Below are 72,089 nucleotides of genomic sequence, written 5' to 3' on the forward strand. Positions count from 1 at the left end.
CCAAACCACTGGACGGATCGGTCTGAAATTTGGCATGCAGGTAGATGTTATAACGTAGGCATCCGCTAAGAAAGGTTTTTACGATACTCCACCCCTAAGGGGGGAAAACGGGATCCACGCGTACGAAGTCACGGGCGGCCGCTAGTGACACTATAAAAGTTTAAAACACTTTATTTTATTTTTAACTAATAGCGAAAAATAAACGAATACTTCATTTAGTAATAGACACGAATTCAGTTTAAATTGGGTATCTGATAGGTACCTTGGTTTTATATCGCAACTAAAATAGTACCTACGCAATTTTCAATTTGTACACCAATACTTAGCTATCAAAAACCGGCCGATATTTTTCGTTCGGAAAAATCACCGCGCTCCGTTTCACGCAATTTGATTACGTGCCGAATCCCGATACCTTCGGGCTGTTATATTTTATTAAATTCGCCGCATTACAGCTTGTTGCTTAATATTCGAGTGATAAGAATTCCCTTAATGGCGCCGATACGACTGACACGTTTCACGCGATGAAACGCCTCATTGTTGAAATATTTGGAAAATTTTATAGCTTTTTTGTTCATGAAATGAAATAATATGAAAGTTGTAAACAATTAAGTTAATCTGAATGTGGTAAATGACGAACTTAATATTTATTTATGCCAATAGTTATTATGTAAGTTTCAGGACAGGACAACGACTTCTATGTCTACCCAGATAGACAGTAGAACTCAAAAATTGTTACGGTCCGTCAAAATTTATCTACAGAGGAACAATATTTTCTTCAAAAACACAAGCTTTTCTTCCAAAATTTAAAAACGTCTTGAATTTGAAGTCAAACTGGAAAATGCAAAGAACATTTTAGCGTCCCATCTGCGTGAACGCTGGACTATTCCTTGGACTACGAGTATTTCGCGTTGTGACAAAATTTTCATTCTAAATACCTTGCCTGGTAAATACATAATTTAAAGAAGATTTTAAAACAGAAGGAATTTTAAAGGTTTGCGTGGTTGGCCTTTGCGTGGTAGGTAAAATAGCTTCAAGTAAAAACAAAATTGCAAGAAGATTGTGGCCAATTTTAAAATAACTGAAACATTATTTAAAATACACACAGGCTGATGTACACACGCCCACATTGTTAACTATCCATTTCCGTTTTTGCTCTCGCTCTAATCAAATGGCGATTCTTTGCGATAGAACGACATGACTTTCAATGGGCAGTTAACACTGTTGGCGATAGTACTGTATAAAACGTTAAAATTTAATGCCAATATATCATTGAGCAATCCAATTTTTATTTAACCACCGACCATCACCACGCATAACCTCATGGCATCACGGATGAAGCCGAAACATTTTCCTCAATCTCCTAGATGTTTCCTTCAGGAAGCGCACTTTTCATTCCCATATTCAAGCTCTGGTGAAAATTCTAAAAGATAACCTTCCCGGTTAACCGTTGGCAGCCGAAATAACCCGGGCACAAATAAACCGGGTACAAAACAACCCACAAATCATACAGCCGGAATTCCTAACTTACCGCTTCCTGGGAAGCTATCCTTATATCTCCCCGGGATATTCGGGATGCTGAAGGTTGATATTTATTTTAGACATTTGGATTTCTGTGGACTAAATTCTAGATCTTACGAGGATTTTTCTTTAAATTATTGTGAATATTATTATTACTGTGATTTTTAAATAATTGAGTTAGAAACTATTTGTTTTTGATACTGGACTATTGGGCTAGAAGACGTAGCGTGGGCAGGCCTCCTACTAGGTGGACCGACGATCTGGTAAAGGTCGCGGGATGAGTCTGGATGCGGGCAGCGCAGGACCGTTCATTGTGGAAAACCTTGGAGGAGGCTGTTGGCGCTTCTCGGGTCCTCGGGCTTCATCGACATCGATCGGCCATCATCGTCTCCGCGAGGCGCCGGCACACTCCGTACGTGCCCGACGCCCACTCAGCCTCACGACCGTCACCGGCGTCAGACGCGGCCCTCCCACGTAGGCGCGAACTAGCGATATATATTTTACAATATTATACCTATGAAATACAGTCCGCTTTTAATCTGGGGGCACGGCAGTGCCCCCACCAAGTCGAGCAAAAAAGCGGCACGGCCGTACCATCCTTTTCTCGAAGCAATTCAGGCCATTTTCGACCGCCTGTAACTTCGTTGTGGATAAAACTAGAAGGCTGAATTTTCATTAGCTATGCAGGCATTGTAAAGACACGGTATATTTAAAATTTCATTTAATTTGAACCAGTAGCTTAAGAATTATAACGGGTCAAAGTTACTTAATTTTGTCACTCACTGACTCACTGACTGACTCACCGATCATCAAAATTCTAAGCCACTTCTAGCAGACCTAGAAGCTTCAAATTTGGAATATAAGTAGTGTTTGGTGTATGAATCAAGGAAAAACTAAAATATTTGGGGGCACGGTAGTGCAACCGCCAAGTCGAGTGAATTTTTTCATTTTCGGTCCAGTTTTCTAGATACATAACTGCTGTCTACAAAATACAAAAATAAATGAGATTTGGGGGCACGGTAGTGCAACCGCCAAGTCGAGTAAAATTGTTCAATTTCGGTCCAGTTTTCTAGATACATAACTGCTGTCTACAAAATACAAAAAGAAATGAGATCCCATCAAAAACAATACTAAACGAACGAACGAACTAACTTAAAGTCAACTAAAGTAATTTGTTGTTTTTAAACTTTGATTGTCCCTAACATAATTATTTTTATTGACGGGATTGCTACCTACCATATACCAGGTACATGGTAGCAATCACGTCAATAATAATTATTCTGAAAGTGATATGGTTTTGTAGACGCGATCATAGAATGAAAAGGTGGTTTAACTTATTCAATTAAACCTCAACGAAATAAGAGGGGTGCAAGTCTCTATGGGTTGCGTCTTAAATCCCAAGCGGATGAACCGATTTTGATTTATGTAAGAAAAGGACCAAAGGTTTTGTCTGTTTGACCATTTTAGCTTGTTTTTCCCACAGCACCATTTTTAGCTTGTATTTGCTATAATTTTTGACATTTTTCAGCTATAATAATTTAATCTCACAAAAACGCTGTTGGTTTTCTTAAAAAATAAATTAGGAAAAAATATTCAGCCGTTGTAGTTTATTCGCATGTGATAACTGTCAAACAAAATACATGTTTTTACCCGACTACCCCAGAAGGAGGGTTATGTTTGTTTGATCCAATGATTTTCATATGTATAATTTTCAAAGAATAACAACTGCTTTTCCATTAACGTCTAGTCTACGTATTTAATACGTTTTTCCTTTAAAAGATCTTTGAAATCGTCAAGAGTATGAATCCCGCCAGTAAAGCGTTCCCATCTCGGCGTTTTGCCGCTTCCCATTGTGTCCGAGATTCGATTCCCGACCGAGGCGATATTGCGCTGTATGGCTTCCCGTCAGAGGTATTCGTGGTGCATTCTATTTTCTATTTGAGAGACAGTTTTTTTTTATTTGTGGTGTGATATACGTTTTTGGAAAAAGGAACTTATAAAATCGAGGTGTTAAATGCTATTTTAGACTCAAATAATACGTTTACAAACTATGTATCTTAAAAGTTACACTAAAATGCAGTTTGCCAAAAATTTACAGCTGTCTTAATGCAGCTGAGAGCCTTTTATTTGTTAGAAGTATAGTATGGCTTCCTGCTAAGTTGATTTTATACAGGGTATAAAGAAAAATAAATATTTAGTACCTACAGGTTTAGAGCATGCTTATGAGTTGTACACCGGCGGAATTTCACCCGAAAAATTCATGGTTTTCCCACATACCAACTTAAAAATTTTGTTTCAGACCCGTTTTATGAAACTCCAACTTGATAAACTCATCAAACTTAAGCGGGCTATAAAAAATATATTAAAAAAGTGAGTTGTACACTGAAAAAAATTTTGGTTACTGCTTACACAACAAAAGTGACCACCGAACACTTTGGTTATGAGGAACAAAATGTTGTGTAAATTAAACAAATAATTCTGTAGTTAGCTACACTTAGTTTGGTTATAGTTAGTTGGGTGGTCATTTTTGTTGTGTAAGCAGTAACCAAACATTTTTCTTAGTGTACTAAACTTCATTCTGTAACCTTTTTAGAACTCCATGTAACGTCTTAAACTACCCTCTTCACACTCCCCTTTGTGCAGTCGATTAAAGCGAGCGAACGCAGCTCACGTAGCAAAGCAGCGAATGCTCGCTCGGGGCAGTACCCACGTCAACCACTGACAGCCCCCACTGATATTTTACACACGTCTGTGAAATCATTGGGCTAAGTGTGAGTCTGACATGATGACTGGGGTCTAAGAGAGATCTTATAATAGTCCAACGTTTTTGAAACGTGAAGTGGCAAAAATCAAAAACTAACAACCCGGCATTGACAGTAGCGCCCTCCCGTAAATGTCACGTTTCGAAGGTTGTCCAATGTGGCAATAATCAGAACTGATAATCCAGCATAGATAGCAGCGCCCTCCTGTCAATGTCATAGCTGGGACAGTTCAATCACAATAATATGACATCTATACGCTTCTGACTGATCTAAAGATTCGGCTAAACCAACGCGTGCAGCTCGCGTCGGCGATGGCGATGGCGATCATTGCGCGTGACATCTACTTAGAATTGCACTCTTGTCTTGAATATCTCAGCAACAAGTGCCTGTTAAAAACTATCAGCAAAGGCAATTCCTTGTTTCGTTGCTGACATTTTTTATCTAGGAACAATCCCAAATCTACTATTGCTACTTCTTCTATGTAACTAGACTAGAATCTAAACCCTAACCAATCAGCGAAGGTTAAACTGGGCACAGAAGAAACTGAACAAATAAAATAATCAAGAGAATATACATAGAAGCACGGAGATTGAGGTTCTTCCCTCGTGTACATAACATGAAACAAAGTTGTAAATAAAACTTCGAAAATACAACATACAGTAAAGTTTGTATGTAGCGGTCAAAAACCACAGATTAGATTAACTCGAAACCCTCATTATCATTGTTACTTTACTACTTTGTCCATCGTAAAAAGTATCTACGGAACCCTAAAAATGCCCTTCAGCTAGGGTCTGACCCTGATGCGCTGATAAGGCCGCATGCATCACGTTTGTGCCCGAAGGACCGATGACGTCACGGGCATGCGATTGCGAACACCCTGTATAAGGTCAATATAAGGGTTAAATGGAATTACGTGAGCCAAATCACGAGATAATATTGATAGTGATGTTGGCTTATTTATTCCGATTACAAAAAGCATGAAATTGCACATTCATAGTAGAGAAAAAATATACATAAATTATTTGTGGCGCTCTCCTCTAAAACCTAACGGTGTTTCCTAGAAGATATTGTCCAGGAACAGATAAGCTGTTTAGCTATATTTTCCAAAGGTTAGGTTTTAAAGAGATATGTTTTCAAAGTTAGAATTGCGAAAAGTTAAGTTTTGAAAAACCTTGGAGAAGGCCTTTGTCCAGCAGTGGACGTCATTTGGCTGAAACGAACGAACGAAGTTTTGAAAGTTAGGTTTCTGGAGAGTTACATTTTCATAGGTTTTCGAAGAATGTTTTCGTTAAGTTTTTAAAAAGTGAAATTCCTATCACGAAATTGATTTATGGATGGCCCCATTTTTCTTTTATTAAAAATATCAAGAAGGTAACAGTTTTACATTTGTTTCACATTCACTCGTTTTGTGTAAACTCTCTATTTATTCACATCTATAGTTGCCATGGATACCCTGTACACACCCTCCTAAGTTGGGAATCTGCTATGGATTCCTGGCGCAACTTCACACCATTTCCCATCGAAAGTAATTTATAACCACCTCTTCAAAGCCATGGAATGCGCACCACGTCCCGGTAGGAGTAGTGGCGTAATACAAACTGAAGTAGTAAGTTCACTTCAAACAGGTAGAGTCAACTGTTTTACGGAAAATAACTTTATTTGAATTATTTTCAGTGTTTGCTAGGATTTTATATTATTGCTATGTATACTAATATAAATGTAAAATTAATATTATTGGTTTTTGACATTGATTTTTTATTCTTTAATTTTGTGTGGCCAATAAAGTACAAAATACAAATTTCTTTTTTATTTTGCAAGTAAGCTTTCAAAAAGCTCTTTTAAGCGTCCTAGTATTACTTTAACCCTACCACTGCGTCGGGACAATAAATGGGTCAGTGATGTGTATCTGTAGATTGGCTCTCTGGCTCTGTACCTATACAACATAGGCTGTCTATGTCTGATTTTAATACCTATCTATGAAAACAAACAAACAACCCTGTGAACGTGTATCTCTATGAAGTAAATTCAATGATAAAAATCTATATCTATATTATAAAAGAAAGTCGTGTTAGTTACTCCACTTATAACTCAAGAACGGCTGAACCGATTTAGCTGAAAATTGTCAGAGAGGTAGTTTAGAGCCAGGAGAAGGACATAGGATACTTTTTATCCCGTTATTTATTGCCATTAAGGCGGAACAAAGTTCGCCGGGTCAGCTAGTACTTTATAAAAACAGATTGGCAGTGTCAGGCATGATGCGAGAAAAACTGATTTCCGTAACAATTTATCTTTAAGATGAAACTGAAAGTAGACTATATCATGCGGAGTGTCGCAAACCCACTGAACTTAATTTCACTGTGGTATTGGTTATCCGGGTTTAGACGGGTGAACCGGATCACGAGTCGCCATTAGATCATCATCAGCGGTATCATGGCATGTCGATTTGGCCGAGGAAATTGCCAAAAATTCGATCTTCAGTGTATAGTTAGATAACAACATCATCACATAAAATAAATGTTCTTAACATTTTCCTATTCAAATTAATTACAAATTTTCATGACGCGCACACAGGTTGACTAGAAAATTCCACAATCATGTCTTCAAGTTATAATATTGGTGAAACTTTTGTTCAATTTATGTATGAAAATTAACACACATTCAACTCTGTATTCTCATAATAAGGCTTGATAGATAATATCAATTAATATTTAATTATGTTACTCGGCATACAGCTTTAATTTTGCGAAAAAAGTAAATTGAAATGCAAATTAAAAAAAAAATATAATGGCATTAAATATTCCTTTTAAATTGTGTCATTAGTCTTTTCAAACAGATCCGAAACGTGCAACTGAATTAGGTGAGTGCCGAATATCGGCGTAACGGCCGTAAAAGGTGCTCACGCATTTTCTGGATGGCCTATTAAAATCTGTTTCGCCAAATCCAAAGAGAACACCGAAATTTATCTCCTCACTTCAGCGGGTTGATCCGAAATTATCGTCGTTAGGACTACGCGCTTTCTACATGAACGAGCCTCAACTGCTATTTTAGATTTATAAGCACCAACTTGTTTTTTGCACCCAAAAACCAACTCCTTACAAACTCGCCCGCCCTATCTCTTAGACCCAAAGTCGCATTTGGAAGGTTAACTCCTCGACGCAACTGTAAGACTATCATTGTCTCTTTTCCCCTTAAAGGTAAGGACTTCCCGAATACTTTTTCGTCGCATTCAGATTTTCCTCAACCTGTCACTGTTATGCATATTACAACGTCGTAAATATTGTACATGTGTGGAAATAAATTGTGCAGAGATTTCGCGTGTGGTAGATTATGTTTGGTGTGATGAAGTTTATTTGTGAGCGTATGTTTGCGGAGGGTTCCGTCGGTTTTGGCAAACACGGATGCTTTGGGATATTTTAACTGGGACGCAACAGATTTTGTGAGGGAGGTAATCTGAGATCGTCAGCAATCATTGACGTGGACCTGTGTCAAGTCAGGCTTCATCTTTTATCATAATAGGCTATTGTGACGTACGTACAAGGTGCTACTTTAACCACCGTACGTATGGATAAAGTACCATCTGAAGTATGAATATAATCAACTAAGTCTCAAGCACTGACTCTCTGTTTGTTACATTTACTCACTACCCCATATTTGACGGACAACCTCAAAAAGATAACTGGCATTATCAAGCTATAAATTTTTGGCACTCTTTGAAGAGTTTTCAATCCAGCAATGAACTGCAGCAGACTGATGATGATATCTAAATTATCTTGGCTGTACTTATACGTCACTCCGCTAGCATAGATATTCGTAAGAACAACTCAAGCAGTCTTCAGTAACTTAAAAAAACAGACCATCACCACTTCGAAACTTTCAAGCTTTACGACTATAGACAAAAAGCTTTTGTCTTCCAAGTCATTATTATATTCAATAGGAAATGTTAGACAAGCATCCTGAACTTGAACTTTTAAGCTCAACAGAAAGTTAGACCGCTCAGAAGTTCCATGCTCCTTATTTTTCTTTTCAGATGCACTTTCTGTCTGCCGAATGAAATCTGCCAAGACAAACAACCCTTGAGCCACAGCCCGGCGAGAACGAACAGGCATTTATTTACTTAAGAAAATAAAGCACAAAGTGAGTTCTTTCGCCACTAGCAAATGACAGTTAACTTACTCTACAGTGGCGCCAATTGGTAAGCGCTGAAGCGCTATGAGGATTATCGCATTTGCACTCACCAGAATGACGTCACTATACTAGTATAGTTAATTAACATGACCACGTTACGTGACGTGAGGGTCTCGTTAATCGCCAGTAGTGCCAACTGTTAGGCAAGAAAACAGCTAGCTGGCGCTAGTTATTTGCAAGTTTGCAACAGAGAAGATACAGCGAAACGCTTTGTGAGGGAAATTAAAATGTCAACGGAGTGATGAAAAGACTCGCTAACATAAACAACAGCATATCCATTCACGTAGCTGAATAAAGGCTGATGACCCTCGTAGAAACAGTGAAGAACAAAACAAAGAAGAAAAAAAGAAAAAATTTCAATAAAAAATTGAATATAGAAAAAAATATACACCTAGGTATTTAGGAAGGTGGAGAAGGAGATTTATCCAGCAAAATGTAAAGAAGTTTTACATAAAAAGGGCTGTTCTTATCCAGCTTTCCCGGAATTGTCGTCACAAAACAAGGGATGTTTGAGGGACCGACTAGCCCGGGGCGCCGTCCCGAGTTCGACTCCCGGCAGGAATTAATTAAAGTTTCGTTATTATACTTTATTGTTTTAACGTTGTTCCCTAATTAGTGTGTTTATACAAGGAAATTTGAATTTTCGCGGGCAGTCTGTTTTGCTACCCGTTGTGGCCAGGGTAAGACACCCTTTTCGTGATCTTTTTAGGAACTGGAAAAACAACGATTTATTGTTTTTATCTTGATAGATAAACCGTTCCTTAATTACATTTTCCTTGAATTTTGTAATTAAAGTGTCGTTTGTAAAAGCAGATACTGTTTTTCGATGCATATTATTCAATACAGGGAAACGATGTCTTCTAACATGATAAAATGTATATCATCATAAAAATGTTTCATGCTTGCTGAAACACCTGCTTGTTGACTAGCTGATATGAGAAGAGAATGCCTTCAAACAACGGTAAAATTTCTTGATGCAATAGATTACTACTTAATAAATATTTTGATGCCCGTTTTCATAGGGGTCACTTAAAAATTAGGGATTGATGGTAAAAACGGGCATAAGGCTCATAACACCATAGTTTGTGACCTGAAGTTGTCATAATATAATATGACTAAATCATAAGACTGCAAACAAAACTTTAATACTTTACTACCACTGATTAAACCATCCCCCAAACCTTGACACCTCACTCCTCACATATAAATAAAACCAAAATAAATGCACCTCGAATTTATATGTATGAGGAGTACATCCCAAATTAGATGGCAGGTGGCTTCACAGTTGTCGGAATCGAACCCGCGCCCTGGGGAGGCCTTTGAATAACGAAGGGCAAAAGGGCCGCCTTTGGAGAGATGTCCTATTATTTGCACTACGAGGTTGTATGGGATTCTTAAGGATTAGCGAGTGGAAGTGGAATTGATTTGGCTGAAGATGGGCATGTTTCTGATAGACTTCTTGCTTTGAATGGGGGGATGAAAGAGTTTTATGGAAAATTTGGCGCTTACCAATTCAGTAGATAAGTAAGGTTACACTGCTTAAATATTGAAATAACTATTTAAACAACCAATAAAATTTTACGCAAGTTTTCTTTGGCTGACAAAGGTGACTGAGTTTCTGATGTCACTTCTTCTCAGCACCAGCCTACATGTTGTCCCGAAGTGGTGGTAGGGCAAGCTATATTTGGGACGTATAGTGCGTCAAAGGGCCTATGTACTGAATAAACTATGTATTTGATATTAATTTTAATTATGGTGTAGTAAAATTGAGTGTTTAAAAGGCTCCAAAACGACTGGACCGATTTGACAAATTCATTCCCCATTAGGATCCTAGGAATCCCTAATGAACATTAACTATAGAATATATTAAAAAAGGGATTTTTATTCGCCGTACGAAGTTCATCGGGTCAGCTAGTATAATATTATTAGATACACAAGTTAAAACTGTTTTCAAAACCGTATGTTAAAGTTCCTCGTACGACAAAAATGAGATGTAACGAAATAACTTTGCAGAAACCTTTTAGGCCTCAAATTATTTATACTCGTAGCCTTTATCTTAGAGGCTTCTAGGAAACTCCTGGATGTCTCTTGTGAATGACACGTGCCTTCTTTGAAACCCTTTTTAATATCTACCCTTTGCCGTCTGTGCCACTTTGGGAAAGATATATCAGGGGCAAATTCGCTACCTAAAGCTAGCTTTAGTCTATAGATTTCACATCGCACAATAATTTCATTTAAATTGATTAGTTAGATAGCCTAAAAAGAACTTTCGACATTCATTTCTGATCGTTATAATAATGTTTCAGTATCTCACATAAGTGATTTGTATTTAAATTCTTATGAGAAATAAAGACTCTTTAAACCTTATTTGAGAATAGTCCACAGTACCTACTGTTTTGTTTCAGCCGAAAGAGTCCACAGCTGGACTAAGGCCTCCCCCAAAGATTTCCACAAAGACAGACAAAGACCGGTCCTGCGCCGTGTAGCTACTGTAGGGTAGTACTATTCAGTACTACCAAATTGCTGATTTGAGGGTCGATAGTTCGAATCCTGTTGCCGCTGGACTATAAGTAGTGGTGACACAAGCAACTCCTAACATAAAAGCATAAAATAGTACATATTTAGCCCACAGATAATAATTAACTTAGCTAGTTTAGTTACCGGGACTACGGGACGGATCTATAAAAGAATTTTTCTTACATTCATACTGTCTAAGTTACTAAAAAATATTTTTCAACAACCATATTGAGAACCTTCTTCCTCTTGCTGAAGTCGGTTAAAAATATCCATAACTCAAAAGAGTCCCGAATCTTTAATCCATTTTCTTTCACTAACTCCGCCGTAACGAATGGCGGGCTTAATGTTCTTGTTGCGAACAAATTGTTTAGCAACCGGCCCGACCTGGCAGGGGTCCAGCGGGACAACCGCGATGCCCTGGGAGCTGGAATATACAGGTTGGGAAACAAAAACAGTGATTATAGTTTTGTAATTGAAAATCTCCTTATCAATAGGGATGTTTCCTGGCTAAAAAAGTTTGAATTAATCCGTCGCGACGGTTAACTTATCAAAAAATACTCGACACGTATTTTTCACTTTTCAAAGGTCAAAAGAAGAGGCCCGTGACGTCAAAGCATGCTTAAAAGTGGAGCACTTTGTGACGTCACGCGGAACTTCAACTTCGTAATTACTTATTTGTTTGACAAATAAAAATACAAGTGTCCAATATTTGTCAATGAGACCGAAGACAAGTCATTACCACCCCAAGAATCATACCAGCTTGGTCCAAAACCTAATAACATTTGCGTACTCTATGATCAATCATCGGCAAGTTGCTTAACCTTACTATTTTTCAATCTGCCAACTAAAGTGCTCTTCCCAGTGAACTTTTTAACGAACTGCTTTATAAAATAAGTCTCATAATAGTGTTCTGGGTTCCCTCTCAAGTTATTTCAAAGGGTGCCATGTTGTGCCAGCATTTATGTCGTTACGCCGTCAATCCAAACATTGTTAAGTATAGCACTTAGAGGCTGTGGCCTAGACTTGAGCTTAGGGCGGATTACGAAAAATAACGATTTTGAGAATATTATGACGTGCTGTGTTTCCCCTGCTAGAGATAGGTATCTCCCATTTCTCTCAAACATTCCCAGTCCAAGGCCAACGTTTGCTTTTTACAAGCGTTTAACTTGCAATGCAGTACTTATAAATAAGTAGGTACTTACGAGGAGTATGTTTAGGTCAAATCTTGCAACCTAAATTAAATCCACTTCCTGACAACCTACTAAGCTGAATTTTGCATACACTGTTGTCCTGATGACAACAATACAATTATGTCAAATGATAGAGCCGAAAAGTCACCATAGGAACTCGATAACAAAACGGTAAAACTAGTCATAAGTTAGACTCAACATTAATCAAATATGTAATACAATGCAATAGGTTTTTAGGCTGGAAGACGTAGCGTTAAGCAGCCTTCCTACTAGGTGGACCGACGATCAGTTAAAGTTCGCGGGAAGAGCCTGGATGCGGACAGCGCAGGACCGTGCATTGTGTAAAACCTTGGGGGAGGCCTGTGTCCAGCAGTGGACGTTATTTGGATGAAACGAACGAATGTTTTTAGTTCATTGTAATAAAAATAATTTTCCGCTCTCGGCTTATCCCTCGCTCCCCCCCTTCCTTGAGGACTCACTTAAGTTTGTTCGGTTCTAGTCTCAACTCGCTGCTTTTGATATGGGATGTTTGTAATATGCTGATTTACTACTTACTTGGAGCTAAATTAAAACCACTCTGCTAGAATTTCGCTAATTTACTAGCGGAGTAAGCAGGTGAGGGTTTTTATTTTGAGTTAGAAGTAGTCTTAATTGGTTAACTTCTTATAAAGTGTTGTAAAAATTAACTAGGTCATTTAATTTAAAGGAACATAAAAAGTTAAAGTTACTTACTCCCGATTCGACCAAACTTTTATCTGAGAATAAATCCTGGTATAACTGGCACATTGACAGTTTCACTATGGGAAATATGTCAAAACTGACGATTTATTCTGGGTATAATATTTACTCTTGTTTGGTCGAATTCATATGTTATTTAATAAATACTAGATAATATTGTGTTAACCCCCCATCAAAGAGATAAAAGTAGAGATAGGTACTACATGGATACTGAATTGATTAGTTTAGGATATTAGTTAGTATAGCTTAAATACTCCCAAATATAATTTACAATAAGAAAAAACCAGTAATACACGACTTTTAATCCGACAAGCTAACTCACATCCATGTCAACTTACGATTATGTAACCCCAGGCCAACATGGCGCCGCGAACGTTAATTAAAAATATTCGCGCAAACCTTTTACCGAAAGATACGGGAAGTGGCCATATCTCCAGCTCACAAGGGCGGGGGCGCCCGGGCGTGCAGTCGCATAAATGGCATTGTAATAGAACCATCCTGTATCGTAGATAGGGGTGTGCATACTTTTATTAGTAGAAGCACTTGTTACGATGTGAAAACAAATACGAAGTTGTAGTGTAACCTCATATTCTATGATCTGAGGGTGTAACAGTGTTACCCGCGACTTCGTCCGCGTCAAATTATTTTTGACGAAAGAAAATAAAAAAATCTAGATAGTTAGGTCTCTCATTAATTTCCTGATTTACTTAGATAGGTATTCTTTATTGCACAACACATAAACAACATGGAGTACTAAAAACAAAACTCAATTTTCGCTTCTCCGTAGTCCAGTAAAAATAAATAAGTAGTAAGTGAAAAAATAGGGCTGTAAGCCAGAGAATATAAAGTCAATTTTACTCACTATTACCTTCTTAACAATGAAAACAATTAGGTTGTCAAAAATTAATTGTGATTAAGCCTATCAAACAAAGATTAATAAAGTCTGACACCAGGATAATAGCTTCAGTTTTCACAACCCGTGTAGGTTTTTTCATAGAAAAACGTTATTTTATTAGGGTTCCGTACCTCAAAAGGAAAAAACGGAACCCTTATAGTATCACTTTGTTGTCCGTCCGTCCGTCTGTCAAGACCCTTTTTCTCAGGAACGCGTGGAGGTATGAAGCTGAAATTTATATCAATTACTCAGGTCTACTGTCCCTTGAAGCTGTGAAAAAATCAAACTTCTAAGCCAACGCAATCAAAAGATACAGCCGTTTATGCCGCAAATTTTCGACACTTGCAAGGGAATCAAAACCTACAGGGTGCTTCCCGTGAACTCAGAATATGAAATTTGGTACGAAGCAANCGCCATGCCAACATGGCGCCGCTAACGTTAATTAAAAATATTCGCACAAACCTTTTACCGAAAGATACGGGAAGTGGCCATATCTCCAGCTCACAAGGGCGGGGGCGTGCAGTCGCATAAATGGCATTGTAATAGAACCACCCTGTATCGTGGATAGGGGTGTGCATACTTTTATTAGTAGAAGCACTTGTTGCGATGTGAAAACAAATATGAAGTTACTCGCGACTTTGTCCGCGTTGAATTATATTTTGACGAAAAAAATTAAATAAATGTTAGGTAGTTTGGTCTCTCATTAATTTCCTGATTTACCTACTTAGATAGGTATTCTTTATACTACTACTAAAAACAAAACTCAATTTTCGCTTCTCCGTAGTCCGGTAAAAATAAATAGTAAGTGAAATAAGTAAAATTTTATAAAAAAAAAACCGACTCCAAAAAACCTACAATAAAACGTAGAAAAATAATTACTAATTACCTACTTATTTATTAGGACGAATTATTAATATTTATGTAGGTATACCATGATTGATACTTNTACCTTCGCGAAGTAAAACTTCTGTACGTAGTACTTATTATTATTCTGTGCTATTACCTTCTTTACAATGAAACTAATTAAGGTTGACAAAAATTAATTGTGATTTAGCCTATCAAACAAAGATTAATAAAGTCTGACACCAGGATAATGGCTTCAGCTTTCACAACCCGTGTGGGATTTTGCATAGAAAAACGTCATTTTATTTTATAAAAACTCTCTCTTCAAACATGTTCCGAATGTTTTCGACGCGTATCACCATCGTAGAGCATGTCAACCTAAACACAAGTTAACGACCCCCTGAAACTAAGGGCGGGCATTAGCCGTTTATCTGAGGCAGTAAACCCAGTAATAAAGCAAAAAATTCGCTACTACCCGCGCAAACAGTTGTTCTAGTTGAAAGAAATAGTCGTAAACGTTAACAAGTCAAGTGGGGGTGCGAGCCACTAGAGCGAGCGGTTCGGTGAATAGTTCAAGTAATTCGAAGTCAAAGTAAAAAGGATTTTGTAGTAAAAGTCAAGAATTTATTCATTTCTTTTGTAAAAGATACCTATTTCAAACGAAAGTTAAAGAAATGTAGAGACCTTTAGTCACCAAAATAAAGATTAAAAGGGTGTGTGATTGGGGATGATAGTTTATGTAAGGAACTTAACATGCTTCGAAAAATCATTTTTTATGCTATTTAGTACCATATTTTCTGTCACAAACCGAAATCTAGTGATCATAAAGATATTTTAGTCTATTCATTCATGGTCTATTATTATCATAGGTGTCATACTTACTTACTTATTTTTACTTTATAGTACTCAAGTAAACTTTTTCTCGCCGAAAGTACATAAGTTTAAAGTGAGCATTAGTATAAATTGTAGTTCGATGTTCTCGTAAATATCATTTGTTCAATATACCTAGTTATTTCAATATCATAATCGCTACCGCTCCCCCAAACACCCTCCCTTCGCAATCAGTGACAGTCACTTATTGAATTTTGTTGTGCTCGCAAAAGTTGCAATAATTCCTTAGGTCGCTGGAAACTTTATCAATTTCCCGAAAACGCCCGATCGCGATTGAGCATTCGGAGTTGGAATCTCCGATAACGTCTTGAAGCTGTTAACTCGATAACAAAGGTTATTGTTACAGGTGAACTTCGTAAATGCCCGTTCAAAAATAAATATTTCGCTCCTCGTTTTTGACTGTGTTGTTGGACATTATTTTGGTAAGGGCGCTGAGTTGAAAAGAAGGAATAATTGAAATTGTTATAAGTTTCTTACTCCCAAGCCCTAAATGTATCGTGGGTCGAATCAAGGTGTAGACATCTAACAAAATGGCGATATTGAGAAAAAAGTGCAAAAGATTGTAACTGAATTGTTTTCCCGGAAGCCAGTTTGTACAGTTAAATAGGGCCCGAAATACGTTTTTCCATACTTCAAATTTTCTTTAAATAATCGCTCCTGTATTTATAAAAATTAGTTAAGTCTTTTCGGAATTCGACCCGCCACGGTATGTAATGCGAGCGGCGCAGCACCGGTCTTTGTGGAAATCCTTGGGGGAGGCCTTTGTCCAGCAGTGGACGTCTTTCGGCTGAAACGAACGATGTAATACTGTGTCACATACACATCTGAAAGTACTTTACTATAACTAGATGCTTTAAACGTTTAGTGACTCAATAAGTACCTATTTAACTTCTTATACACACTATTTATTCACCCCTTGGACATATGAACTCGCGCCTAGTATTGCGAATATTGCACTATATTAGGCAATTAAACCACCAATACGAGTCGGTCATTGTTATCTATACCTTGATTTTTTAGAATCCAGCAGAGATGTAAACAAACACTTTCATACACAATTACACCATAATCACGTACGTGTTCATAATATCATACACATTATTTAACAAGCCCATGAAACCAACTTTATTTTCACGTTTATACAAGTTTGAAATCAATCTTTGAAACAAATTATTTTAGCAAAATAAGTGGACGATGAANGACCTGTATCTCTTTTTCAAAATATAATTAATAAATAAGTGCAATTAGAACTGAATAATTTCTGAACTGCCAAAGTTGACATTTTCTTGATGAAAAATGATGATTTTTATGTTTTGGTTAATTTATAAAAACTGAGAAGAACTTCTCGTTTCTTTGTCTGATTATTTCATTAACTAATACATAACAATAAATATAGAAAATAAAGAAACATGTTTTTATAAAGAGATGTCTTCTTTTTTTACTCCATAAAATGGCTTACGCATGTAATCCACGCGACCATTTACGTAATATTTTAGAGCGCGACCACCGTAGGGTTAATATACCTACCTAGTTATTTCAATATCATAATCGCTACCGCTCCCCCAAACACCCTCCCTTCGCAATCAGTGACAGTCACTTATTGAATTTTGTTGTGCTCGCAAAAGTTGCAATAATTCCTTAGGTCGGTGGAAACTTTATCAATTTCCCGAAAACGCCCGATCGCGATTGAGCATTCGGAGTTGGAATCTCCGATAACGTCTTGAAGCTGTTAACTCGATAACAAAGGTTATTGTTACAGGTGAACTTCGTAAATGCCCGTTCAAAAATAAATATTTCGCTCCTCGTTTTTGATTGTGTTGTTGGACATTATTTTGGTAAGGGCGCTGAGTTGAAAAGAAGGTATAATTGAAATTGTTATAAGTTTCTTACTCCCAAGCCCTAAATGTATCGTGGGTCGAATCAAGGCGTAGACATCTAACAAAATGGCGATATTGAGTGTGCATTTTATAACCTCACAAAAGATTGCAACCGAATTATTTTCCCGGAAGCCAGTATTTACAGTTAAATAGGGCCCGAAATGCGTTTTTCCATACTTCAAATTTTCTTTAAATAATCGCTCCTCTATTTATAAAAATTTCTTAAGTCTTTTCGGAATTCGACCCACATGTAATGCGAGCGGCGCAGGACCGGTCTTTGTGGAAATCCTTGGGGGAGGCCTTTGTCCAGCAGTGGACGTCTTTCGGCTGAAACGAACGATGTAATACTGTGTCACATACACATCTGAAAGTACTTTACTATAACTAAAGCCTGTTCTATTATTATTATTATATTCTATTCTCATAAATAAAATACCGGATACTTACTTTCACAAAGCTATTACAGCTATTTCACATAGCATACAGTTCATCACTTAGTACAAAAGCGCGCGGAGCAAATTACTTTATCAAATAGAACACATAAATTGTTAAAAAGCGTAATTACGTAATTTAAAAAGAAATATTACAAAATCAGATGTAAGCACTTTATTTAAAAAGTAATATTTAATCATTTTTACAATTCAGAATTATTACGAAGTTTAAAAAATGAGAGTTCTGGTTTTGAAGATGCCGAGTTCAAGCAGCCATATACTACGCAATACACTCGTGGCATGTTTTTTAAAAAAACAGCGGACAGTGCATGCAATAAAATTATTATTAAAAACACAACGCGCGCGACACCCGCGACGGATGGACTGCGAGGTTCGCTTAGAGCTCGTGTAAAGCGTGCGTCTGTGTGCGTGAGTCTGATTTCGAGCGTTTGTATGAAGCTTCCGTACTGTTTGATTTATCTACTGTGCTTTAAACGTTTAGTGACTCAATAAGTATTTAACTCCTTATACACTATTTATTCACCCCCTGGAACATGTGAACTCGCGCCTAGTATTACGAATACTTTGCAGTATATTAGGCAATTAAACCACCAATACAAGTCGGTCATTGTTATCTACAGACAGCTAGATAACTAGACGAGATTCAAGTTCTCTTATGATAACAGGAATACTTAGTGATAAGTCTGATGCAATACTTATTGCATATTTATGATCGAATCGAAATAGCGCTATCAGGTTCCTACAGTGTTGTTTAGCACTATCTGATAGGACTGTCTCAGCCGTCATTTCATCTTTTTAAATATTTTAGCCATTATTGTGCAATCAAAGCATAGGTAATATTAACCTGTAAAGTCTACTTTTGTGATGATAACTCTCCTTTTACTTTTCTTTTTCTAAATACAACGGTTTTGTTTATTCTCTCAAAACTTGCGTTTCTACTCGAATCGAAAAACGAAACGAAAACTATTTTCGCACAACTTCAATATTTTTAACTAACATGACCAATATAAATACAAGAAAAAAAACACTATACATTGATTGTCATCCTGATTTCGACCTCAAAACTAAGTGACAGAAAGACATCATAAAACCACAGATAATATAATACTAGTATAGGGATTCTTTAATTACCATAGTACCCCAAAAAGGCACGCAAAGAAAGCGAGATCTCGTGGGCAAAAAAATATTCAGACCTACTGATCGAAGTCACCATCTTTAATGACTCTTACTTGCTAAATAACTTAGAAAATCATACAGTGTATTATGTTGTCTATTAAAAAAATGCGTATATGCCCCATCACCGTAACTTCGATCAATCAGCCGTGCGCCAAACGGCCAACCGGCCGTATGCTCGCCGTGCCGCGCCGCAGCGGGCGCCTGGAAATAAACAGGCTCTTGTTAAAGAAATGCTGACTCGCCCACGGCTGACCGGCTGCCTTTACAACTTGCGATTTAGTCGGAAACCGCCAGACTATTTTTAAAGATCATAAACTAAAGCCTGCAGTGATATCTATCTACTTACACCCTATAAGTAACCTATCTGCCAAATGTCAATTTTGAAGGTGTCTTCTAAAATTTCGTCACCCATATTTTCTCAATAATTAATTACGAGTGAGGTCATCGGCAGAATTTTTGTATCATACAAGTAAGTGTAGGTAACCCAGAAGCCCAGAAGTCGAAATATCCAATACTCAGTCATGTATATTGCATTTCACACAAGATCTTTCAAAAACACAGATTGATCCTTTGCTAAACATAAACATTAAACGTATGTTTTGATCAATACCTACATCAAACGTATTGGAAAAACTCCGGTACATTTTAGTGATCGTATCGTATAGTCGAATCGAATTCGTCTGCCCTAAAGGCCACCGTCTACTGAAAGTGTGAAAATGCAGCGTCAGCAGCCGCTGACTTATTGCTATTAAATTGATCGTTGATCGGTTCCCCCATTTTCCGGTAACTTCCACTTGTTACGGGTATTGTTACCGGTTTTGCCGGTTTTACGCAATAAGTGTTGGGCACTTATTAAGAAACGGTTGTCGGTTGCGAGAAAACGTGATGAAATTGTGAATGTTCATTTTCGTTTTTTTGTGCACGGTCTTGAATTTCTGGGGAAAAATAAAATTATACTCTTTCTTTCATTAAAAATAATGAAGGTTGAAAATAAAGCGCAAGTTATTGAATTTTATTTTTATCTCCCTCTCTTTCTCTCCATCATATTTCCAATAAATACTGAATTATTCGTTTTTCACTTAATTTGGTTAACATTTTTAACTTAGTCAACATAAACAATTAAGTAGGCAGTGTCTACATACATGTGTATAAAAGTAGGCACTTATTTCACTGATAACAAACATTAGTTACACATTACCAACGTAAAAATTAAAGTGATACCCACAGCCACAATCGTCCGCTCTCTACAGAGCTCTTTAAAGATCTCTAATCGATTATCATTTCAGCATGTAAGAAGCTAAAATAGTTAGACACGGGTCTTAACGCGACGTTTATTATTGAGTTACATTATGTACTCACGGCTTGACGTTTCGGCTGCGATGCTGCAGCCGTGGTCACAAGCAGACTGGCGGTTCGCGGCGTCGTCCGTTCGGGCGGGCATGAAGATTTTCAACTACCCTGATATTCAACGCGAAAGTTTAAAATCTTATATTATTACTAGCTTTCCGCCCGCGGCTTCGCCCGCGTGGAATTTTGTCTGTCACAGAAAAACTTTATCGCGCGCGTCCCTGTTTCAAAAACCGGGATTTTTTTTTTTTTTTTTTTTGTAACCTGTGAGTCATAGACAATAATCTGTAAATTTAATCGATATTATTTTAAGTATTCACTTATTCCGATTACTGATTAATTTTAAATAAAAAATATACGATAGGTACTTTGTTTAGTTTTCCAGCAATAACTTCGACAATATTGATAACGTAAAATATTTTTTCTACTTCCTATATAAGTAAATAAAATAAAAGAAAATAAAAATCTTCTTTCATTGAGGGTTTTCGCGATTGAAAAATCCGCCAGATGGCAATACGTAGACGCGAGATCCAAATGCTGCGTGATTGGTGGATTTTGACATATCTGTCAATGTCATGTCAAAAATAACCAATCATGCAGCATTTGGACCTCGCGTCTACGTATTGCCATCTGGCGGATGTTTCAATCGCGAAAACCCTCATTGCTATCTTAAATTACCTCCCTAGCGGAATAGAGCAACAAAGAACTCAGCGAGCGAGATGTCACTAGTAGCAACACTGTCAAACAGCCCCCCTAGACAAAACGCACTTTTTGATCGAATCGAAAATCGAATCCGTCAAAAATCCATACAAAAAAGGGGCTTTTCGACCACTTTTCGACTGGTTTGCGATTATAATTTGCACTTTTTCTAGACCCACTGAACTTTTTGCAACTATTTGAAGTTTAATAACTTTACGGATATCATCGATTGTTTTACTGTCCAGTGTGTTTTTTGATTACATCTGTGCATACAGTTTGTTTCCTGTTCTCGAAAATTTCATAATCAGTTCACATTCAATGTTTAGACTTTGTTGCATATTTTTAGTATTTTGACGATCACCCGGCGATGATACGCAAGTACTACAATAATTTCACTTCGCGATTAACGAGAGGTTTTGTCGCATCACTAGTTCACAGACTAAAAATCTTTTTATGTCAGTTGGCCATTTTTGATGACATTTCTGCTGATTTCTAAAAAATTAGACTGTACAGACAGCTAGATAAGTAAACGACATTCAAGTTCTCTTATGATAACAGGAATACCTAGTGATAATTCTGATGCAATACTTATTGCACATTTATGATCGAATCGAAATAGCGATATCAAGTTCCTACAGTGTTGTGACTGTCTCAGCCGTCATTTCATCTTTTTAAATATTTTTAGCCATTATTGTGCAATCAAAGCATAGGATATTAACCTGTAAAGTCTACTTTTGTGATGATAACTCTCCTTTTACTTTTCCTTTTCTAAATACAACAGTTTTGTTTATTCTCTCAAAACTTGCGAAATTTCTACTCGAATCGAAAAACGAAACGAAAACTATTTTCGCACAACTTCAATATTTTTAACTAACATGACCAATATAAATACAAGAAAAAAGACACTATACATTGATTGTGACCCTGATTTCGACCTCAAAACTAAGTGACAGAAAGACATCATAAAACTATAGGGATTCTTTAATTACCATAGAACCCCAAAAAGGCACTCAAAGAAAGCGAGATCTCGTGGGCAAAAAAATATTCAGACCTACTGATCGAAGTCACCATCTTTAATGACTCTCACTTGCAGGCAAATAACTTAGAAGTCAAAGTCAAAAGTCAAAATTTCTTTATTTGTTTAGACTAATAAATAGTTCTTACAAATCGTCATTTTGCTCTTAAGGAGCCTCTACATGTCTCATAATCTTTTTACCCTACCAGCGCTTCGAGACCAACATTTGGCAAGTAAGGAGTTTTAGAAAATCATACAGTGTATTATGTTGTCTATTAAAAAAGTGCTTATATGCCCCATCACCGTGGCGTCGATCAATCAGCCGTGCGCCAAACGGCCAACCGGCCGTATGCTCGCCGCGCCGCGCCGCAGCGGGCGCCTGGAAATAAACAGGCTCTTGTTAAAGAAATGCTGACTCGCCCACGGCTGACCGGCTGCCTTTACAACTTGCGATTTAGTCGGTAACAGCCAGACTATTTAGAGATCATAAACTAAAGCCTGCAGTGTTCAAGCTATTATGCATAAGCATGTTTAGGAATGTGCCAAAAATACACGTGGAAATTATAAAAAACTAGCGGCCGCCCGCGACTTCGTACGGGTGGACCCCGTTTTACCCCCTTAAGGGTGGAGTCTAGTAAAACCCGTTATTAGCGGATATCTATCTAATACACCTATAAGTAACCTACCTAATTTCAAGTTTGTAGGTGTCTTCTAAAATTTCGTCACCCAGATTTTCTCAATAATTAATTACGAGTGAGGTCATCGGCAGAATTCTTGTATCATACGAGTAAGTGTAGGTAACCCAGATGCCCAGAAGTCGAAATATCCAATACTCAGTCATGTATATTGCATTTCACACAAGATCTTTCAAAAACACAGATTGATCCTTTGCTAAACATAAACATTAAACGTATGTTTTAATCAATACCTACATCAAACGTATTGGAAAAACTCCGGTAGGTACCTACATTTGAATGATCGTATCGTATCGTATAGTCGAATCGAAATCGTCTGCCCTAAAGGCCACCGTCTACTGAAAGTGTGAAAATGCAGCGTCAGCAGCCGCTGACTTATTGCTATTAAATTGATCGTTGATCGGTTCCCCCATTTTCCGGTAACTTCCACTTGTTACGGGTATTGTTACCGGTTTTGCCGGTTTTACCGGTTTTACGCAATAAGTGTTGGGCACTTATTAAGAAACGGTTGTCGGTTGCGAGAAAACGTGATGAAATTGTGAATGTTCATTTTCGTTTTTTTGTGCACGGTCTTGAATTTCTGGGTAAAAATAAATTGTCTCTTTATTAATAATAATTAAGGTTGATTTTTTTTAATCCATAACAAGGCAGGTATTTGACCACAATCGCAATAAAGCGCAAGTTACTGAATTTTATTTTTCATCTCTTTTTCTCTCCATCATATTTCCAATAAATACTGAATTATTCGTTTTTCACTTAATTTGGTTAACGTTTTTAACTTAGTCAACATAAACAATTAAGTAGGCAGTGTCTACATACATGTGTATAAAAGTAGGCACTTATTTCACTGATAACAAACATTACATACATTGCCTACGTCAAAATTAAAGTGATAGGTACCCACAATCTATCTACCGCTCTCTATAGAGCTCTCTAAAGGCATCTAATCTACTGACATTTCAGCAAATAAGAAACTAGGTATAGTCAAACAGCAGGCGGTAGCAGGAGGAATTTTTTTTAAGATTATAATAATTTATCTCACAATAAATAATAAATATTCTTAAAGAGCTTTCATTTTCTGGTACACGGACGTGCGTAATCGTTACGAGTTCATAAACAAAGGTTCGTTAGGTACCATTACTGCGCAGACGAAAAACAAACGTTACTGTAATCCATTTACCAGTGCCTTGACAACAACGTCGAGCCACAGTGCATAGGTTCAGTATACCTAAAGACTTGGGTAGTCTTGTAAACAAAACAGTCAACTAAGTGAGACACTGTATACCTCTCTAAAAATGTAGGGGAGACCGGGGTAAAGCCGTATAGCTAAGAATAAATACCCATAGAATAGAAACTAAGAAAACTACGTATTTGTAATTTACTTCTTTATTAAAGGTTCTCATTAGCTAGAAAAATCAACAATGAAATAACACTTAAATTTAACAGAAATATTATTTTTTAAACAAAAACAAAACCTCTAGTATTTCCGGTTTTGACCCGGGGACTGGACAAAACCGTATACATATACGATATCCTCAGATGATGAAAATACGGGTGTGAAACGCCCTAATCCTTTGTTTGTAGAAAGATTTTCACCAGATGACCTGAACTTATTTACGCGGTCCTGCAAAGTAGATTTTGGGATGGCATATGTAGTCGACGCTTTTATATCCCATTCCTCCTGCGATAACACTTTTCACAGCTTTTTTCATTGTTTCGGCATCCCAGCTTTGTCAAATTTGTAAATTCAGCCATTTGCGCGGCAAATTTGTAAATTCTGTAAAAAAAGTCAAAACCGTATATTGGCCGATTTTACCCCGTACGCTTTTACCCCTATGCACACAGTAAAGACATTTATCAAATACTGCACACACACACGATACTTGCCGGTAAAAATATTGCAACAAATTCGTAAATACATACAATTCAATATAAAATAAAGCACACTTACTTGTTAGTAATATTCATTTCACTATTTAAACTCCTATTTTCCAAAAAATTAGATCAAACAACCAAAAAACAAATAAATTTTGATAATGCGTTAACGTTCGTTCCTGCAGCAGCAAGTGTCTGTTGACAGATTGATCCTATTGCTTGCTAGCTGTGAGTAGTATATGCGCGGCATATTTTGAAATAATAACGGAGAAATCTATACAGTACGGTTTTACCCCGGTATACGGTTTTGAACAGGTCTCCCCTACCTATTTCGGTCGATTTTTATCACTACTCATTCATTTTTCAAAAACTAGAGTTAAGGTAATGAAATGGATATTTATTAATGATCTCAAGACGCATTAAAATTCCCACAAAAAGTTTTGTTTTGCCATACGAACTCAAAACACGGGGATTAAAATTAAATAGAACTATGTATAACAAACAAATAACTTTAGAATCAATATGAAAAACGATATACGTGCCTATAAAATGTGAGGGTTGCCCTCGATTTCCCTAGGATCCCATTATCAGATCCTGACTTGGTGACAATGGGACCATCTCAGAAGTGTACCCTATCGAACATAGAAAAAAAACATACATACAGCCGAACATATAACCTCTGCCTTTTTTGAAGTCGGTTAAAAATGCGAATAAAGTACATTTTAAAATGCATATTTAATTTTAGATGCTAAAAAGATTTTATGCATTTTCAGCAACTGCACTTACTGATTACACTTTTGCTGCGTGTAGTACGCCTAGTAACTGAATAAGTATTTAGAATAATCAAGAATTCAGTTACAGACAATAACTTGCATTTGGATAAGTAATTTACTAATTGAGCTTCAAAAGCAGACGAGGAATTTCAAGAAATCGTATTGTTTTACCTAATTTTCTTGAAAATATTTAGCCTACCATCCAGTTACATATTATTTTAAAGACATACTTTGAGTACTCAAACTGAACTGTTCTGTAATTCCTTGTACCTTGTATGATGTTGTATTTTTTTTTTTTCAAATAATGTAAATTAAATACGATTAAAATGTTAATGGTGGTGCCAAATTGTAAGAGCAGCGATAGGCTATTGAAGTACTGACATGGCTCAATCGAATTGAGTTCTTAAGAATGAAATAACATTTATTACGTTTATAATAGGTACGAGACATTTGGGCTGAAAGACGTAGCGTGGGCAGGCCTCCTACTAGGTGGACCGACGATCTGGTGAAGGTCGCGGGAAGAGCCTGGATAAGGGCATCGCAGGACCGTTCATTGTGGAAAACCTTGAAGGAGGCCTTTGTCCAGCAGTGGACGTCATTCGGCTGAAACGAACGAACGAGACATTTATAGGCTTCTTAAGACCATTTGACGATTTGTAAGTACTAATTGAATTAGTCTGTACAAATAAAGATAATATTGATTTATTTTATCGTTCTACTATTCTACATCAGTTAATATTATATCAAACTGTCCTCAATAATTATTAACTAGTTATGCACTGTAGTTTATTAACAACTAGCTTTCCGCCCGCAGCTTCGCCCGCGTGGAATTTTGTCTGTCACAGAAAAAATTTATCGCGCGCGTCCCTGTTTCAAAAACTGGGATAAAAACTATCCTATGTCCTTTTCCGGGACTCAAACTATCTCTATGCCAAATTTCATCAAAATCGGTTCAGTGGTTTAGGCGTGANAAGCGTGCAAGTGAGACAGACAGACAGACAGAGTTACTTTCACATTTATAATATTAGTATAGATTTATATTTTACGCAACGGTATATCTAATAACACCGAGCAAAACCATCGATACTGTGCTGCCAGTATATCACGCAAGGAACAACGTTTTCCCCGCGATAGTAATTTATATTTATTTACGTCCGGCTGTCGCACTATCAATCAGTGGCTGAGCGAACTGATGGCTGCTTCCTCCGTCTAACGACCCGCTCGTAATGGCCGGCCTAATTGCGAATCACGACAGTAAGTAGGTATGAGATTTTCATTATATGAACTTTGGGATATACGAACGAGTACATAATAGTCTTTTTATAGGGTAATAGTTTGTTAGTTTCAAGGATGTTTCTATCGTTAATACAGGGTGGAAAGGACGGTTTGGCGAAAACATCAACAGTGAAATTAGAACCTGTTTGATCGACATGAGGAACGTGGAGAGTGTAGGATTTTTTGCCTCTAGGAATCAGAGAGAGTCGTGCTCCTGTAGTAGAGACTGTATGACTTGATGATGATGATGAACTTTGACCAGTATCCCGGAAGTATTGCTTCATAAATAAGCAACATGTATTTAATAAATGTAACTTTGTATTAGAACTTAAGTATTCTCATAATCCTCGGGCAAATGTAGAGAGGGGGGGGCCTATGTTCAGCAGTGGACGTCCTGTGACTGAAATGATGATGATGATGAAATGTAGAGAGGATCGTTCTCGTGCAGTGGAGACTAAATGACTTGATGATGAATTTAGCAATATACATCAACGCTTAGTAAATCTAAATATGTATAACTCAAAGGTGACTGACTGACATAGTGATCTATCAACGCACAGCCCAAACCACTGGACGAATCGGGCTGAAATTTGGCATGCAGGTAGATGTTATGACGTAGGCATCCGCTAAGAAAGGATTTTACGAAACTCCACCCCTAACGGGGTAAAACGGGATCCACGCGTAGGAAGTCGCGGGCGGCCGCTAGTGTATATTATGTTGTACTTAGTAGATTGACCTATTTGTCAACCACGACGAAAACTTCTCGACTTAAGTAACCAATTTCAAAATGGTTGTTGTTAAAACAGCGTTGTGTACACAAATGCACCAACAATCCTGCTGTATCTTCATCCATCATGCTGTGTGTTTGTTCATTTTTGCCCGAAAAATCGTCGGCAAACAATCTTGAGATATGAGGATGACCACGTCACCTATTTTAGAAATCCTAACACTGAGCTTCATGTAATACATATTTATATAGAGTAAACTGTCCTACATAAGTATTTCATGTAAAAACTACTGAACGGATTTCAATGATACTTTTCAATATTATTGGTGGTATTCATACAGCAGAATGACATAATAATATGCTTTTATCGTTAGGCAAAAGAAGTAGAAAGTCGTGGGCAAATGCTAGTATAGCATAAATAGCTGTTGCACTTCTGAAATCGTCATGTTATTAACATTTTGTGTGTCACACATGGGAAACAAAACCGAAACCAGAATCTTTTCGAAAAAGTCGACCGCTTTTCCTACTTTTCAAAAGATATTTACAGAACATCCAATCCTTTGATAAGTTTAGTACTCTCAGATTTTTGTGCCTAACAACAGCTCGCGCCTCGTACACTCCATCGAACACTTCCGTAACGGCTATTAAGTATTGTAAACTTATTAATGCGAGTTTCACTACTTCGACGGCGTTAAGGGACGCTTACACTGAGTTAAGGGGGTGTGTACAACATCGTAACTTCTAGAACTTGATGAATAATTTATTAATTTACTTGCCATGGTCTTGGAACAGAGAACTACAACATCCTTAGGTAAGTAATCGGATAAGGTGGTTCAGAATCATTTTATTAATGGTCAATCGAGATAATTGTATTAACATTCTTATTTCTTTTTAAACCAAATACGAAGTAAAATATACGTAGTAAAGTTACATTAGGTACTATGAATTGTGACTTATGATTAAAATTATAAAGATTGTATAATCTTAATTAATTATATTCATTCGAGAATTGAAAATCGGTGCCCGAGATTATAAAGTGGTCTAATGTTCTCTTCTGTAATTTATTATGCAGAAGTTTTTCTCTGATATTTTGATTTCACGAAACTACTTTTTAAGATTTCGAGTCTTTATTAAAATTGTAAAATTGCTCCCTAAGGCCCAGAACAGACGGTGAAACGCAACTGCAACGAAACTGCAACTTTGTGATGATTCTGATGAATGAAACTGAAAAAGAAAGTTTCAAACTGGTCGCGTCATGTCTCTCAACGGACGCTATGGCAGAAACTAAGATGCAACTCAAAAGTAACTAGCAGTTGCAGTTTCGTTGCAGTTGCGTTTCACCGTCTGTTCTGGGCCTTAAACATAGTTAATTTATAAAATAGTACCTTTTGTGTACTTAAACAAGCCTCTACTCATTCATCCCGAATGTAGCCGCGGCCTTATCGAGGTACGAATTCAAGCATTCAGCTTGTAAAGGCCTTTCACGAGCCACTGGTCTTTATGTAACTTTTTACTTAGCGGCCACAATATAAGCTCAGATAGCAGGTTCACTTCCCGAAGGCGGCACACACACGCTGATTCGACAATACTCAGAAAAAAACCTTCATTAAAAAGAGACAGATACTAAAAACGAAATTGATGGTTTACGAAGTTATCTTCGTTATCCCTATATTCCCTAATTTCTATCAATTTTGTTGCCAATTCATCCCTATTGCAACATTGCAACTGCATAAGACCCCACAGAGTTTGTTGTCGTCTGTACACGAACATTTTTTGCTCACGCAAATATTGAACGTAAAGGCACATGAAGCTAAGCTGTAACAGCCGCGATTTCGCCACAAAAATGTAAAACCTTCTGTGCTCTCGATTGGCCCGTGGACCAAGCTAAAAGTAGGCCAAGTCAGAAGACTCCTAAAGTAGAAAACAGATTGAAAAGACCAGGTTCAAAAATACTAAAAACTAAAACACCAGGCGAAGATAACTACACTATAATTCACCAACATTATATCCTATATTGGGAACATACGCTGACAAACTTTCAGCTTTTGACGTAGGTCTGGCGTTCACTAGCTCTTAGTCTACAAAGGATCTTCAAACTTGTGAAGAAATTATACTCGTACATGCCTTCTCAGTGTCAATACATAATACGCTAGAGCCAATTACGAAACACAAATTTTCATTAACAAACCAACATTTGCCAAGTGAGCGCTGTGTAATTGACTTTATGTACTGCACGTCCCAAGAGATGTGTGAAGTTACAAGATGAAATATTTTCTCTTCGTATTGTACTAATATGTTAAATGTTAAAGTTTGTGGATGTTTGTTACTCATCTAACATAATATAATGCATCAGAATTACATAACATAATGATATTATAAATCTACGCGGGCGAATCCATGGGCTTTAAGCACGGGCAATAATTTTGTACTGTGTCTCCTCCATTTTCAAATAGGCCCTAAGGATAACTGGAGAAGAATGCCAAATGGCATTAAGTTCGCCTATGTAGATATTGTTTTATTTTCTTTAAAAGATTCCAATAATTAAAAGATTACATCTGTTGTTTAGTACCCATAGTACAAACTTTTCTTAGTTTGGGACTAGAGGAGCAGTGTAAAATGTCCAAAGATATTTAATTATTATTTTATTTCAAAGTTAGTTCCCTTTATCACACCTGGCGGAAACTGATGATTAGGCTGAAGGTGGAAGGGAACTTCAACTACTAAGGAAGGAAAGGTGAAGGGAAAGAGCTTCCTCGTTGAGAATAAAAACATGTTCTGTCCAGTTACTGGTCTAAATCTGTTCTACGTAATGTAAACTTAAAGGATTCCCAATATTAATTCACTCTAAGAAAGTCAAAAACATGTAACGGAAACTCCGACTTACCACTTTAGTGGACCGATTACAGGAAATAGTGGCCCATTAAGTACATGTTTTTTTGTATTATTATGAATGTTCAGGAAACGGCGCAGTTTTTAAGGGGGTCCTGCACAGAATCCTTAAAATTGTCATATTTTTAAATCACGAGTGCTCTGCGATTAGTGACTTAAATACATCAAAGTAACTTGTGTAGGGTAGCCCAATCCTTGATCTAGGTCGCCGCCTTTTCGAAATTTTGAATAAATACGTAAATAATTGATAAACAACNGCACCCCCTTAAAATGGTTTTGGACCTATGGAAGTTCTTTTTTTTACTTAAACTTTTAAGTTGAAAATTTGATAGTGTTCTGATAAAAGCATAATTTTAATGTTTCTAGCAAAACTTTTGTATCTTGAATCAAAGATAGGAAGGTGATTATTTTTTTCAAATATCTGCAATTAATAACAAATCTGTCGAAAAAAAGAAATCTGAAAAAAGTCAACCCAAAAAAAAGATAAAAAATGTTTAAAGCTACTAGGTCACACAATTTGAAAATATCACAAAATTAACTCTATCTCCTAAACGATGCACAATCGTATTACATACATGGGGGTGATTTAGGTACACCTCGATGTAAGGAATCTAAATTTTTCTTTTAGACCTCACTGTTTTGGCCACCATGTATAAGTAGATATTTTTTTATTGAAGGGTAGCTTGAAGCGCTTTTCCAGGTTCACCGGGCAGAGTGGCGGGTACAGAAGGTACTCTAGCCGTTTGGCGATCGTCGGTGCGATATTTCTAGACTTTATTCCAGTGATGTAGTATATTCGTTATGTTCCAATAAATTATAAGTAGAGTTACTGTGTGTACCTTTAATGTGTTTTACTTTGTACCGGCTCCCTTCCCCCGCAGTCATAATTATTTTTCTTTTTCTTCCGCGCCTTTGTCAAAGTTTGTTTAATTGTCAAAGTTGCGGTATAAAACGCGGTCGCATTGAAAATTTAACGAATTCAAAGCGAACAGATCCTGTTGAAGCCGGATAGGTGTTATGTAAGGTGACTCCTTTTCTTCTTTTTTTTGGAAAGGTGGTCTTTTGTGCTTGTGGCCTACTGCTATCACTGCTACGAGTAGCTATAATTGACTACTAGCAACTGTGCTAGGTGGCATTACAAAATTCCACCCTGTATCAGTATACAGGGTGGAATTTTGTAATGCCTGGAGGGAAAGTACTCTTAATACTGTCGATAGAAAATTTTGCTGAAAGAAAACATCCCTTTATTTTTGAAAAGAAAGAACTGCATTCAAAGATTTTTGAATTTTTTTCCAAAATTCTCTACCATAATATGATACCTTTCAATTTGCTGTAGGTAGGTACCTACATACCTAATTAAAATAATTTAAGATTGTTCATGGTTTTCCTTTCATTTGATTTATCAAGTTTGTTAGAGAGATTTCATCCTTATACCTAACCCTAACGATCGATGTAATAAAAATACAGGGTGTAATTTTTAACAGATTTTAGTTGATTCGATTCCCGGGTGTGCTATTAAACAAATTTGGAAATCTTTAAATGCAGTTCTATTTCTTTTCAAAAATAAAGGAATGTTTTCTTTGAGAAAAAAATTCTATTTACAATATTAAGAGTACTTTCCCTCCAGGTGGCATTACAAAATTCCACCCTGTATACTACTGTGCTACTAGCATTAGCAAGCTCTAGCTTTCAGGGATTGCTGGGATTCCTAAGTTTTTTCTTACCAAGACAACCCCTACCCTTACTGTCTCTGCGTTACGAATGTAAAAATGTTACTTGATAACAAATATTTATTTATTCAAGCAATAATGTACATTAAAAAATAAGGCACAATCGTAAGGTGAGCTTGATGCTATATGGCATGGCTTTCTCATCCAGTAATTTTTTGGCCAAACTAAAATTAGATTAGGCTATGAATAAAACGCACAAATTCACATGCCAGCTGCGCTGGTGAAATAAACAGCACCTCTTCTTAACTTAAGACCACATTTATTGTACCACATTATCTCTGTGAATACTTTGAATCAAAAGTTAAGAGACATAAAAGTGCGAAAAATTAATTTAGTGCGATAAATTACTTCAGTGTGATGACGTATATTATTGTTTTTCCAGTAAAATGGGTCCTATGGAGGTACGTATCTATTATGGTAGGTAAATGCCATAAGCAAATAGCATGCCAGCTCAATACAGTCGTCAGTGTGAGGCGATGAAGGCCCGCCCGCTGTTCAAGTCAGTGCGCACAGACGACCCTTTAGGCTATCTACAGTTTGACGTATGTGTAACTGATCTGTGGCCATAGAGTAGAGAATACAGACGCGAAAATTATAATTTAAAGCCTTACTAATACATAAGCCTTAGTAATTCTCTGTAACCTTTTCACGCTTAAACCAAATTAGATAAAATTTGTTAAGTAGGTATGTTTTTGAAAGGGGGATAAAGTTTGTCTTTGACAGACCGATATCAACGCGAGCGATGTTGCGGGCAAAAGCTAGTCAGGTTATGAAACACATGCTATTAAGTGTTACAACATGTTACAACACTAGTTACAAATATGTAGCTATCTAATTAGTGTTGAACAGGGCTATCTAAGAAGACACATATCAACAACTAGTACTTTTTTTTTATCCACAACGCGGAAGCTCNTGAAGCTCTTGGCTTGTATCTCATCTGATGGTAAGTGATGATCAGGCCGAAGTTGGAACTGGAAGCGAGCTTCACCCGGAATCCTCAACCACAGAGGAACTGGCTATCTTGCCTCTAACTGCCAGAACAGAACAATACTTTTAAACAATATTGACTCGTTCAATTTTAACGTTTGCATTTCGAAACAACTGAACAAATACTTATTTTGCTAAAAAACAATCGATTTTATTGAGCTTTAGCACAGATTCACAACTTCGTCTTTAGTTGGACAATTCATTGAACTAAGTTGCAAAAAACACTTCGGAATAAAAATGTTATCGTCCTACTTTTTCTGTAATTTTTCTTCGGGGACCAATTTGAAGAGACTTAACAGGCAAACTTGCAACTACTTTTTAACTATCCTCTTGATAATATTTTTATGTTGTGCAAGCTTCGTACTTTTTGTTTTCGTTAGTATTTTACCAGAATTAATATTTTCATATTTATAGTACAGATTGGGGTGGTGCATACAAATAAAACGTACGAATTAATTTAAACCGCCTTAGTTAGTACTTCTAACATAGACGGTTCAAAAATGGGTTACAGCACCCGATTACGGGTGTTCAATCATCAACGCATTTGTCATTAGGCAGTGGAAAAACCTGGAAAAAATTTATGAAGTAGTAGTTTGATAAATACAAACAATGGCACATCAAACTAAATAAAATCTAACACATTGGTAAGTTATTGAGCTCGAAAACTTACATACGTTATACTGAATAGGTGACATAATCCAAATATTATTGGAGTGGAACTTCTGCGTTATCCAGTCTTTGTCAAAACACACAAACGGAGCAGGGCGATAATATATCGTTCCGAAACTAACTATTTCGGCTGTGTACTGCACTGCACACGTCCAATATTCCACTTAGAATCGAGTTTACCTTACAAGATTTTATAGGGATGAAGATTGAGTTATACAAAAAACACTAGTGACATGCTCTAGCTGTGTAGCCATGGAACTCGAAAACTTACAATTTTAATACAGAATAGGTGAAATAACCTAAATATCATTGCAGTGGACCTTCTGGGTTGCACAATCTTTGACAAAACACACAAACGGCGCTGGGCGATGTGTCTTGCCGTGACGTGTCCGCGGACGTTCCGGGACTATTTCGGCTGTGTGCTGCACACGTCCAATATTCCACTTAGAATAGAGTCTACCCTACAATGCGATCTAATTTTACCTGGATGATAGTTGAGCTATTGAGGTTTTAGAATATAATATTTGTTACAAAACGTACTTTCAGGAAAAATTCATAGCTAATTTTTGGGTTTGTGTGTTTTTCACAACAACAACAAGTGATTTTTCACTTTGTATTTCTTTCGTACTCGTATAATAATTATGGTTGAAATATTGCAAACTTGAAGCGGATCAATTAGATTCTTAGAAAAAAATATTAGTATAGGTAAGTAAGTATATTTTATTTCACACACACAACTTAAGACATTGGTCTTCTTGATAGAGTATCCCACGACGCTGATTTTCAGCAAGTGAGTAGGAAAGAGAGAGATAAAAAGTGATTCATAAAGTCTGATATAGGTTTCTTTTTAACTAAGACCAATGAATAATTTTACCACGATCTAATCTCTACATTTGTCAACGCACTAAAACCGAGACTCGCCACTGGATTTTTATGATTGCCGTCTATCATCTATAGTACCTACGTACGTAGCATATCAGACTAATTTACATTTGTTGCAAAATCTCTTCCATTACAAAATAAGATGTCAAATCAAAAATATTTATTCAATTTTGACCAGTATTTTGGCACTTATGAATGTCACAATTTGCAATGTTAGGCTTGATATGTTATCTTCTCTACAATATCCTCGTAAGCCCGGATGTGCCTCAGAAGGAACTGAAACTTTGTAGTCAGTAACGCCGAGACATTTTCGGAGGTGATTTCGAAGTATCGACGATACTTAGCAGTCGACAAAATTTACTCTTTCGTCTTACGAGGATATTCCTGAAACCTTGCCCAGAGCCATGTTCTTACTACACAAACGAATAATGAATTGAGTATGAAGCGTCTCTGGCGCACATGGCGACCCGTATTAATAATTGCGCGCCGGATTTATGACACCAGTCAGATGCGCTCGTAAAAACGAACACGTGTCGCGGTTTGGTCGAATTACACAATTTCTTTACAGATGCGCAATCCGTATGGAAATAAAAAACGCTGGTGTGAACAAAATACCCGAATATTGGAATAGGTGTTGACTTTGCTTCATCTTATCATGACATAGATACCGATTTGAGACTAATAAATAAGATGCCACATTGTCCATTTTTTCATATTGTTCTGTAAGCTTACAAGTGTTTTGCATTAATAATAAATAAAATATTGTTAGCTTTTTTCTATCAGCACTAGGCAGTGGACGTCCTATGGCTGAGATGATGATGATAATGAATACGAGTCTGATATAGGATTTGATTTTAATTCTATACCTAATTTCATTTGATTATTTAGAGATTAATTATAGAGATTTGATTTGAGATTTGAGAGCGACTCCTTCTGGCACAGGTGCCATTGCACTTACAAGAAAGAGTCCACCTCAAATCCTATTAATTGTTGTTGTTAACGAAATAAACATTTTTCATTTTTTTCTATTACAGATCTCACACATAACGCCAATACCTCTGAAAACTCCGCCGAAAAATGTCTCCGCCAATTTCGTCTTCTTGCAAACTAAAGGTAAGTTTGTTCGCATTACACGAAACATAGTAAAACTGACGTTCTAAATTAAATTGGTGACATCGGCCACAAAGGAGAAAGGGCACAGAAGAACATGCTTGAATATCAAAACACTATCATATTTTGTCACTAACGCCCGTATTCAAAAACATTACTATGAGGTAAGACAGTGCGCGTTGACGCTCAGGGTGACAAACGAACCAATCACAGAGCTCTAANTTGAAGCGGATCAATTGGATTCTTAGAAAAAAATATTAGTATAGGTAAGTAAGTATATTTTATTTGACACACACAACTTAAGACATTGGTCTTCTTGATAGAGTATCCCACGACGCTGATTTTCAGCAGGTGAGTAGGAAAGAGAGATAAAAAGTGATTCATAAAGTCTGATATAGGTTTCTTTTTAACTAAGACCAATGAATAATTTTACCACGATCTATAATCTCTACATTTGTTAACGCACTAACTGAGACTCGCCACTGGATTTTTATGATTGCCGTCTATCTACGTACGCAGCATATCAGACTAATTTACATTTGTTGCAAAATCTCTTCCATTACAAAATAAGATGTCAAATCAAAAATATTAATTCAATTTTCACCAGTATTTTGGCACGTATGAATGTCACAATTTGCAATGTTAGTCAAAGTCAAAGTCAAAGTCAAAATTTCTTTATTTGTTTAGACTAATAAATAGTTCTTACAAGTCGTCATTTTGCTCTTAAGGAGCCTCTACATGTCTCATAATCTTTTTACCCTACCAGCGCTTCGAGACCAACATTTGGCAAGTGCTGAGAAGAAGGCTTGATATGTTATCTTCTCTACAATATTCCTGAAACCATGTTCTTACTACACAAACAAACAAATGAATTGAGTATGAAGCGTCTCTGGCGCACATGGCGACCTGTATTAATAATTGCGCGCCGGATTTATGACACCAGTCAGATGCGCTCGTAAAAACGAACACGTGTCGCGGTTTGGTCGAATTACAATTTCTTTACAGATGCGCAATCTGTATGGAAATAAAAAACGCTGGTGTGAACAAAATACCCGAATATTGGAATAGGTGTTGACTTTGCTTCATCTTATCATGACATAGATACCGATTTGAGACTAATAAATAAGATGCCACATTGTCTATTTATTCATATTGTTCTGTAAGCTTACAAGTGTTTTGCTAAAATAAATAAATATTGTTAGCTTTTTTCTATCAGCAATCCGAGTATGATATAGGACAGCGGTTCCCGAAAGGTGGTCCGCGGAACCCTGGGGTTCCGTGGAAAGGCCGCAAGGGTTCCGTAAAAAATATTATCCCACGTTTCGTGACCGACGTTGTTCGCTCGCACCGACTTGTTTACGCACAAGGGAGGGGCAGGGAGTGCGGGCGGAGTAGTACGGGGGTTCCGCTAGGAAAAGTATAATCAATTAGGTTTCCTTGGCAAAAAAAATTGGGAAACCCTGATATAGGATATGAGTACGCTACCAACCGGGCAACATGGAAAGCATTGGGGGAGGCCTATATGGCAGGCACCACTATAGGCAGTGGACGTCCTATGGCTGAGATGATGATGAATACGAGTATGATATAGGATTTGATTTTAATTCTATAGGTAGGTACCTCTTTTTTCATTAAAATATTTTTTTCTATTACAGATCACATACATTACGCCGATACCTCTGAAAACTCCGCCGAAAAATGCCTCCGCCAATTTCGCCTTCTTGGAAACTAAAGGTATGTTCGCATTACACAAAACATAGTAAAACTGATGTTACAATTATAATTAAATCGTTGAAAGGCCATAGAGGAGAAAAGGCACAGAAGAAACAAATACCAAATCATTATCATATTTTGTCACTAACGCCCGTATTCAAAAACATTACTATGAGGTCTCACAGTGCGCGTGGACGCACAGGGTGACACACGAACCAATCACAGAGCTCTAATCAACGCTGTGCGTTCGATTTACTGCTTCATTTAAGCAAGCACAATGCGCTGGTAGGCCAAAAAAAGAATGAAACATGTATGTATAGGCTGCCTAGGAGCATTTGACGATTTGTAAGTACCTACTAATTTATTTAGTCTACTCAAATAAATAAAGAAAGAATGACTTGATTTGATTTGAGCATCGTTTATGCATCGTTTATGAATACGGGCGTTTGTCACAAAGTGTCAACAAGACCGATCAATTAATATTAGATCTACGCGTTAGCATATTTAATAAAATGATACTTTTAATTGTTTTTAAACTTCACTGATGCATTTTCGAAATCAAACTAGTGCTTCATAATGATGACTAGGTATTAATTAATTTATCTTTACTCGATTAGTCAAACGAATTATTGCGCTGTCATGATAGATCGTTTTTGTTCACAATCATATTAATTGTTGCTTGGTAGCCGATCTCGGCAGTTAAGTTATAATATTATCGTATTCGTGTATTATCTCCATTATCAATAAAGATTAGCGGGCTACAAATAACACAGGAAAACTGATTTGATTCACACACCGGTCACACACCTGGCGTCTTCGTTACGCAACGGACGGGTGTGAAGTGTTTTTTGTTATATATTTTTTTACATTCTGTGAATATTTTATGTGAGTTAAAAGTGCAAAATGGTGAGTTATCTTTAAAGCTAGTTTATTTAAATATTTGTCATCCAATTGCCAAATACCTATTAATGCTTGTGTCTAAACCAATCATTGCACGCACAAAGCATTCACGTGCTGTCTTCAGACAAGGAGTGATTTTTCACTCATTGAATAACTTTTATCTGAAGTATGAAATAGGTATTTCAATCGTCGGATTTATTTTATAACAAGAATAAAATTTACATTTTGACATATTATTTCCCATACTGAAACTGCCAATGTGCCAAACTTATTCTTTACTTAAAAGATTAAAAAATCAGCAAAAATCGGCAGGATACATGTCAAAATCCCAATTTTATTCTTCAGTTAAAAGATATCTGATAGCTGAAAAATTTGTCCAAAAAAATTAGATAGAGTATTTTTAAAATGTGATAAAAATATTTTACTCGTTTCCTTCCATAAAAATATTTTACTCGTTTCCTTCAGAAATTTTCAATCGCATGTCTACTGCTGGCATCCCTCCACGTAGGGTTTGCCTACAAGATCCTCGTGGTGTTCCCGATGCCAGGGAAGAGCCACACAATCCTTGGGGAAGGAGTCGTCCGACACTTGGCTAATGCTCAGCATGATGTAAGACATTTTATACTTTATTACACCTTTGTGGTCTAGTTGTAATCTAAGACTAGTGTATCAGATCCAGAGACTGACCATTTTGCATGCTAAAAATGTAAGCAGAATAGTAAGCACTGTGTAAATTATTGAAATGTTTGAATTTGAAGAGGCCCCGGGTTTGGTTCCCACTTCCCAGTAAAGACACAGTTTTTTTCTCTGTTGGTGACTTTTTCTAAGTCTGGCTATCAACTGTCATCATCTAAGTCTGTTTCCATTACAGAATGTGGAGGTAGCTCGCTTCCACCTTCGGAATCATTTGTACCAGCTTTTCTTTTCTTTTATTTTTATTATTTTCTATAAATATTTGCGGATATGTAAATTCTACTTTTATAAGTATGATAAGGAAAGTTTGGACTTTATATTTTGACCTAATAAGATAATTATCTGTACGATTCACAATTCGTCATCTAATTACATTTACGTTTGGTTTGTACTTTGTATAGGTATTACAAACAGTCGACGCATAGATAAACATGTTATTACGTTAAAATAGGCAACACTGAAAAAAACAAAGTCACAAAACTAGTATGTTTTATCAAGGTCAGTCTGATATAAGGAAGCTGAAATAGGCGTATCGAGGTCACAGAATAATTACGCATTGTTTTTGGGAGAATCATTCTGTATAAATGTTTTGTCCCATAGGTATACTTCTACTTAATATCCCATCTGCATAATATCAAATATGTGCACTTATGCAGTAATGTACTAACTGCATGATCTTAATTAGTGTTTTTGTTTTCAGGTTACATACATAACTCCAATACTTCTGAAATCTCCGCCGAAAAATGTGAGACAAATAGATGTAACTTCCAATTTCGACTTCATGAAAAGCAATGGTATGTAAATTATTCATAATGCCAAGTGATATGCGCAGGAGTACTCTGTACCCTGTGCGTGACTTTATTGTAAGTTCTTGTTCCCACGGTGACATCTAGTTTTTTTACAGGAACTGTTATTTGCAGGATCCCATTTAGTACTATCTAATATTATATGTGGTACATGTTTAAATAATAACGTTCAGATGAACATCCCGTTTGCAGCGTCCCGCAAAAAACAGATCCGTTCGAATTTGTAATTCGAATTTCAATCAAAATACTTTTGACTTCTTATGTAATTCTAATACGTACCTGATAGCCCAAGTGAGAAGTAGGTACCCCTAATCAGAAGTAGCCAAAATGAGAAGTAGCCATAATATCTTTCTCCTCAACTTTACAGCAGATATGTTGAACATCAAGACTCACATGGACAATAATGGTGAAATGGATATGTCCATGATCTTCAACACGATGCTGCAAATCCACAACATGACGTACCACAACCAGAACGTGCAGAAACTGCTGTCAGACACCAGCGAGCAGTTCGACGTCGTCATCGCCGAGTGGATGTTCAGCGAGTTGTACTCTGGGTGAGTCACTGTCCACTCCAAGCGTTAGACCCAGAACAGGACGGTGAAACGCAACTGCAAAGAAACTGAAACTTTCTGATGATTCTTATGAATGTAACTGAAACTGAAAGTTTCAAACTGGTCGCGTCATGTGTGGTCTCTCAACAGACGCTATGGCAGAAACTTTGATGCAACACAAAAGTAACTAGCAGTTGCAGTTTCGTTGCCGTTGCGTTTCACCGTCTGTTCTGGGCCTTAGTTCAGTACAACAATGCGGGGCAGTAGTGTCCGTATCCAAGTCTGCGTCCTTCAAGGTAAAATATTACATACACTAAGCGATCACTGACATATTAATATGACAAACATAATACACCAAGTAGCCTTGATTAACATACCTCCTCTTACGATATCACATGTTAATCTCATTGCAATGTTTAAATATTCACCAATGATTTCTGTAAAATAGCTAGTTTGAATTTCACGAATAGCAATATTCTGTCTTGATGCCCATTAACGTGTACGATCGCAATCATCTTAGGTGTTGTTAAATTGTGAATTACAAAACTCAATTAAATAACGTAGAATGACATGTTCAATGTTTCAGATTCTCAGCAATTTTCAACGTTCCACACATCTGGGTGTCCACCGTCGAGCCCCACTGGCTGGTGCTGCGCCTCATCGACGAAGCCTGTAACCCTGCTTACACTTCGGATACACTTTCCTCCAATATTCCTCCTTTCTCATTCATTGGTCGGCTTCAACAACTCGGAAGCCAAATATTTGGATTTGGTTTAAAGAAATTGTAAGTATAATAGAATAAACACTTCTGAACAGCTACTTTTATGTTTGACTTTAAAGTTGATACATCTAATAAATTGAAATGTAAATATTTCAGTCTTATAGAAGGCTTCGAGGAGAAAGCATACGCTGAACTCACTCCATATTTCAAAATGAGAGGTCGAGAGGCTCCAGCATATAAAGAGCTGGCGTTCAACGCTTCCCTCATGCTTGGAAATTCTCACGTGTCATTAGGCCAGCCCATGTCGTTGCCACAGAGCTACATAAACGTCGGTGGATACCATATTGAGACGAACTTGGCACCTCTTCCTAAGGTTTGTTGTGTATAATTCCTGAGATTATAATGCAATTAAACGAATAAATTTTCGTTTCAAATGTGGACATCCCACCGCTGGACAAAAGTCTCCCCCAAGGATTTCTACAACGACCGGTCCTGCGCTGCCAGCATCCAGGTTCTTCCCGCGACCTTCATATTTACTTAACTGTTTAGCCTATTTCTAATTTTTATCTCGGGATTCTTCCCTTCACTTTGTTTTTTCTGTGATACGTCCTCATAATATGATATACATATATTATGTGATCAAACATTGTCAACGAACAATTTCAAATTCTATCATACAAAAAAACTTACAACACTTTTTGCACTAACAGGACTTACAAACCCTGATGGACAACGCCAAGCACGGCGTCATATACTTCAGCTTGGGGTCCAACATCCAAAGTAAGGACTTGCCAGATGAACTGAAGCAGAGTCTCCTGAAGATGTTCGGAGAACTAAAACACACAGTTATTTGGAAATTCGAAGAGACGTTGCCTGGACTGCCGAGCAACGTGCACATCCTTAAGTGGGCTCCTCAGCCTAGCATCTTGGGTAATTTTTTCTTCCTAACCTTATTCCTCAATTTCTTCACGCGTTACTATCTGTTCTCATAATATCTTTGAGCTCACATTGAGTTTTTCAGAAGACCTACATATTATCTATAACTGAATACTAATTTGTATTTTCCAGCGCACCCCAACTGTATCCTCTTCATCACGCACGGAGGTCTTCTCTCCACCACCGAGACCATCCACTTTGGAAAGCCGGTCATTGGAATTCCAGTCTTTGCTGATCAGTTCGTCAACGTGAACAGGGCCGTAGCCAAGGGATTTGCCAAGAGAGTCGACCTGTCCTACGGCATGGCCCCCGAGCTTGGAGCAGCCATCAAGGATATTATCGGGGATCCAAAGTGAGTTCCAATCCAAAATCCATTTTTTTTCTATCTACATCCCCATACATCATGAAAAGATAGCAAAAGAACTTTGATGAATGAGTGGGAAATAGAACTGGAACCTTTTTATGCTCACTAATTTCAAAACAATTATTTTCATGTTAGATTAGACAGAGGACACCATAGATAGGAAGGAATGTATTATGAATTCCTCTCGATTTAATTTTCATTCTAACTTTCTCGGAACTAGCAATCAGATGCTTCAGCAATTTTTTTTGTTTCATGGTTTCATATTTACTTTGTATGCTTCCAGATACTCCAATAACGTGAAACAACTATCACTGATATACCACGACCGCCCAGTGCCTCCTGGCAAGGAGCTGGTGCACTGGGTGGAGCACGTGGTCAAGACTAACGGCGCCCCCCATCTTCGCTCACCAGCATTAAGCGTACCTTTCTACCAGAAAATGTATCTCGATCTCCTTGCCTTGATAGTAGTTATCTTACTAGGAATAAGAGCAATATTTAGAATAATATTCAAGAAGAAATCAAGTAAAGTAAAGAAAGAGTGAACGAACTTGACACATCGGTTTAATACTCAAAATTAGTTCCTAAATCATACCAACAAGTGAAGTTCTTGTCGTTTATATTAAACGGAATAGAACTGTTAATGTAATAATGTAATGTAATGTAGTAATAAACATGATATATAAAAATGCATTGTTTTATTTACATAACTTGTGGATTAAGCTGAAGCTTCTAAACAAAAGAGGATTTCCAAGCTGAAGCTTCTAAACAATAGGCGATTTCCAAGTTGAAGCTTCTAAACAATAGGGGATTTCCAAGCTGAAGCTTCTAAACAATAGGGGATTTCCAAGTTGAAGCTTCTAAACAATAGGGGATTTCCAAGCTGAAGCTTCTAAACAATAGGGGACTTCCAAGCTGAAGCTTCTAAACAATAGGGGATTTCCAAGCTGAAGCTTCTAAACAATAGGGGATTTCCAAGCTGAAGCTTCTAAACAATAGGGGATTTCCAAGCTGAAGCTTCTAAACAATAGGGGATTTCCAAGCTGAAGCCTTTAAACAATAGGGGATTTCCGAGCTGAAGTCTCCAATCAAAATTGGATTTTAAAAAAATAATAAAAAAATAGTCAATATCTTTATTGCATTCCATTTTGTTCATTTTATAATGTCTAAAAGAATCTGTATTATTACCTATGTAAATAAATAAAAGGATCTAGGATACCAGAATTTCTAATCAAGATGACGTTGAGGTAACCGAAACTGTCTGTCACTCACTAATCATGATTTGATACGTGATAATCATCGCACGTAGAGATGTTTGATTGTACAAATCGAAACTTAAGTAGGGTAATTCAAGTGCAATCTGTCATTTCAATCTATTCTATTTGTCATTTAGCTTGTTTAATCTGTGCTGAATAAAGTGCACAATATTTAAGCAGGATATGGTTGCACGCGGATTTTTAGAGAGTTAAATCTTTTGGCCAATAGAAAACGTCATAATAGTTATTATATGAACTGGGATTGGTCAATGACTTTTGAAATTAAAATCCGATGGCCTGAAAAAATCGGTTTTCCAACAAACGTCAGTTACGCGCAAGGAGGTTTAACTATTTATCCATCGAAGTTAATAAGGGAGAAGACATAAGACTAATTTTATTATTTGCCTGCCGCGACCCGGTTTTTACGAACAATGACGATGACGAACGATGAACCAGTAACGAGGAGCACACTTAGCAATGCTTCCAGGTTGCGCCTCGGTATCAATTAAGTAACATTTTCCGTTAAGTTTACTTTATGGCCAACTAAAGGACTTTTGCCGTCTCCATGGACAAACTCGAAGTATGATAACTACAGTCATTGTCAAAATTTTGCACTGCCATTGCCGCTGGATACCATATATCGCTACTATATTCATAGATAATAGACTTTCAGTTAATCGTCAAAATTGACATTGTTTTTTAAATAACAACAAATGGTATGAATTTTTAAATGTGATATTTTTATAAAGGTAAGTCCCCAAAACAACATTTGATAGCCTATTTTCTTTCGTTGGCATCTAAGTTCCTGTTTTCTACATATATGTTACTACTACCTATTGGATAAGTAACTAAGAACTTTGTCGTTTATTCCATGTGAACAAAATCCCTAAAAGCCCATTTGTAATAATATTCTTACTAAACACTGCTGAAAAAGGACTAAACTTCTGAGCTATGAACGTATAATCCAGTAGCATTAAGTAGGTAGGTACGTATAGCGACGTTGGAACTTGATATAGAAGTTAGCTGTTTTATATTTTTTTTCACAGCAGAAATCTTTATCTTTGATCTTAATATCTGATCGTACGTATTGTCTTTTAAAATATTACATTTGCCTAAATAAAAATAACCGACCTGCTGCTTATGTAAATTATAATTATTTATAACCCTACTTACAATGCATAACAATCATAATTAGGTATTATAACCCTACTTAACAATGCATAACAATCATAAGATAGTTTGGCGTATAAGTAGGTAGGTAGGTACTATCTAGGCCGAAGGTGGAAGCGATCGACCCGGAAATATTCTCAACCATCTCAACTATCATAATATGTATTTAGAACAGTCCCTCCTTACCAATGATATTATAGATAATACCATTGCTCCTTACCATCAATGCAATCGAGCAGACAAAGGACATTGATAAAAATCGCCCTAAGATTTTCAAAGACTTAGTATGTACCATAATTTTATGTATATTTTATTTATTTACTTGCAAGTGTCCAAACCTATCGGACAAGTTGCAGTTCGAAAAAATATTTTAAAAGTATTTAAACGAAATCAAAGTCACCGACATATTGACAGAGCAGAGACAGAGATGCGCTTTTTTAATTCGATTTAAGTAAATAATGGTATGATCGATTAGACTAGAGTCTAATCATTAGACCTTTAGACGGGCGCAGATCCGCCGCGCCCGCAGCGCTTCAGTGGATTATTGCATTTTTTTATGTATATTTAATCACATTTATTTACCTACATTTACATATTTACTCTTTTCTTTAAGTGTAGACACTGTTTATGTATAAGTCCACTATTGCATGCCGTGGCAACCTATAATTAAGGCAGCACTTAGATTAAGTTAAATACGTTGTAAATATTGATTGTCTTCCAGTGTATGTCTTGTTGGTTGTCCTATTAAATAAATAAAATAAATATTTATAGCAACACAATGTTTAAAAATAAAATTTTTCAAAAACGATCAATTTAATCGATTATGTCTATTCTAAATGGACATCCCTATTTGTTAGTCAAATTGTCATTCACTCGCATCACCTTTTCTCTCTCACTCACTCTTGCTGTGTTGCTGTCTTGCTTGATCCTTCTTTGTGATTCGTTTGTGTTTTAGCTTTTATTTTCGGAACTTTATTAACTACAAACTTGGCTATTCAAACGGACTCTGATTGATTGCAATAACGACATACTCAGCCTGGGATTTACTGTTTTTGTGTGGCTCGGCCAAGGCTCGGCTGGTGGTTCTATGGTGTTAGAAAATGAGCAACTTAATTATACACAACAATGGGCAGCACCTCGATCGGTAAGTACCTACATTTTGCTCTGCAATCTTATGAATAAGTACTAGCCTTGCCAAACTTCTGAATTGCCGTTCTCATGGCGGGTTGTCTTGAAATGAATGTTCCGCTATTATCTGTGGTTCAACCCTGGACAGTGTGGACAGCCAGGCCCGATTCGATTGTAAGAAACTAGTCGATGGTACAGCGCAATGGAGGCATGAGCGAAACAAGTTGTTTCGCTCATGCCTCCATTGTTTCAAACAACAATTATGTTGACAATCCTCCTTGTTTCAAACAACAATTATGTTGACAATCCAGCTGGTTTTGGTGTAAATCTAAGGAATTATTTACTTTGACACTATCTCCCTGCTCTCAATGAAAGCTTGTTTTGTTTTGTTTTTTGGAACTAAGACTACTAGATTATTATTTTTTGTAACTAAGTTTGTAACACGTCTTAATTAATTATTATAACAACAATGCTTATTTACTAAAGCTGTTTAACCCTACCCTCTGACCCAAAATTCTACTAACAGCACATAATATTGAATTATCATTTTTTTTATGGTTTGCGGCTCAATTTATTCAACGCACAGGAGTANTTTCTTTGAAGTGTTAATGCACAGTAGTTTTTGAGTGATGAAGAGTCAAAAGTGGCTCCAATTGATTCGTCTAAATATACGCACAGTGCAGGCCCCATCCCTGGAACTAAGCTTAACATGCTTCCGAATGTCTTAAATATTTGCTCAATGTTGATTTAGTTGATTTTCTCCTGATGGGAACATGTAAGACAAAAATAAAATTTCCAATATTACAGATCTTCAAGAACAGATGCCGCAAAAACTATACAAGATATAGAAAAACTTGACTATCTCACCTGTAGCAAATTGAATAAGCTTTTTTTGGTTCATATTAGTCATGTCACTAGGACGCATAGTTTCTGAGGATTAAGCGAAAAACTGAAAAGTGGTACCTTTAATCCCCCCTCACCCCGCCGGCTCAAGGGCTAAGGGCGGGGACTTTTGCTATGTTCACCTCCTAACTAGTCTAAATAAAGTCCTAAAGTCAGAAATTGTGTTCCACGGATTTCCATCTATAATGCTTTATTCACTGGACTATGATGCATTTTCGAAATCAAACTAGTGCTTCATAATGATGACTAGGTCTTAATTAATTTATCTCTACTCGATTAGTCAAACTAATTATTGCGCTGTCATGCTAGATCGTTTTTGTTCACAATCATAATAATATTTATTGCCTGGTAGCCGATCTAGGCAGTTAAGTTATAATATTATCGTATTCGTGTATTATCTCCATTATCGTAAGATTAGCGGCCTACAAATAACACAGGAAAACTGATTTGATTCACACACCGGTCACACACATGGCGTCTTCGTTACGCAACGGACGGGTGTGAAGTGGTTTTTGTTTAATTTTTTTTTGTTACATTCTGTGAATATATTTTATGTGAATTAAAAGTGCAAAATGGTAAGTTATCCTTAAAGCTAGTTTATTTAAATATTTGTCATCCAATTGCCAAATACCTACTATTAATGCTTTTGTGTCTAAACCAATCATTGCACAAAGCATTCACGTGCTGTCTACAGACAAGGAGTGATTTTTCAATCATTGAATAACTTTTATCTGAAGAATGAAATAGGTATTTCAATCGTCAGATTTCTTTTTTAACAAGAATAAAATTTACATTTTGATATATTATTTCCCATACTGAAACTGACAATGTGCCAAACTTATTCTTTACTTAAAAGATTAAAAAAAATATCAAAAATCGGCAGGATACGTCATGTCAAAATCCCAATTTTATTCTGCAGTTAAAAGATATCTGATAGCTGAAAAAATTGTCAAAAAAAATTAGACAGAGTATTTTTAAAATGTGATAAAAATATTTTACTCGTTTCCTTTCCAGAAATTTTCGATCGCATGTCTACTGCTGGCATCCCTCCACGTAGGGTTTGCCTACAAGATCCTCGTGGTGTTCCCGATGCCTGGGAAGAGCCACACAATCCTTGGGGAAGGAGTCGTCCGACACTTGGCTAATGCTCAGCATGATGTAAGACATTTTATACTTTATTACACCTTTGTGGTCTAGTGGTAATCTAAAACTAGTGTATCAGATCCAGAGAGTGACCATTTTGCATGCTAAAAATGTTAGCAGAATACTAAGCATTGTGTAAATTATATTACAAGACCTTTTATTGTAATGTTTCCATTTGAAGAGGCCCCGGGTTTGGTTCTCAGTAAAAACACAATTTTGTCTTGTTTACTTCTTCTAAGTCCGTCTAGCTATCAACTACCATCATCTAAGTTTGTCTCTATAACAGAATTTGGAGGTGTAGCTCGCTTCCACCTTCGGAATCATTTTTACCAGTTTTCTTTTTCTTTTATTTTTATTATTTGCTATAAATACTTGCGGATATGTCTACTTTAATATGATAAGGAAAGTTTGGACTTCATATTTTGACCTAACCAGATAAGATTTATAATCAGTACGATTTACAATACTTCTCCTAATTAGATTTACGTTTGGTTTGTACTTTGTATAGGTAGGTATTACAAACAGTTGACGCATAGATAAACATGTTATTACGTTAAAATAGGCAACACCGAAAAAAACATAGTCAGAAAACGAGTCTTTTTTATCAAGGTCAGAGTCAGAGTCTGATAAATAAGGAAGCTATTATAGGCGTATCGAGGTCACAAAATAATTACGCATTGTTTTTGGGACAATCATTCTGTTTTAATGTTTTGTCCCATAGGTACCTATACTTCTACTTAATATCCCATCTGCATAATATGTACTTATGCAGTAATGTACTAACTGCATGTTCTTCATTAGTGTTTTTGTTTTCAGGTTACATACATAACTCCAATATTTCTGAAATCTCCACCGAAAAATGTGAGACAAATAGACGTAACTTCCAATTTCGACTTCATGAAAAACAATGGTATGTTAATTATTCATATTGCCAAGTGATATGCGCAGGAGTACTCTGTACCTGTACCCTGTGCGTGACTTTAGTGTAAGTTCTTGTTCCCACGGTAACATCCTGTTTTTTACAGGAACTGTTATTTGCAGGATACCATTTAGTACTATCTAGTATTATGTGGTACATGTTTAAATAATAACGTTCAGATGAACATCCCATTTGCAGTGTCCCGCAATAAACAGATCGTTGTAATTCGAATTTCAAACAAAATACTTTTGACTTCTTATCTAATACAAACCTGATAGCCCAAGTGAGAAGTAGCCCTAATCAGAAGTAGCCAAAATGAGAAGTAGCCATAATGAGAAGTAGTCCATTAGCGAGTCGGTTGCCGTATGCGAATAAATGCGCCTAATAAGTAAAATTTTATAAAAAAAAACCGACTCCAAAAAACCTACACTAAAAAGTAGGTTTTTTGGAGTCGGTTTTATTTTTTTTAAATAAAATTTTACTTATTTCTTGCTTTTTAGTTAACTAATTATTACCTTGATGTTACCACTGAAGGTAGGCAGTACATTGAGACCATATTCTTCATGTCTAGTGTAAAATAATATTCCCTACAAAATACAGGTTACCATATAGGAAACCTAAAAAGACCTTAAACCGTCAGCCCACCTTAAAAACATGAAAGAATACAACTGTTGGTCTATTTATACCTTTAATATTTAAAGAATTATCCTCCAACTCCTAAGCATTAAGGAGTTGTACCTACCATGACCAGTTCATCATGATGAGATGATGAATATCTGATGTAAACACTTGAATAACTTTAGAAACTATACTTATCTATAAAATTAAAATAATTATCATCCAACTCCTAAGCATTAAGGAGTTTTACCTTCTATCATCAGCTCATCAATATGAGATGATGATTTCCAGGAGCAAATACNTTTTCTGGGTATCTTATGTATTTTTTCAGTATTGCCTGTTATTTAGCATTATTATTGATTTATTTTATCAGGATATACCGCTTAGTTTAAAAGTTATTACGTTTTCTTTACAATAAGTAATTGGAAGAAAAAAACTTCTATAAAAAATTAAAAAAAAATCTCAAAAAATTTTTGACCTCTTTTTTGTCGATAAAAATAGGTCTAGTTTTATCTATTTTCATATGTACACTTTAACGTGACTCACACTGTATATTTCCTGATTATTATTTACAAAATACAGCATGATTTTTAAGGCTAGCTCACACTTGACATCTTTCAGGGCCAATGGCAATCGCGGGTCCAGTCCCTAGAAGAGGATCATCCTTATCCTTACTCCCTTAGTTCCTACAAACTTCAACTTCGTCAGGTAGGTTATTTGTACGGTGTAGACATTCGCTAAGAACGGATTTTACGAAACTCCGCCCCTAAGGCTGGTTTTAGTGTCACGCGGACCGTCCGGTGCGGACCCGCTCCGCACGGCCAATCTGTATGAACTTTTAGGGAGCGTTTTAGAGTAATGCGGTCCGGAGGAACCGCTCCGCTCCTTAGCAGTTCATACAAATCGGCTGTGCGGAGCGATCCGCACTGACAGTCCGCGTGACACTAAAACCAGCCTTTGGTAGTGAAACAGGGGTAGAAAGATTTTATATTTCACTCAGGCGAAGCCGTGAGCAAAAGCTAGTTAAATAAATAAAGTAATAGTACAGAACATGTTTAATAAAGCCCGACTCACACTTGGCAACTGTTTTCTTTACCACTGAGCCGTCCACACACGCCAGCAAACAGGCGGAACATGTTCATTGTTGGAAACAAATTAACTTATCTTTTTAATGTTTCTGAATGCTTTCATCGTATTTCGTTGTGGGTTTTCAATTAAGTATGTAAAGTCGTTATGGTGAAACAATAAATCCTACCAAAATATTTTCATGTCAAGAACTGTGAAAAAGTTATGATATCTATTTGTGCCATAGGACGTCCACTGCTGGACATAGGCCTCCCCCAATGAATTTTCCACAACGGCCGGTTGGTAGCGGCTTGCATCCAGCGCCTTCCTGCTACCTTTATGAGGTCGTTAGTGCACCTTGTGGATGGACCCTGGCTTAGTCAAAATGTGTAGATTGAGACACTCCTAATGAACAGAAAATAATTAAATAACTAAGTAGGTGAAAATATTGAACTATGGCCGACTAGAGAACTGAACAGTTTTGAATTACCCACCCTCATTTTTTTCTCATGCAATTGACTCTATGGTTTTAATGAGAAAAATAAGAGACAAGACAAAGAGTACAAAAAAGTAAGCCCAAATAGATCCGACTAATTTGTTTTTCTTTGGGGAAGGTCTATAATCAGCAGTGGACGTCCTGTGGCTGAAATAATGATGATGATGATGAATTTGTTTTTCACAAGATTCATAAACAAGGGACTGAAAACGATATCAGAGTTCCTTACACCACTTCCAAAAATCTCTATTGGACCCTGAAAGTGCCTACTCTAATAAAGAATTTGAATTTGCCCTTATGTATACAAAATTTCCTCATATTCACACCTACGCTCACGTCTCGTGCTTATTTCGGAGGCTTTTGTAAAGAATTTGAACGGTTGATTTATGCCTTCATAACGTCGCATGAGCGGAAGTACTAAGCTCACCTATGTACACGAATAAATACCAAGTGCCGTGAGAGCACCAATGTAGCTAACCTGGTAAGAAACACACCGAATTTGGTTTTTCAACCCAAAGGTTTTTGAAAGTTTGTTTATTGGTTTCAGTTAAATTATGTCCACTATTGGACAAAGGCCAAGAGTGACGTGAGAGCACTGATGTTGGCAACTAAATTAGATTTTTTAAAGTTCTTCGTTTCAGCCAAATGATGCCCACTGCTGGACAAAGGCCTGTCCTACCCCAAGGATTAACAACGACCTTTAAAATATTTATTTCAGATAAAAACTGCATTTTATAATCTCTATGAGTATTGACTTTGGGGATCTCAAAATTTGAGAATATCTTTTTCCTTCATCATCTTTCACAATTATGCCATTATTAAATTAATGTGTCTCACTTGGGAATTGAACCCAGGACCTCCAGGATCGAGAGAATCAATCTTGTTTGAAAATCAGTTAAATTACTTTAAGGAAAACCAAAAAAAGTACGATTACCCTAATATTTTTGAATGATTTTAAGAGACATCAAGTTTTTGTTTACAAGACAAAACTATCTACTTCCTAATAGTGCTTTAAAATTAGATACTGATAAAGTCATAGGACCGACGATCTGGTGAAGGTCGCGGGAGGTGCCTGGATGCAAGCGGCGCAGGACCGGTCTTTGTGGAAATCCTTGGGGGAGGCCTTTGTTCAGCAGTGGACGTCTTTCGGCTGAAACGAACGAACGAACGAAAGTCATTGAAAACTACAACCTATACAATTCTTCATTAATTTTGAATACAGTTTTTATCTATCTAACTAAAACTATGATTGGTGCTCTCTCGTCATAAGCAGACGATTTTTTCCTTCCCAACGACAGAAGCTTCGAGTAAAAGCTCTGTAGGTAAATAACATCAATAAGGACACAATAATGAAATTTCCTCCCAGAGAGAGCGAGACAATCGATTTATTCCGTTACGGGAACAATGGACATTTTAAGAGAACATTTTGTTTGTTTTAATAAATAACCAAAGAGTTTACGGCAATAAGTCAGTCTTTGATCAAGGCGTCGCTTTTTCCAGTCTTTGTCTTTTTACCCAACTGCACCAGAAGGGGGTTATGTTTTTTATTAAATGCTGTGTGCCTGTAGTAATTTACAGGGTTCTTTCTATGTTATGGGATATTATGGTACCAACATGATGCAATAAAGTATTATGACTATGAATATTTTTCCTTATTTTGAGTTGGTTTTAGTTATACAATAATAATGTAAGTAGTACCACAGAATAATAATAGTAGCTACTACTCTATATTGACTATTAGCTTTTTCTCGCGGCATTGCTCGCGTGAAATTTTGCCTGTCACAGAAAAACTTTATTGCGCGCGTCTCTGTTTAAAAAACCGGGATAAAAACTATCCTAGGTCCTTTTTCCGGGACTCAAACTATCTGTAAGCGTAACAGATAGACAGAGTTACTTTCGCATTTATATTATTAAATAATCGAATAAGGGGACCGAGGTGAATTGTAACAATTTTAACAGAGGAGAGTTGTGACATTGTTGATTTTATGGAACTTATTAAATCTAGCGAGCTCATGACAGTGCGCGTTTTTTAGTTCAAGTCTCGAGCCAACAAATACCTACTCGAGCTGATGCCAGCTCAATGATAATTAATAGATAAAAATCGATAATGTCACAACCCTCCCCAGCCTCCTCTAATGTAGGTAGTATCGATAGGGATGGATAGATACAGATCAATCAGACCAACTCTGTGGTCTAGTGGTAAGACCACCTGCTTCAGATGCAGAGGTCCCGGGTTCGATTCCCAGTGGGGGCAGCTTTTTCTGATCGGTTTGGTTGGTGGTAGGGCTTGTTCTAAGTCCGCCTGGCTAGCTACCACCATCTTACCTAAGTCTGTCGCCATAACAACAATGTTAACAGCTTTGTTGTGTTCCGGCAGTTAGAGGTAAGATAGCCAGTTCCTCTGAGGATTCCGGGTGAAGCTCGCTTCCACCTTCGGCCTGATCATCACTTACCATCAGGTGAGATACAGGCCAAGAGCTTCCCCGTTGAAAAACTTAAAAAGACCTAAAGCTTTTAAAAAGCAGCAAACACATGTTCGGAACTATTCCAGTAGTAATCCATAGTCTAAAGTACATGTACTTGGAATTCACGTCACGTAGGGCCGAGGCCATCAACAAATAGTTTAGAAGGCCCATTTTATAGGGCATTCGTTACATCGTCAATGGCCGAATATTTTATAGAAAGTGCCAATAGAGTTGGGTAAATGGACTTCAAGTTGGAACGAGTTGCTTTTGTGACGGCTTCATTTGATGAGTTCTTAGTTTAAGAAGAAGTACCTATTTGAGTAAAATTTGGCTTTGTGTTTAAAGGTTTAGTATCAGGCTGAAATAAAGACTAAATTAATTCAAGCTTTTTATTTTTATGTGTACGTAAAGTAATGTCTTTCCCGAAAACTATAATCCGGGCCTTTTCAAGGCGAGAGTGAATAGGCACTTACAGGGCAGATATGTACCATCCTAGACCGCATCCCACTTAACATCAGGTGCGATTGTGATCAAATACCTGCCTTGTTATGCATAAAAAAAAAAAAAAATGCGCAGTTTTTACAATATGTTTTCATAAAGCTAGGTCAGATACCTTTTAAATACTAAAAGATTTTCTAACCTATCATTTTTATTTGCGGTCCAATGTAAGCCTGGTTTAGTTTTTTTGACTGACAAATGATTGTAGAAACCATCGGGATTTATATTATTCCATTTCATTATTTGCAAGGAAAGCACTTTTTCTTCTTAAATATAGGTTCTGAAAAACATTTTAGATTAAAACCTGAACGATTTATTGATAGCTAAGATCCTGGAAGAAAATCCTGGTATCAAACATGATACAGGAATACCGATTGAGTAAAACATCTTATTTATAGACCACCATGGACTCATTATGCTAGCTTTTACTGACATTCTTGGTATCTAAATGAAGCTTTTCACGTATATTCCAAAATTCCATGGATATCCCACATCGTTAGTGCAGTGAAGAGAACAAACTGGTAATTGAAAATTGTACTGGATGGGATATTCCAAATCACGTATATCTCTGAAAATGATCTCTGAACTCCGTTGCAATAATATAAGTTACAAGAAGCGTACAAATAAGTATATTTATGACTCAGATGGATAAAGATTTACTTGTAAGTAATGTCCCCAAATCTTCCATACAATCAAACGTCACTAAATCATGACCACACTGACACAAAGCTGCTATAATTACCCAAATTGTTTCTAAGAATCGCCTTAAAAAGAGCTGCTTTTCAAAGACAATAAGGTCTGATTCAGTGCAGCAAAAAGCCAGTTTTGTTTAGATGAAATCCGCAAAGTTTCGGTGGCCATTTTAGGTGGAGCCGCGTCGAATTGCTTTGGGGGCTTGTTGAGGAGTTGGGTTAAAGGAGAGCAGAGGGGCAGGGGGACCAAGTTATGGTGGTCAGGACCACCCGGAGCGACCGCCCAGCATGGTAGTAGACACTGAGTCACCGAAGACCCTCTAATGTGGGAATATTGGTGAGAATGCTGACGTTATGTAATTCTTGAAGGTCGGGTATTGAAGGCATGAATTGAGCTGTGACGAATTGAGGGCAAGAGGTCCTGGATACGAGTATCAGTTGAGCCAATTTTTTAAGTTCGATAGCAGTATGGTTCAATAAAAATAATTTGAATTGTATCATTTACTAGCTGACCCGGCGAACTTTGTTCCGCCTTAATGGCAATAAATAAGCAGACTTTTTTTTTAATTTCGAACGGGATAAAAAGTATCCTATGTCCTTCTCCTGGCTCTAAACTACCTCCCTGACAATTTTGAGCTAAATCGGTTCAGCCGTTCTTGAGTTATAAGTGGAGTAACTAACACGACTTTCTTTTATATATATAGATTGTGTCATAGATTTTTACTACCTATCAATTGTATCTTACCATTATTGTATGCCCATGCGGCGGAACACAGCTGATCTATCATACAAATTTAATGACCTGACTTATGTACCTGTGATTTCACAATAAACACAATTTGAATTTGAATTTGAATAAAAAGCCACTTAGATAACCGTTTTTGAACAACAACTTTGAACTTGCATGTTTCGTCTTTGTTTTATTTTAATAGTAGAATAGATACTTTTTAAAGCAGTAAACTAATAAAACAAAGTAGGTACCTAAACAGACAAACCTCTGCTAAATAAGACATAAACATCAAACTAACCTTATCTATGTCGCCGATCATTTGGGAATGCAATCTAACTGCAGTTCGATGGGTGTCAAACTATTAACCAGACACGCCATCTAGCGGGCGGGACACGCTAGCACTGCCATTACTAAGGAAATAATAAAAGGGAAAATCGGTTTACTTATTTCTTATTTCATTAAGCGAGAAATAAAAGTGAAATTGATGTAAAAATTGTTAATAATCAACCGTTTGAGGTTCAATTTCGATTAAATTGACTGTATCTTAGAAAGCTTTAAGATCAAGCTTTGACTCGGTTTTGACTGAATTTAATATTTATGATGAGCTGCAGGTAAACTATGTTCATCAAAAAGCACCAATGGTTAAGTGCACCGCACGCTGATTCTACATATAATAAAGCACCGTTTTTCAGAAGTTACCACAAATCTCAAACTACTGACTCATTTGCTACGAATAACCTACCTGCGTCTTTAAAGTTTCCTTAAAAACATAACCCTCCTTCTGACGCATTCGGGTAAAAAGGACGGCCAACTATAGAAGCACTGGAATTCTAGAATAGGTAGTCTTCAAAGTACCGCATGATTCTTAAACCTTTCCTCTCCCTGTTCTCGAATGAGACAATAGCACAAACAATAACAATTTGATTCAATAAACGATCGATCATTAATTGTAAATTCGATATTTGATGTCTTAAATATTCGATGCTAATTACAATTCGATTACATAACTTCTCGATTAATCGAAGTCGATCAATTAGCATTCGATATCTTATAGAACAGCCGTTTACAAAGCGGCCTCACAATCTAACTCATTCATCGCGAACAAGTAGTACTTGCCCTAATATTTTTCCGGCAGCGAGTGGAATTGACTCATTTCCTGAAAGGTCAATTGATTCGTTGCTTTTGAATATCGATCAATCAACGACTCACTTTCATAGTGATTAGCCGACATGTAGGCATTTCATAAGTAACAGTTGCACTGAAAATTCGCTCTAATTCTGCTGATAACAAGGGCGTTAATGTTTGTAGTGTGCCGATAGAATCCTTTCTTTAGAAACGGTATTGATGATGTAGATTAAAGAACTAATCAAATCGACAATAGATTAACGCTTTCAGTGTCGGAGGGTAGGCTGAATTTGTTGTACTAAATGTACACACAATAGCACATCAGATTACCTATAATTTTCATTGCAAAATAACTCCTATTACATTTACACAAGATCTAAATGTGTTTAGCTTAACACGTAGTCGTTTATACTAACCACCCTGACTAAACTATACGACCCGCCATATGCTTTGTATGTCTGCCTGAAACTACTGAAACTGAAAAATATCAATTACTTAAGTACATAGAACCTTTTACCACTTGCTGATAAAGTCCTGATACTTGTCTGTCAGATAAACTTGGAACTTTTGTTCGTATGTCGCAAATGACAAATACGCCGGTAATCAGCCATATTTATGTGGTAGATAGTCAATTGAAAACTAACCTGATCTAGGGAATTTAAATTAAAACAGGCTTTCACTTAACCGACTACTTCAATATTAAGCTGGCGACCGTTTCCTCATGCTGAAAGGCATTCACTTCGATTGTGTTCTAAAAATAGTCCCGAACCAATCCGTAGCTGTAATACAGAAGAGAACAAAAGGACCACTGATACTTATGTGTGCAGTTGGTGATTACTTAGCACTGGCCCATTTATTGTCCCGGAGCAGTGGTAGGGTTATTACTGGGACGTAATGTAGGTGCTTTTTAAAAGCCTTACTTGCAAAAATAAAATGAGTTTTATGACTGTTATTTGATTTTTGTATCCTTGTGTGAAGAATTGACATTTTGTGGTACCTTAGATTATTGTGGAGAACCCACTCCTAACAAACATTACCTTTGGTTTTAGAGGTCAAACTATTTTTTTTTTCGGTAGCGATATTGTAACAAATATTGTTGACACTCTGATATGTGATCTCAGTTGTATTATCACAGGCCATTATTACAAGAAATATTGTATAAAAGAAAGCAATGAACAATCTTATTAATTTTTTTTTTTACTTTATACCTATGTAACGATGGTGAAACCGCCATGCTATGACAATCAACGTGAGTTGGTGTGTATAATATGAAGCTTGGCTCTATGATTTCGTTTTGGCAACATTTTACATGAAAATATCTTTGGTGGAATTATATTTATTTACTTATCCTAACTACACTATGGCGGTAGTACACGTCCATCGCCTCCAACAGAATCAATTGACTCGTTCCTAGTACAGGCCATTGAATGATTACATTTTTAATGTACAACACCTAGGCTATACAGACCGACTACTTTTGTCAGTAAATTTCACATTATAACGGCTGTTTTATTGACGATTTTATGGAAACAATTTTGAAAATTAATTTATGGTAATGCGGGCTATAGATCGTGTCATCCACGAAAACACGCCCCACCATTCTTCCGCTAGTGTTTTAGTGTTATCGGTACACGCTAAATTATCCATGAGTGCACACGCACACTACAATAATGGTGATCGGATTGCTCGGATCAAAATCCCCGCACCCCGCGTTTCTCTCGACCAAAAATTAATGGGGCGAGTCTTCGTGGATGAAACGATCTATACCTTATTTATGGTCACCAGTTAGCGCCACTGTATATTAAGGTCTTGTCACTCATTAATGGCTAAGACAGTAGCGCCAAGTGGCGCGTGGTGAATAAGCGGTAAGGGTGTGTACCGAAACTCTACCCACAAGGGGCGCCACTGTAGAGTGAGGTCCAGTCACTCAGCAGTGGCGCCAACTATAGCGAGTACAAATAATACGGTAGCGCTTTTTGATTCAAATATGTAAGTTAGTTCTAACTACTTAATTTGGCAACATTCGTTAACGAATTTTGTTAATCTTTGCGATATTTTTGTCTCATAATGACTTAATTTTTTTACCCGACTGCACCATAAGGAGGATTTTTACTTTTGTCTCCAGTGAATGTTGCTTGTTTTTATGAGCACAATCAAATTTTTACTAAGTAATTCAGGAATGGAATTATTAAATACGAGTATAATACAAAAATCGCTAGTGTACAACTGTTATGTGTTGTACTTAGTTAAAACATAATATGTTGTAGCTGCCGCACGCGATTCGTCCATATCAATGGATTCATAATAGACTGATATAATTATGTTTGTTTGAGTTCTACTTCTTTGAAGTCCATGTATTACAGTTGACAGAAAAAACTACACATTTCATGTTAAAAAGTACATATTACAATAACTATGGGTTTAGCGCGGAACTCAGTCAGTGCCAGCGTTGCCAGTTTTTTTTTTCGCCAAGTCGGGACTTTGGTACTTTTTGAGTGAAAATAGCGGGATTCTTCCGTCAAAAGCGGGACATAGTAAAAAAACGTATAATAATCAAAGGTTTTCAAATATTTATCTTTTTATTTGACTTAATACAATTACGTTTACGTGACAATAGATAGCAAAAGTAGCCATAGAAAATGTATTTTAACAAAAAAATAGTATTTTAAATCAGATTTACTCTATCATTAAATTCGTCTTTAGACTAAAAAAAAGAAAAAATATCGAAATTAAAAAAGTTTTATTATTTACAATAATATGGCGTTTCAAACAATAGTCTGGTGAAGTGAGTGTTTCTCTCCGAAAAGCGGGACCGAGCCTGTCCCGCGCGGGACATTTAAATTTGATTAAAAAATCGGGACGTCCCGCCAAAATCGGGACGTCTGGCAACGCTGGTCAGTGCCGTATGGGAGCGGCATGGGACTGTGTTTTTGAGAAGTCAATCGTCAGTGACACTGTTCCGTCATCGTAACTTTTCGTTTAATTTTCGTAATAATCGCGGGTATCGATGTCTCTGAAGCGATGGCTGGTTCACTCGTCATGTCTGTGAACAGGCGCTGCTTTCGGGGACTGGTCAATCCAAGTTATTCAAATTTATGTATGCGAGTCATTTCTACTAGTATCTTAATATATGTATAAGTCTAGATATTAGCACGTCACTACCTTGTTTAATATACCACGCAATCTTGTATACCCATTCTTATAAGATACACCATACAATAATGCATGGTAAATTCAGTGAACTGCTCCTGAATCGAATGTACCTACTACTACTATTTCTATTTATTTATATTAACCGGCAGACAGTGGTGACTGAGTTTGTTGCGGCGCTTCTTCTCAGCACTTGCCAAATGTTGGTCTCGAAGCGCTGGTAGGGTAAAAAGATTATGAGACATGAGCTTTCCGCCCGCGGCTTCGCCCGCGTGGAATTTTGTCTGTCACAGAAAAACTTTATCGCGCGCGTCCCTGTTTCAAAAACCGGGATAAAAACTATCCTATGTTCTTTCCCGGGACTCAAACTATCTCTATGCCAAATTTCATCAAAATCGGTTGCGAGGTTTAAGCGGGAAAGCGTAACAGACAGACAGACAGACAGACAGACAGACAGACAGACAGACAGAGTTACTTTCGCATTTATAATATTAGTTGGGATGTAGAGGCTCCTTAAGAGCAAAATGACGATTTGTAAGAACTATTTATTAGTCCAAACAAATAAAGAAATTTTGACTTTGACTTTGACTTCTGCGTAAATATCAATATAGTGACAAAAACGCAGCCGTATTGGGCTGCGTATGCCGTCTGTCCTTCGAGTTGGATTTTATTCACAACTTGAGGGTAGTCACGCTTTGGAGGCCGCACCGGTCACATCGCCATCTCCTATTCGTATTCCAACGGGCCCGTCGACGCGTGTGCTAGTCATCCTCCCATGTGATCTCAACTTACCTCATCATCTACACGCCCAAATGTGCTAGAAACCGAAGGAATTCCCAACTGCTGCTGCCCAAACTCGTGGTGGCTCAAGGTACGTGAGTGCAGTCATTGCGTACTGCTCGTACAGAACATCGATCCCATTTTACCGGCAAGCCTTCTACGGTTAGATCCAGGTGTAGCAGGAGGCCATCAATCGCCTTTTAATCGTGGTGCGTTTGCTACAGACACTTTAGATTATTTCAGACTAGCGGCCGCCCGCGACTTCGTACGCGTGGATCCCGTTTTACCTACTTCATCTATCTTACGCGGTTTAGATTTTTTCATACAAATGTTTTTCCCGCTAACTCCCGTTCCCGTGGGAATTTAGCAATATCCTGTTGTAACTAAGCTCTAAGCTTACTNATCAGTTCAAAATTGATTACTAGAAAATTATTTGACAGACGATTTCTACTCTCGACAAATGCATTTGAATTAGCCCAAAGGTTATTTGTAACATTATATAATTTTCATATCATGTATCTATCTAGATTATTCTAAAATATATCATGGGTATTAATTTTTTTTTTTAATTTTACAAAGGGAAACAAACAGTTGTATAATAAAAATTACAATGCAAACCTTATAATAAAAATTACAATTCAAATCTCAAAATTTTCTCCTCTCCTCCTCGAAGAAAAAACTATCTCCGTATCACTTTCTAGTATTAAATAACCCTCCTTTTGGCGCAGTCGGGTAACCGCCTTGCTCAGAATAAAACGAACCTCACAACTAGCTTTTCTTTTAAGCATAACAAAGCAGGTATTTGACCACAATCGCACCTAGTGTTAAGTGGGATGCAGTCTAGGATGGTTATTGAAGCCAGTAATAATAGGTTTTTCAGATTCCTTCATTACCTACCTACACTCAGAATTCAATATGTCACCCGGTCAACAACTGACACTACTTTACCCCTTTACACTTTAAAGTATCATAAAAACAAGGTCGTTAAAGTACGGTTTATTTGCATTGTATTACTAGTATTTATTTTGAGCCATTTTACAAAATAAGGCTAAAAATATTACTCTACATTTATTTGTACTTCTTCGTTCCGTTCCTGTACTTTATTTTATACAGACAGGCTTTCGATGACAAAAAAAATAATTGGGCCAGATCCCCGATTTGAAGTACAGAATCTAAATTGTCTTAAAGTTTGATCACTGTATCCCTGGGCACAGTGTTTACTATAGTAATAATAATCCTGTACTAGTTATACTCGTATTTGTTGTGAAATATTACCTATTACAACCACTTAAGATGCCAAATGTTCGACTAGTGTGTCGTTGATAAAGATACAACTTGTCATGCATAAAATTATATTCTTACAAAAATTGCTTGTCACGATGACAACGAATAATCGTAACCAAAACTGCCCGTCATGGTGATGTGCCTTAATCAGCTAGTTCAGCGATTCGTCCCACAAACAACACGTTCGTCCCACTGCACAGTGATTCGAGTAGAACAAGCTAGCTGGACAATATTATTTTTTTACTTTAATGGGTTTAATACACGCATTACTTACTTTTTTGTGCAATTTAAGATTAATTAGGCTTGTTATTATAATTATTATAGATAGGTTTGAAAAAAAAATTTTTTTGGTAATAAAATATTTATTTCCTAAAATCAAGAGAAACAGACAAAAAGGAAAGAAGAAACTAACTTTACAGTATAATAATAATTGGTCTTATGATGTATTAGGTGTTAAAGTATGAAATTCCCGTTTTTTATGGAGAATTTAATGAAAATCAATTTTTCGATATAAACATTTTTGCGATTTATATGGAACAAAGAATCTCAGTTTTTTTTTAATTTAGTGGGTAGACTGGGACAACATTAATGACTTGCCAAGTTGCTGTGGCCAGCAGACATTTGCGCTGCAGCTTCAGCAGCCAATATCAGTTCTCAAGTACTTCTTGAGGAAATGAGGTCTAAAAGTCTTCTTCTTTTCGTCTTTTTGCTGGACTCGTCGAACTCCTTGAGTGGTCGTCCAGGTGTAGAATCTTTCGACGTGGAAGACCGAACTTTATGAACAGAAACATGTAACACTATGGCTCCGGGAATCCACTCAGTTTTGTTTTTCATGAAGCGTTCCCTGTTTTGCCGTATTTCGTCCATTGAAATGAAATTGAAATGCGACTGATGCTATTCTTCAACTCTCTCAGCGAATTTTCGTGATCCCAATACATCACATTTTGAGAATATAAATTAAAAATCATGCTATTCTGGTTAGACTAATAAATTTACATTCGTTTTGTAGAATAGCTCAAATACTAATAATACAATGCAAATAAAACATACCTTAACGACCTGGTTTTTCTTGTGTTGGAACATAACTGAAAAAGAAGTGAAAAAAGTCATGTTTTTTTCTAATTAAATCCATCCTTACTCCCTTAAAATGTATGAAACTTGTATCTGTTTTCTACTTCTGCTAATAGATAATTTTATTGGCTATCGCATGATATAAAATTTTTGCTTATTAGTGTTAAGCTACCCACGCTTTCACTTGTTTTTGAAGGAAGAGGTGAAAACTAAAAATTAAAAACTTAAATCCTCGTAATTTTGCGAGAAATGGGTCAAGCCCCAAATTTGAAGTATTTTCATCGATAAAATTGTCCATAGATTACGCCCTTAAAGTTTGATCACTACAAACCCGGACACACTGTATATAGATAATCAGAAATTCAACAATGACTTTTGTCCAGCTAGCTTGTTCTACACGAATCACAGTGCACTGGGACGAAACACTGAATTCAAAAAAATATGAATTTTTCGTTCTGGATTCGTCCCATTTAATTTATTATTTAACATAATGAGATTTAGTACCGTCATAAAATCAATTCCTTAATCGTATAAAAATGTTTGTCGTCATGATTTGACATGTATATTATGTATTATACGATACCTAATCGTAGGTACGTGAGAGTTGTTTGGGACAATGGAGACCGATAATTTTCACTTTAATTTTTGAAAGTCAAAATTCATTTTATAATAATAGTGGTACCTATAGTTTTATACATTTTCCGACGCCAACATGCTATGAAAGAGCGTTTTAGTAGAGGTGGCCGAGGAGAGTTGTAACAAAGTCAATTTCTTTTATTTATTCTGATCTTATGCCTATTTATTTATCGAGCTAGCAACTTTGCGAATTCGTTGCTTTTTCGAAACTTCACAGTTTGCGTGAAATTTTCAGCTTGCTAAATGTCATAAGCTTCGAGAAATCAGCTATGTGACAACTGACAACTTACCTCTGTTACAACTCTCCTCAGTCTCCCCTTTATATAATTTTGTTAAAGGTGAATCTTGTTGTTACCAATGAAGATTGTCGGTAGTTCATTAGAGTTTTCTAATCACAACGAACACCACTGAAAGTCACAGGAAACCGAAACAAGCAATTTTGTTTTAGATTTTCCAGTTATTATAATTTAAAAAGTAAACCACTGAACAGATTTTAATGAAATTTATTTCAAAATTGGTGATCTAGGATTATAACCTGGCTACAAAATAAAAAGAATGGTATTCTGAAATAGCAAAGATACAAATAATAAAACATACAATGGGATTGAGAATCCTTCCCTTTTTTATAGTTTTCTAAAAAGACACTACTTTGGCCCTCATCATAATTTGGACATACCTATCTACTTTTGCGTGACAACTGATGTATTATGATATTTTATTATCTCAATCGTGTGTTTTATCATAAATGTATTATTAGTGTTACATTAACGATATGAATATAACAGGAGTACTCATGTAACCCCATACACGTAGAGTCCTAGACTGTTGGTGTGGTGTACGCAGACGGACGTATCCACAGTGGTCTTTGTGAGAACATAAAACTAAGTGACCTATAAATAAAATACAAAATGGTGAGTTATCCACCAAATTGTTACAAATAATTTCTAGGTTAATAACTCCTAGGTTTCATCAATAAAAATATTACTTTTTAATTAAAAGAAAGAAAATTAAATGCAAGAAATAGAATTTTTCCCTTGCTTGAAAAAAGCAAATTTTAGTTTAAACATTTTCTTATTAAAATTTCTTTTAAGGTATACTCGTAAGAGGGTATTTCTCATCGCCACGGTTCTCATCGTCACCTTCGTGGCAAATTTTATTTTAAACTTATTTCAACTTTTTGTAAATAAAAATTGTAGCGCTTGATGTGAAGAGTGTATTCTCAGTAAATCAGTCAAATAGCGAGTCTCGTTTGGAAGCTTTGTCGTTTTGAATTTTTTGATGCCACGAAAGTGATTCTGTACTTCATAACAATATTTTTTTTAAACTTTACTACTGTAAATGACTCTTAAGTGTTTATAAAACATATATTTTGTCTTATTTTCATAGATAAATAGCAATAACATAATATAAATAGGTACCTACCTAAATAAAAGATAAAATTTTACCGATAACATCACCTACTAAGTTACAAGATTCTACGCAATTGGTTTTAAGGGTGATACTGGTGGCATTCTGAAATGCTAAAGAAGCAAAAAAAGGATTATCAGTACCTCAATAAAAAAGAACTCTAACTGATTATCACTCCCTCAACAAAAATATATTTTTTATTGAGGCCAGAGGGCCTCGTATTTTTGTTGTACAATTTTTAACTCAAACTTCAGATTAAATTTATCTTACAAACAGATACACAGTCACAGATACAGACATACTTATACCACCACTTACCACTAGTCATACAGACAGACAGACAACAAAAATACGAGGCCCTTATTTTTTTTGTGATGTACTGAATTCTACTTACCACGTATAATTTATTAGTTATTAAAATATTGTAAAAACATAAACACCAGTCACTATATTTTAAAATAAACCAAAGCAAGAAATCACTTTTGTGGCCTAAAATCACCTTCGTGTATAAAGCACCACGAAGGTGATGCCACGAAGGTGACGAAAATTTTAGTTTTTTATGAATTATCCTTAAATTTGAATATAACGGTTCAAGTCGAATACTACACAAATAAGTCTAACATGTTAAGTTTTCAATGGCCTAAGTTTCAATTAAATTGTTTAAATTTTAGAGGTAGAAAATATTGTTCAAGCAAGGGACGGTATGTCTATGGATAATCACAAAAAGTTACGTATTTTTTTCCCGGAGCCACGATCGACCTATCTCACCTCCCCAATGGCCGGAGCGCGACTGACGTTAACCGAATAGAATGCTGTGATTGGTTGCTGGTGTTCGGTTTAACGGCAATCTTGTATTATTACTCATAATTTTAGGTACCTAAAATCGTGTGACCAACGTATTTCGCTTTCTCAATTCGAAATAATTATAGAAGATANAGCTGAAGCCTCTAAACAATAGGGGATTTCCAAGCTGAAGCTTCTAAACAATAGGGGATTTCCAAGCTGAAGCTTCTAAACAATAGGGGATTTCCAAGCTGAAGCTTCTAAACAATAGGGGATTTCCAAGCTGAAGCTTCTAAACAATAGGGGATTTCCGAGCTGAAGTTTTGGATGAAGTGAAAATTGGATTTAAAAAAAAAAATAGTCAATATCTTTATTGCATTCCATTTTGTTCATATTATAAGGTCTAAAAAAATCTTTATTATTATGTAAATAAATAAAAGGATCTAAATAGGATACCAGAATTTCTAATCAAGATGGACGTTAAGGTAGAAACTGTCCGTCACACTCACTACTCATGATTTTTGATCGTACACTAATCATGACATGATAATCATCGCACGTAGAGATGTTTGATTGTACAAATCGAAACTTAATAAACTTAAATCATTTAGGTTATTTTGCTCACTACTTTTAGTTATAATATTATTTAATTTTCATGTATTATTATTTTTTGTCTCAAAATGTTCTCCTCTCCTCCTTGAAGAAAAAACTATCTCCGTATCGTTCGCTGCTCCCAGGATTCTAGTGTTAAATAACCTTCCTCTTGGCGCAGTCAGATAATTAAATAATTAAAAGAAAATAATCAAACCCGCCTTGCTCGGAATAAAACGGACCTCATAACTCGCTTGTTGTAACTGAAGCATTAATTGAAACTTGCAATCGTTTAAATTTAAATATTCATTCATTACCTACACTCTGAATTCAATATATCACCCGGTCAACAACTGACACTTCTTTACCCCTTTACACTTTAAAGTATCATAAAAACAAGGTCTATAAAGTACGTTTTGTTTGCATTGTTTTACTAGAATTTGAGCTCTACATAATACCAAATACTCTATTAGAACTTCCGATGTTATTGTTGAACAAAGGGACCCATTCGTTCAGTTCCCATACTTTATTTACACGACAAGCTATCGATGATAAATCTAATTTGAAGTATTTTCATCGATAAAATTGTCCATAGGTCATGGTCTTAAAGTTTTATCACTATAAACCCGGGCGCAGTGTTTACTAGTATCTATAATATATAAATTAATATATATAGGTACTAGTCATACTCGTATTTGTTGTAAAATAGTATTACAGCCACATAAGCTGCTAAATGTTCGACTAGTTTGCCGTTGATAAAGATACAACTTGTCATGCATAAAATTATATTCTTACAGAAATTGCTTGTCACGATGACAACGAATAATCGTAACGAAAACTGCCCGTCATGGTGATGTGCCTTAATCGTATAAAAATGTTTGTCGTCATGATTTGACTAGAATCATACGTGAGAGTTGTTTGGGACAATGAAGAAAGACTATTTTCACTCGAATTTGAACGTCAAAATTCATTTTATACTAATAGAGTTTATCACCCCACTAGAAGCCATTTCAGTATACATTTTCCGATACCAACATGCTATAAAAGAGCGTTTTAGTAGAGGTGACCGAGGAGAGTTGTAACAAAGTCAATTTATTTCATTTATTCTGATAGATAGGACTATTTATCGAGCTAGCAACTTTGCGAATTCGTTGCTTTTTCGACACTCCACAGTTTGCATGAAATTGTCAGCTCGCTAACTGTCAGATGCGTCGAGGAATCAGCCATGTGACAACTCACTTCTGTCACCACAACTCTCCTCGGTCTTCAATACATAATCTAATTTTGTTAAAGGTGAATCTTGTCATGTTGTTCTATTCACAACAAAAAAAATGAAAGTCACAAGAAAGCAAAATACGCAATTCGGTTACCTTTTATTCTTAACAGATTTTCCAGTTATTTTGATTTTAGAGCTAGAGCCAAGCCCCTAAGTCGAGTTTGATTAATATTGCGAATTGCGGACCTAGCAACAAATAAAAATAACAATATTCTGATATGGCAAAGATACAAATAAAACATACAATCGGGTTGAGAATCCCTTCTTTTTTGAAGTTTTCTAATAAGACACTACTTTGGCCCTCATCATAATTTGGACATAATCTACTTATGTATGGTAATATGATATTATCTCAATCGTGTTTTATCATAAATGTATTATTAGTGTTACATTAACGATATGAATATAACACTGATGTAACCCCATACACGTAGAGTCCTAGACTGTTGGTGTGGTGTACGCAGACGGACGTATCCACAGTGGTCTTTGTGAGAATATAAAACTAAGTGACCTCTAAATAAAATACAAAATGGTGAGTTATCCACCAAACTATTTCAAATCATTTCTAGATTAATAACGCCTAGGTTTCAAAAACTTAAAAGGAAATTAAATGCAGGGAAGTTTTTCGTTGCTCGAAATAAGCAAATTTTAGTTTAAATATATTCAAATTTTTTCATTTGAGGTAGTACCTTATTATATTAAAGGGCTTGTTACTTTATTCGTTTTTTTAGAAGTTATCAATCGCCTGGCTACTTCTAGTGGCTACCTTCCTGCAAGCTGGGCATACCTATAGGATCCTCGGGGTGTTCCCGACGCCAGGGAAGAGTCACACGATCCTGGGGGAAGGAGTTGTACGGCACTTGACAAGTGCTGGACATGATGTAAGATTTTTAGTGTTTAGTCAATTAAAAATTCCAAAATAAAGAGGAAGAAGCATGAAATAAAGAAGTGACTAAAGGAGAAATAAGCTAACATCAGGCTGGTTTTGACGCAAAGCGTCATATTATTGGCAAAATGATGATATTCTATGAAAGCGAGAGTGAATAAGCACTTACAGGGCAGATATGTACCATCCTAGACTGCATCCCACTTAACATCAGGTGCGATTGTGGTCAAATACCTGCCTTGTTATGCATACAAATTTTTTTATAAAAGTGACTTTTTTGAGAAAATTACCATATTTTTTGCAAACACAATTTGCAAATATGACGTTCTGCGACTCTGCGTGAAAACCATCAGGCCTTCCTAACCCGTGAAGAATAGACCAAATTGGCCCTTTTGCTTCTAGCTAGCCTTTTGCTTCCATCAGAGAGTCGTCCTTCTGCATTGGAGGAGACCAAATGACCTAATGATGATAACGAAATATTAAAAATCCAACAATAAAATTTCCATACCGAAAGAGTAACAAAAAGCCAAAGAAGGTTAGCAACTGGTTATAAAATAATCTTCGGTCGATGTTTGATTTGTTATCCTTGTTAGTAAACATAATATACAAAACAAGGAAATTAAGATAACGTTGTTTTACGTTATTATGTTCTTATCGACGCGAAACCAGACTATGTGATTTTATTTGTCACTATGATAATCAGTATCGTAAAAATGTTTATCATAATGATGATCAATAAATTTCCAAATCTATAGCTTATCACCATGAGCCATTCGAATCTTTCCAGAGATAGTATGATAACAATTGTTTATCGATGGGGTACACTAACAGCAATATAATTCAGCATGTCTTTTAAACTCAATGCTTTAATTGTTTGAATATTTCAGGTCACATACATTACTCCAATACTGATGAAATCTCCACCGAAAAATTTGAGGCAAATAGACGTATCTGCTAATTTCAAATACCTAACAAGTCACGGTATGTTCACTTTACCACGTAACTTGCGTGTTATTCTTAGATATACCCTCTCCTCGACTCGATTTTTTTACTAAATTCAATACTTACTCGTAATTTACAACCACAATCTTATCTTAGCTATTTGACATATAAAATGAAAAGGAAAATAAAAAAATATTATGCTTTCTTTCATGAAATCTCAGACATGGAAAATAGAACACCCATTCATATTTACTCATGTTTTACAGAAACTAAGGTAAAACTGTGGGGAAGTGTTTCCTCAAAGTTCGATAAATTATTATTATTTGTGTTGTCATAAGTTGTGAATTGGCAAAAATACCAAATCCTTTAACTTTACAGGAGATGTAATGAACATCAAAAGCCATATGGAGCAGAAAAAGGAAGTGGATATGAGCAATATGCGCGTCATCATTGAAATGATGTTAGACGTCCACAACCTGACGTACCACAACCCAAACGTCCAGCGTCTGCTGTCAGACACCAGTGAGCAGTTCGACGTCGTCATCGCAGAGTGGATGTTCACCGAGCTACACGCTGCGTAAGTCATTGTCATCATCTCTAAGCCTAGCATCATCATCGACACGACCTTAATCCGAATTCCCGTCATCATGTGGATAAAAAGGAGCTACTCCAAAGTGTGATCGTTCGTCAACGCATTGATTTATTCGTCAAAGTGCTTACAGTTAACATTAAAACATCAAGTGGCTGTGAATTACATCATATCATCTCATATCGCATTATTTATATTGTTATCATAAGCTTTTATCTTCATTGTTCTATTTATCCTTAAATATTTGTGAGTTTGTGTGTGCATTAGGCGCATTAGCTTGTAACAACTAAATAGTTTGTAACAACCTAAAATGTAAAAAGGTCATTTTTTCCAGAATATCAGCAATTTTCAACGCCCCACACATCTGGCTGTCCACCGTCGAGCCACACTGGCTGGTGCTGCGCCTTCTTGATGAAGCCAGCAGCCCTGCTTATACAGCAGATATATTATCCTCTAATATACCTCCACTCCCATTTTTAGTTCGAATTCAAGAGCTCTGGAGTCGAATTTATACGTTGGGTTTGAAAAAGTTGTAAGTTTAAGCATACTAGGTGCTCGTTTTTTCGATTTACCATTGCTGCATTGTGTTTTTTAGATTTTGACGCATCCAAAATATATTTTTTTAAAATTTCAGCGTATTAGATAGTTCCGAGGAAAACATATACTCCACACTCACTCCATACTTCAAAATGAGAGGTCGAGAGGCTCCACCTTTCAACGAGCTGGTGTTCAACGCTTCCCTCATGTTTGGGAATTCTCACGTGTCATTAGGCCAGGCTATGACGTTGCCACAGAGCTTGAAGCCCATTGGTGGATACCACATTGATACGAGGACAGCGCCGCTTCCTCAGGTTAGTTGCTTCAAGCTCCATTACATTTGGAATCTTTGATAGTCCCAATTGACATCAATCAGTCGCGTGCATGGTGATCATATTTTTTGTATTTCATACAGGACTTACAAACCCTGATGGACAACGCCAAGCACGGCGTCATATACTTTAGCTTGGGATCAAACATCAAAAGCAAGGATCTTCCTGACGAGACAAAACAGGGCCTCCTGAAGATGTTCGGAAAGCTAAACCATATCGTTATATGGAAATTTGAGGAGGCATTGTCTGGGCTGCCGAGCAACGTGCACATCCTTCAGTGGGCCCCGCAGCCAAGTATCTTGGGTAATTTGGTCTTTTAATCCACATGTACAGACGCTACGTTTTCTTACTTAAGTTCTTCTTTAGTCTCACATAGCGTATATTTTTTTAAATCCACTCCACTATGTTTTACATTAATTCTATTTACATCTTCTAGCGCACCCCAACTGTATCCTCTTCATCACGCACGGTGGTCTGCTCTCCACCACCGAGACCATCCACTTTGGAAAGCCGATAATTGGAATTCCTGTCTTTGGCGATCAATTCGTTAATGTGAATAGAGCTGTGGCCAAAGGATTCGCTAAGAGAGTCGACCTGTCCTACGATATGGCAGACGAGCTCGAAGCCGCTATAAAGGATATTATCCAAGATCCAAAGTAAGTTGTCTAATTAAGCAGGTTATCTTCTCGGATACTTGACCCACAATTACGAATAGATACTACATTTATTTTCTCTAAGAGATAAGTCCGACCTTTATTAAAGTTTGTATAAATTTTCCAGGTACTCTAATAAAGTGAAAGAGCTATCCTTGGTATACCACGATCGCCCAGTGCCTCCTGGTAAGGAGCTGGTGCACTGGGTGGAGCACGTCGTCAAGACTAAAGGTGCCCCCCACCTTCGCTCACCAGCATTAAGCGTACCCTTGTACCAGAAAATGTACCTCGATCTCATTGCCTTGGTGGTAGTTGTCTTACTAGTTATAAAAGCAGTATTTAGAAGAATATTTAAGAAGAAACCAAGCAAAGAGAAGAAACAATAATATTAATAGATCTGCTGCCAAACCAATTTAGTACCTGACATTTTTAGCCAGTTTTTAGTTTAAGTTTTTGTCGTTACGCGGAATTAAACTGGAAAGTGCGATAATAAATATAATGGAAAAAAATGCTCCTCTTTTATATTTTTTCCTCCATCTCATTTTCCCATTAAACAGAAGGTT

At 36.6% G+C, this 72,089-nt stretch overlaps 3 protein-coding genes across 5 annotated transcripts; all 3 read left to right on the forward strand.

The window, feature by feature from the left end:
* Positions 1-35,635: 35,635 nt before the first annotated feature.
* On the forward strand, positions 35,636-43,042 carry LOC114366667 (UDP-glucuronosyltransferase 2B1-like). 3 transcript variants are annotated; one of them, XM_028323607.1, is made up of 9 exons: positions 35,636-35,720; positions 38,796-38,939; positions 39,724-39,817; positions 40,197-40,386; positions 40,970-41,167; positions 41,261-41,477; positions 41,815-42,034; positions 42,173-42,392; positions 42,688-43,042. In XM_028323607.1, exons 1-9 carry the CDS (start codon positions 35,685-35,687, stop codon positions 42,944-42,946), a joined length of 1,578 nt encoding a protein of 525 aa, XP_028179408.1. In that variant the 5' UTR covers positions 35,636-35,684; the 3' UTR covers positions 42,947-43,042. The 3 variants fall into 3 exon arrangements, with proteins under 3 accessions (XP_028179408.1, XP_028179409.1, XP_028179410.1); XM_028323608.1 differs by lacking the exon at positions 35,636-35,720 and adding an exon at positions 37,373-37,451; XM_028323609.1 differs by lacking the exon at positions 35,636-35,720 and adding an exon at positions 38,086-38,336.
* Positions 43,043-47,215: 4,173 nt separating this feature from the next.
* LOC114366668 (uncharacterized) lies at positions 47,216-48,960 on the forward strand. Its single transcript, XM_028323611.1, has 3 exons — positions 47,216-47,433; positions 47,873-48,016; positions 48,818-48,960. The coding sequence occupies exons 1-3, from the start codon at positions 47,431-47,433 to the stop codon at positions 48,938-48,940; spliced, it is 270 nt and encodes an 89-aa protein (XP_028179412.1). The 5' UTR covers positions 47,216-47,430; the 3' UTR covers positions 48,941-48,960.
* A 19,060-nt stretch (positions 48,961-68,020) lies between these two features.
* On the forward strand, positions 68,021-72,025 carry LOC114366669 (UDP-glucuronosyltransferase 2B2-like). Its single transcript, XM_028323612.1, has 9 exons — positions 68,021-68,119; positions 68,319-68,468; positions 69,361-69,454; positions 69,794-69,992; positions 70,339-70,536; positions 70,639-70,855; positions 70,957-71,176; positions 71,310-71,529; positions 71,654-72,025. The coding sequence occupies exons 1-9, from the start codon at positions 68,117-68,119 to the stop codon at positions 71,910-71,912; spliced, it is 1,560 nt and encodes a 519-aa protein (XP_028179413.1). The 5' UTR covers positions 68,021-68,116; the 3' UTR covers positions 71,913-72,025.
* Positions 72,026-72,089: the final 64 nt, after the last annotated feature.

This window comes from Ostrinia furnacalis, unplaced genomic scaffold (genome assembly GCF_004193835.3).
Source record: "Ostrinia furnacalis isolate ACB-3 unplaced genomic scaffold, ASM419383v2 OfSCF0657, whole genome shotgun sequence".
Lineage (NCBI taxonomy): Eukaryota > Metazoa > Arthropoda > Insecta > Lepidoptera > Crambidae > Ostrinia > Ostrinia furnacalis.

What these genes read in the sequence shown, in the direction of transcription:
- LOC114366668 (XM_028323611.1), top strand. An exon ending in TGGCTAATGCTCAGCATGAT is followed by an intron (nt 48,017 to 48,817) that starts GTAAGACATTTT and finishes TTTTGTTTTCAG; the next exon opens with GTTACATACATAACTCCAAT.
- LOC114366667 (XM_028323607.1), top strand. Translation starts at nt 35,685, where the DNA reads ATGTCTCCGCCAATTTCGTCTTCTTGCAAACTAAAG. An exon ending in GGATTTGGTTTAAAGAAATT is followed by an intron (nt 41,168 to 41,260) that starts GTAAGTATAATA and finishes TAAATATTTCAG; the next exon opens with TCTTATAGAAGGCTTCGAGG. An exon ending in ACTTGGCACCTCTTCCTAAG is followed by an intron (nt 41,478 to 41,814) that starts GTTTGTTGTGTA and finishes TTGCACTAACAG; the next exon opens with GACTTACAAACCCTGATGGA.
- LOC114366669 (XM_028323612.1), top strand. An exon ending in TTCACCGAGCTACACGCTGC is followed by an intron (nt 69,993 to 70,338) that starts GTAAGTCATTGT and finishes CATTTTTTCCAG; the next exon opens with AATATCAGCAATTTTCAACG. An exon ending in GGACAGCGCCGCTTCCTCAG is followed by an intron (nt 70,856 to 70,956) that starts GTTAGTTGCTTC and finishes TATTTCATACAG; the next exon opens with GACTTACAAACCCTGATGGA.